Below are 72089 nucleotides of genomic sequence, written 5' to 3' on the forward strand. Positions count from 1 at the left end.
TGGCTGAAATTTTATGGTTGTTTCTTTAGTGACAGATGGATTACAGATCTGACAGATGAGCTAAACTTTCTTCTACTGAAGAAAATTCTTCTGTATGTGCCTTTTAGGTATTCAATCTGTCTGCATAAAAAGTTAAAATACATGTTTCCACGTCTTTACATAAGTTTTTCTCAGCAAAACCACCTTTGGATTTGGCTTTTGTTATCGTTGTTTAATTATTCATTTCTTTTCTTATTTTTGTTCATAAGTCATTAGACAGTTCACTTCCTTTGGTGCTAAGATTCTACTTTTTATTCTTTTTTTAAAGAATTCTCTCCTTTTGTGAAAAGGAGATTCTAAGACAGAGATTCTAAGCAGGCAGTAAACCAAAGAAATTTTTTCATATGAAGAAAAGTATTTTTGCAAAAAATAGGATAATCATGCAAAAGAAAGAGAGAAAGAGGAACTGAGGAATGAATTTTGTATTTTGCTGATCTAGTACACGGAGTAGATTGATGACACTCAGGAATATTGCATTGAATCCTGCTCAGGTCTAGATTTTGTGTGTGACCTTGGTTTCTCTACTGCTCAATTCATGTGTGTAAGCTGGGGACACTGTTTATCCAGTATAACTAGGTAGTTAGAGAGAGAGGGATCTCTAGAGGCCATTTCATCTTATTCTGAACCAAGTGTTTAAAAAAGAGGAAATAAAGCAGCAGAGGAAGTGACTGCCTCTCTCCATTGTCTTAGAAGGAATTGGGAGAAGTACTTTTGATGGTTACAAAATTGGTTGAATTTTGACATAAATAATTTGAAGTAAAAATATTTGAGAAGTTTCTATGTTTTCAGGTAATAAAGTAGTTTGCTTTTCTTGCTGTGCTTCCCTTTGATACCCACCATATGACTTTCATTATCATCAGTTTGGTTTCTTTTTATTTTAAATTGTTTTTTATACATTCTATGTCCTGAGTTTTAGCCAGTAGCCTTGAATCTTTGCAGCTCTTTAATACGGGCATCTGGTACCGTCAGTGTGAAAAGCAAGTGATTTATGCACTTGCTCTCTAAGTTGAATGTACACTGTTTGTTTTATGTAAGTAAAAACAGATTTTCTTCACCAGATTTCTTATGTCCTCACTAATTTCCTCGATTGTTATTTCTTGATTTCTTCCTTTCTTGTTCTTCTTTTTAAAAACTATTTTTTTTTCTGAACTGTGTTTGGCAATGTAAACAATATCTCTTAAACTGAAGAAGAAATTATAATCTAACTAGAAATAAGGTGTTTTTCATATACATAATTAGGCAGGAAAACAATTCCCAAATACACAGCATATGAGGTCCTAAAGATTCAGTTATTTTTTCTAGAAATTATAATTTAACATTATATGACCTCTCCAAAACCCATTTTTTTGTTTCAGAGACTGTCATACTTAGCCCCCAGAATAATTTTATAACATTCAGGGGTTTACAATACACCATTATAAGGGAAGATAAAGGGAGAACTGTCTTACTGAATAGGATTTTTCAAGAAAGACATCCCTTTTTCACTTTAATTCGTTTAGAAACCTCATAAAACTACCTGTCCAAACAGCTATTACAAACTGACTGCAAAAATTTTGCTGCCAGAATGCAAAATACAGAACATTTATGGTAAACATAAGTAAAGTCTTCTATCATATTGAAATAGTTCTCCTTCATAAACATTATGGATTTCTGACAATGGATTTTTAAAGACAGAAGAGATCTTAAACCCATGGATTTGGAGTTTTGCATATGACAGGCCAGAGAATGTCATCAGAATCAGGCCAAATTACTTACAGTTGCCTAAAACAGATATTCTACATATTTCTTTATCTTCCTCTGAAAATTTCAGGAAATAGGAAGTCTGAAGAAAAACAGAACTGTCTGTTTTCACAGGATGAACTGACTTTTGACCAAATGGAAACCTTTGTAAAATTGGTACAAACCATCTAGTGGGCTTGATCAGAAATTGTGGCATTATATCATCGGACCAAAGGCAAGATTCTGTCTGAATTCAAGAAAAATGTCAGGTACTGAGCCAGCTGGACCAAAGGAAGATATCTGTCCTACAGATTCATTTGCATCTTAGAGACAGTTTAAGAAACAGCTGGCTACTTTCTCAAAGAAAATGAGCTACTGATGATAACTTCTGGTCACTAACCATGTAAGCATACCCTGTCCATTTTGTTGCAGTCTCGAAGCGGTTGAGTATGAACTACCTTTGATGACAACCTAATCAGTTTTACTTGCACAGAAAAGGGGTGTTTGTCTGCACTCTTAATCATAGCCTGTTTCCTAGGTGGGCTACCACAGCAAGATCACATTTAGTTGTCGAATGATATATACTGTCCACTATATGTAATGTATATTTAATTTTCTTGATAGATCACAATCTGAAATACTAGCTTAAAATATCTTACTAGCACAAAATTATTAGGTGTTAAACTGGATGATGAATATGCACACAGATGAAATGAGGGTAGTGAAATATTTTATAATCTTTGCCAGTCATCAATATCAGTATTCACCCTTATCTATGGTGTAAGGAAATGAAATATTTTTCATATTAATAGTTTCCTACTTTGTTTCCCCACCCCTCCATCCCACCTCCAGTAGAAAGGTATATTTGCTTGAACAAATCTCGATGTTTGTATCCATTCCTGGTATTATGTTCTCCATGAAGTGACCTGACTGACTCCAACTGAGTGTGAAGAACATTTGTTACACGCATTTTTGAACAGTGAGTTCAAGTGCAGTTGTTTATACATATATTTTTAGCTTTGGGTCCACTACTGTCTGCTGCTGACTACTTGTCATACTTGTCCTCATTTTAAAAATGATGATAAATCTGACATATATTTAAGACACTTGCCAGTTCTTATGTTTCACAGCTATTGTGTAAAAGGATTGTGACATTTACATTATAAAAAAAGGGTCTTACTAGAGCATAAATACTGTGTTCCATCCAACACAGTTTAAGTCATGTGTATTATGCATTTTTCACAGAATCTCTAAGTCTTATAAATCTTCATTTTGTTAGCCTCCTCTTCTGCTTCGAAGAGCAAAAGGGAAATGAACATTAGTTTTAATGCATTTCATTATTACTCTGATGATGTGTGAAAGGATTGCTGGGATCTTTTTCTGGAAAACTTCAAATCAGTATTTTAAAAAATGACATCATTTTCCTTTTCCATCTGAATTTCACACAGTGAGGGATGAGAATGAAGTTAGTGCCTCAGCTGGCCACACTTGATTTGATGTTACTGATTATTAGAGGTGTGTAAGGTTCATTGTTCATTGCTCATTGTTAAGTAGGGATCCCATACTATGTCATACTGCAATTAAAAAGAAAAATTGCAGCTGTAGCCACTAAACTACTTCATTATCACAGAAGAACAACAACGGAAGATTTATTGCCACCTTTAAATTTAACTAGATTATAATTTTTCCAGACATATACTTTGCTTATATTTCTCACAAAATTCTGTAGTTCTAGTTAAGTATCTTGATATTTTACTGCTATTTATTTATTTAGTGATTTAGGAGAATCAGAATAGGTAAGAAAAATGAGTATTAGAAAAAGAAGCCTTACCATTTCACTGATTTGTGGATTCATATATATGTAACACCTGATTTTGCTAAATCTGAAAATGAACCAGCTAATAGGGACTCTATTGTCCATTTTTAACTCTCTAATCACAGAGTGAAGATGAAGTCAGACTCTTCTTGGAGCTGTGCAGCAAAAGAAAATGGGAAAAGAGATGGAATTGTAATCAAAGAAAAATCTGTTAGAATGTTAGGAAGAAAAATTTTACAAAGAAATGTCAAGATATGAACAAGGGGTTGAATAGAGGGTCTGTGGCTTTGTGCAGTCTGATCCGGAGTAGCTGATCTCCAGAGGTCTTCTCCAACCTGAATTCTCCAACGTGTCTGATTCTGTACAACAAGTTTTTTGATAGAATTGTAAATCAAGCTCTAATTTTCTATACATAACATAATGTTCACATTCCTGTGAGCAGCAAAAGAGTGTTCCCTATAGTTTTCTGCATTATGTTTGAATTCTCTTGAGCAGAATAAAACTAATCTGACCTTATAGTACCCCTGAATAAGGTAACTGACAGTACTATTCCTAAATGAGACAGCAGGTTTTCATAGAACTTCTAGGAATTTTATGGTCTAAAGACCTTTAGTCCTCTTTGAGAACCTTTCGAAGCTGGCCAGTGGTTCAAAAGCCATAGCACACACAGCCAGTGTAGTCATATGAATTTAGTTTCCTTAGGGATACATGCTATAATTGATATGATTATTTTTGCCCATTGGTCATCTGAGACATCTTCAATTTCATGGACATTGGTGCTTCTTCCTACCTAGCTTGAATGATGTAAGCACTCTTGTGCCTGGGTACAGACACAGCTTCTTGTGCAGGATTTTGTGGACTCCTGCCTTGTCAAGTGTAATCCTAAATTTTTTCTCTACAAATGGGAATTATGCGTGACTATGCTTCTGTGTTAGCACATTTTGATTTATTTCAATGATTTTTCTGACAAAGAGAAATGAGATCTGAGAATAATAGGATCCAGTCTGTTATAACTATTTCCACATTAAAAAAAATGGTAAACTGGTCTTTTATTTTTCACACATAAGAGCAAATGACACATGTACATGTATGTACATGCACAATCATATTAACAAGCAAGATTTGTGCAAGTCACTTGTGAAAGGGTTAATACAATTTCTTTTAATCTTCGTTTAAAAGTGTTGTGAAATGTACATGGGCAAAGCTAATATTTCAACATTTTAGTGGATGGAAATTTTGAAAAATTAAGTAGTAGATACAAGAAAAAGAAGATTTCTGGACAGGCTTGGAATCGTGTTAACTGAGTGCACTTTAATTACTGAAGATTATTAATATTGTGGAGCGCAGGTAGCCAAGGTACTTGTGTCTGAAGTCAGTAAATCCTCTGGATAAACTCTCAGAATACTAGTTGCTGGGTGTGTGGGGGGGTGATTTACAAAAAGCATGTCAAAGAGATTAAAAGATGAAAGGTGCATTTGTGAGGTGATCTTTCCCAAAGTCATGGCCATATACTATAAAATAATGAAATAATGATTACTTGTGGCATGAGATCACAAAATACTTTGCTGAACTGAAATGTAGACTAGAATTCTTAGACCCTTACATGTTCATATCCTCAGTTAATATACATAAAAAGAAACCATACTGGAATGGCTGAGCAGAAAACTGTGAAATTACTGGTTTTTTTTCTGCATGAGTTTTTAAAAAGAATCTTCTCTTAAGAGGAATAAAGCTGTTTAAGTCCATTGTTAGACAGAACCCTCCCAGTTTTTGCTGCTATCTAACTATTCATACCTGTTCATCCTGATAATTTCAGAGACAAAAGAATAGGATGACATGAGAATTTCATGGCACTGGCTCTGTTGGAAGCCCTACTAGTAAAATGTTAAAAAAAAAAATAAATTTTGAAAGATACTGTGTTTCCAAACCAACTATCAAGGATTCATGAAGACCAAAAAATTCTGGTGATTTCTGTTATATTTCCCTCTTCATCCGGGCACCATAACAGTATATGCGTTCGACATCTTCTACCAAAAGAATATCTAGTCACTTATGTAACTTATATACACAATACCATAAACTACCATAAGCTACCATAAAGTTCATAAAGTCCAAACGTTATTAAATTTTGTGCATAGTAAACTCTGTGGAAAGAAAGACTGAATATAAATCTGAGCTTTCAAACAACTGTTTCATTCCCAGTGCTGACACCACCTTTAATTTTTCTCTTGTTTTTAATTCCATCACATCTAAAAAGTGTTCTCCTTTTCCTATGTCAAAATATCTATTGTTATTGCTTTTGAACAATTCACCATACTACGTAAGTATTGATTAGTATTTCTACGGTGGGTATTATGATGAAGAATCAACTCAGTCAGATGAAACGAGATGCAACATAATTTTAGGGGACATAGTGGCTGGTAAACTAACCTGTTAACTTTCTTTAATAAACTTATTTTCTAAAAAAACAGAGGAGATGCCATGCTTCTGGACCATTAGTAAAATATCAGTTCCATAGGAGAGACACAGAAAATCATTAATTAAACTGGAGAAATGCATAAGAAAGAACTAGCTGAAAGGAAAAAATTAAATAGATAATGATCTGAGGAACATTATATTACTGTCAGAATTCCCTCAAGATCAAAATAGAATAAATATTAACATCAGTGAAGCAAAGTATTGTTCAAATTTGCTGATATCCTGAAGTTCAAAATATCACTACAATGAAAGTTTGATGGAGTATCAAAAGATACTGTATAATCTCGAGAACTTGTCTAATGAATATGAATGAAATATAATAATAAGAATTTCAGAAGACTCTTAAGAACCAATAATAGCAATGTAAGTGTTACTCTGGGAATATCAGCTGTTGGAATTTACTGTGGAAGAGAAAGAAATTTTCGTATTAACTGTTTACAGATTGACTATGAGCAACCTAATCAATATGGCTGTGAAAATTGAAATGTGATCCTAGGTACAGTCAGTCTAAATATTTCCAGTCAGGTTTGGAAATTTTAACAAAATGGAGAGCCTATAATTCAGCAGATACTTTGGTCAGTTCTGTCATGCAAGTCACCCATGTTGAAAGTAAATTTGACCTCAGTAAATGCTAAAAACAACTGCTATGGTGATATGCAGTGTCTAAAAGTCAAGTGTATAAGCATGGTGAACAAAATCTAAATCTTTCTAGCAAAGGTCTAGAAAAAGGAAGAAAGGAGGGACATGGTACATCAGCATGTAAGGGGTGTGGGGAATGAGGGATATTGAGGGAATCAGAAGCATACCTGCTTTCATTAATGGACAGTGGTGGTACTAGATTAATTATCCTGTACCTCAAATTTTCAGTGGGAATGTCGAGGACAAAAAGTAATTAAAAAAAGAGTATGTGATTAATTAAGAGGTAATTTATGATGTAATTGCCTGTACAGGACTGGATTTAATGGTACAGAACCATCCCTTCCCATAAAAAGGTCCCATTTCTATGAGAAGCATTCATTAAGTCAGTTGCTGCAAAATTATCTTCCTTATGCCCTTCCTTAACAACATTAACAGGGCAGAGGAGGGGAGCTGTAGATTAGCAACTTTCCTGTATGTAAATGGGAGAGATGCCTCTGCTGAGAGAGAGAGTAGCTTTAGGGTGAGTCTGTATTGGCATTTTAGTTTGTATCAAGAACATGTATTTACTTTTCTTTGTGACACAACAAGATATTGGGTACATAATTTAGACTTCTTTCCCCTGAAACTAAAATAGATTATTCACTTTGGGAGCCACCTAATAGACTTCATGCCTAGTTGACTGCTCAGTGCACAAAGCATCAAGTCAGAACTGAAATTTCCTGGAATGTGTTGTGCACACTGTATCCTTACCATGAGCTGCTCCCCTACATGAATCTGCTCACTTTGGGTAGCTGCTTGTTAATGCAGATGAAACTCATGCATCACCCAGGGCTAAGCATGAGAAAGAAGTAGCAAGCCCCACACTGGCTCTGGAAACCGGCTAATGGATGGCAAAGGACATGACTACCACTTGTGTACAGATGACAACTGGTCTTGTCACAAAACTGTCAGTGTCTTTATGAGTTGATGTCCCTACATTTTGCTGTAAAAACTAGAAGAATGTTAGCTATAAGAAAAAATTGTTTATAGACCAGGGGAGTGAATCATGTTAATGTTTCATTTGGACCGTGATAGTGGCTTCCCAGTATAGTAACCATTTCCTCAAACTGTAATGAATGAAATGAGCTAAATTCCATGCTGCCATAAGCTACCTCAGCAAGAGATTTGCCTTTGGTTTGGATGAGTCTGTTAGCAAAGCACTGGTAATCTTAGGATGAATATTTTCAATGATCACCTTTTTTTTGTTGTCATTGTTGGTTAAAGGGCCTTTCTTACGTCTTTAAAAACAATAACATTAAAATCATAGCATTAAATCAGATTTGGATTTTATTTACTGTCCTTTTCTCTTAATGGTACCTTGACCTATTTTTTAATGATGAAAACAGCTGCAAGAACTACTTAATGTGCTTTGTGTACAGTGCAAGACTGTATGAAGAGTACACATGTGAGTTCATTACCATGATGCAATAGGGAGAATTATTGTGGTAGCAGCATGCTTTCCTACTAAAAATGGGCTGTTAAACAATCTCTCATTTACACATGGATTGCCTGTGATAAGTGATACCAGACACAGATAAAAGAAAACTGGCTGATGTAGATCATCTGTTTTCATAACTATAAATGATATCATGTGTTTGCATTTACTTTAGAGTCTATCAGAAGTAACAGAAGATAATGATGACAAGTGATAGAAAAAATACTGACCTTTTCCTTCATCTTTGTGCACTTGTGATTAACTCAAAGCTTCAAGCTTCACAAATTGCATCTTAGAAGATTGGTGGACAAAAACTCCCAAATATTCTCGATGAATTGCCTAAACCTTAGTTTATATACAGTTATATTCAGCACCCAAATCTTCATCCAAAGAACAGCAACAGATAAATAAGGATAGTTAGTGTTGTTACATGAGAATTCCTACTGGAACATATACTCTCCATTACTCTGCAGTGAGAGATAAGCATCCAAACCAGGTGAGATCTTCTTGGGCAAAAGACAGCCCCAGAAAAGTGTAATACTGGGACCCTATTTTCCACCAATTACATTTTAGAAAGCCTCTCACTTTTGGTTTCATACTCCCTGAGGGAATATGTTTTTAAATTAAGAAAAGTATATGGTCTCAGCCTTAATTCATTCCAGGGCTAAACTACTGTAGCCGTGTATGACTGTATGTATTTCAGCCTCTTCTTTGGAGTCATCATGTATTGTAAAGTTAATGAAATATTCACTGGCATAGAGAAAAGTTGAATGGATATCTGGTAAATCTCTGAATTTTCACTTTATTTCTCCCAGTAAATATTTACTTAATTCACGCAAATATGGTGGAGCTTCCACAGTGGCCATAGAAATAGACTTTCTATGCCCAGGCTTATTTCTTGGTGGAGAGGCTATTATATGTAGAAAATGTTGGTATGTGACTTCCCCAGACAGCAAAATGTATTGGGACCTGACATTCTTAGAATTTTAATTGTCTAGCCAAAGGCTGGTGAATAAAATAAGGCTTGTGGAAACATAGTGTCCTGGTGTTTGGTTTCTGATATGGTTGGTGTATCCTTCTCAATCTAGTGAGGACAGACATAGTTACCTAAACATAGGCTGTTTTACATACTCCAAGGTACGCAAGACATCTGCTTGGAATTTACACATCCCACATCCTTCTGGGATGGCAGCTGAAGGTATTTGTTTAGACAGCTCATTGCTAGTGCTTCAACATTTTCTAATTCTCTATTGGGTTAGGTTCAGACAGTGTGATTATGGAATCTGCAAGAGTTGGGGTAATATCAGTGCAAGCTTAGTAACAGAAATAAAGGACCATATGGAATTTATGAGTATAATTTGTGGAATTGTGGGTAACCATTATAATTCAAGATACTTTTAGGATTTGAATTCTGAAACTAGCATTGGGGAAACTGCTGTTTGACCTGATTCTGCATCTGCATCTGAATCTGACTTCAAGGGGCAGAGGAGCAAGGTTCTTGGGCAACAACATGAAGGATAGTAAGTAAATTTATCCAGGTTATCACAGCAGACTTCAGGCTGCTCAGGGAATTAGTAAGGAAGGTACCCTGGGAAAATGTTTTTATAGGTGCTGGTCACTTTTTAATCACCTTCTAAGGGCACAGGATCAGGCAATTCCCAAATGCTGGAAGTCAAGCAGGCAGGGCAGAAGGTCAGCTTGGCTGAGCAGGGATCTTCTCAGGGAAGAATACGGAGATGCTCCTTGCCACTGTAGGGAGAAAATTCGTGTGGCCAAAGCTCAGATGAAATTGAAGCTGCCAGAAATGTGGGGGGCAATGAAAAGAGTTCTTTCAAAAATATTAATGGCAATAGGTAGTATAGAAATATCATTGACCTGTTACAGGATGAAGATGGTCGCCTCATAAACAGAGATAGAGACAAGACAGAAGTGTTTAATGCTTTCTTCATCTCTGTCTTCAACAGACCAAGGGGGTTTCAGTGCCCTGAGCTGGAGGACCATGATGGAGAGAATCATCAATTCCCAGTTGATCCTGAAATTGTGCATGATTTGCTGTCCCAGATGAATCCCTTCAGATCTATGGAACCTGATAGGATTCATCCAAAAATTATCAAAGAGCTGGCTGATGTCATTGCAAAACCCCTCTCAATGATTTTTGAGCAGACTTGGGAATCCGGAGAGGTCCCAGCTGACTGGAAGCTGGTGAACGTTGTCCCAGTTTTCAAGAAGGGCAAGAAGGAGGACTCTGAAAACTACAGATCTGTCAGTCTCACTTCAGTGCCTCTTAAAGTTATGGAAAAGACTATTCTGGGAGGTACTGAAAAGCACTGAAAAACAACACTGTCATCACTCACAGCCAGCACAGCTTCATGAGAGGAAAATCCTGCTTATCCAACCTAATTTCCTTTTACGACAACGTAACCCACCTAGTTCATCAAGGGAAGCCAATTGATGTCATCTTTTTGGAGTTCAGTAAAGCTTTCAATACTGTCTCTCACAGGATCCTTCTGGACAAAATGTCCAGCACAAAGTTGGATAAACACATCATGTGGTGGTTGAGCAATTGGCTCACAGGTCAAGCAAAGAGGGTAATAGTGAATGGGGCGACATCAGAATGGCGACTTATCACTAGAAGGGTTCCACAGGGCTCCATGTTATGCCCTGTGCTCTTCAACATCTTCATAAATTACTTGGATGCAGGACAGAAAGAGATACTAAGCAAGTTTGCAGATGACACAAAACTGGGAGGACTGTTGACTTCCTCGAAGGCAGGGAGGCCCTGCAGAAAGACCTCAACAAATTAGGGGACTGGGCAATCACCAACCGTGTGAAGATCAACAAGGAAAAGTGCCAGATTCTGCACTGGAATGTGGCAACCCTGGATGTTCGTACAGACTGGGGAATGAGGTGCTGGAAAGCAGTGCCATGGAAAGGGACCTGGGGGTCCTGGTTGATGGTAAGTTGAAGATGAGTCAGCAGTGCCCTGACAACCAGGAGGGACAACCATGTCCTGGGGGGCATCAGGCAAAGCATCAACAGCCAGTCGAGGGAGAGGATTGTCCTGCTCTTCTCTGCGCTAGTGTGGCCTCACCTTGAATATTGTGTGCAGTTTTGGGAACTGCAATATAAAAAAAGATATATTCATCTTTTAGAGAGTGTCCAAAGGAGGGCAACAAAGATGATGAAGGGCCTTGAGGGGAAGCCTCATGAGGAGCGGCTGAGGTCACTTGCTCTTTTCAGCCTGGAGAAAAGGGGACTGAAGGGAGACCTCATTGCAGTCTACAAATTCCTTGTAAGGGGAAGAGGAGGGGCAGGCACTGATCTTTTCTCTGTGGTGACAGAATCCGAGAGAATAGGTTGAAGCTGTGTTGGGGGGAGGTTTAGGTTGTATATTAGAAAGAAGTTCTTCAAGCAGAGGGTGATTGGGCACTGGAACAGGCTCCCCAGGGAAGTGGTCACAGCATCAAGTCTGCCAGAGTTCAGGAAGTGTTTGGACAGTAGTCTCAGGCACATGGTGTGACTCTTGGTAATTCTCCTGTGCAGAGCTAAGAGTTGGATTTGATGATCCTGATGGATCCCTTCTAACTCAGCATATTCTGTGATTCAGTCAGCATTTTCCTGAGGCTAGTGTTTTCTCATCTAGAGAGATCAGTTCAACAGAGTCAAATTATAATAGCTTGAAAATCATCAATTGCTTTATACATATGCTAGAGCAATAAGAAAAACTGGAATACATTAACAAAAATATGGGGTTTTTTGTTGTTTCCTTCAAAAAAACCCTCAAAATCCCCTAACATTATTTTTAAGATTCCATACTGTCACGAGAAAAGGGAGGGGGAATTTGCCCTACCCTTAGAGGGGGGAAATTTTCTTGACCCTTAGTGATTTATTTGTCTGTTGGTGCCCCAGGGAAGCCGAAAACTTTATGACTGACCAATCTGTCAGCATCCCTGTCACCAAATAGATTCACAAGATTGGAGGGCCATTCGATTGCCATTTTTGGGGCAGGCTAAGCCAACAGCATACAGAAGACCTCTTTATTAATACAGATTGTGACAGTTTAATAAGGTTTGTAGGTCATCGGTCATAGCGTCTGACTGGAAAAACGTGTTCAAAGCAATCTACTAATGCTACAAAGCAAGCACAAACACAGGTTCTAATACAAAGCGACTACTAATGTACTATAGAGCAAGCAAAAACTCTAGTCCTAAAAGCAACATTCAGTGCATGTAGAGTATGATTCTTACCTAATAGGTACCCCTATTGGGTAAGGGGGGAAAGACAAGTTCAGCCTGTTGACTGATCCCAGCAGTTTTAGTGGAGTTTTCCTCCAATTTCCCTCTATTCTTCACTTACTTTTATACTATCTCTTTAGGTTTAGGTGCAGCTTGAGTGACTTTAGTTATAATCATTTAATTAGGTAGTTGTCCTTAGCACTTATCACCCTTAGTGGACAGATGCTGTAGGGTCTTTGAACTACGAAGTATCATCGTGTTCCCCTCCCTGCAGGGATGTCTATGGAGGGAGGTTGCAGCACCTCCACGCTACTCTCCTCTCTGTTCCATCCCCTGTGGTAGGTGCTTAATATTGTTCAGTGAATCTTTATGGAGCATGTTTACCACATTCCATCCGAGGAGCAGCAGCTGCATTTTACCCTGTAATTCTTAGTCTCCTCTAATTTTTAACCCTATCAATCGTTCCACGCATACCCCTCATTTTGACTTTTTTTTCCTCCTCTTTCATTCACTAGAACAATCTTCTTGGTTCTCCAATACAAATTTTTTTGGTGTTTTAATTCTTTTTGGTAAAGCAGTAATAATAAAATATAGCATATTAATGGGAAACTTTTGTCTGCTTAAGGTAAAACCTGTGATGTGACTGTAATTATTTCTACTATTTTTGTATTCTTTAACATGTATATTGTCTAAATATATGCATTCAATAAACTATTTATTATTCTAATAACTATACTGGTTATTTGAAAATCAAGGGAACGGCTAAGAAATAACTATTATCTTTTCTATAGTGCTTCCACAGAATTGTTAGGCAATACTCTATATTTTCTAGAAATTATGCAAAAAAAACCCATAACAAAATTTGAAACTTAAGGAAAGCTTAATTGAAACAGTAGTATTACTGAAGTACATTTAAAGACAAACTTTATTTCTACAATTTCTGTAAAATTATCATTCTGATACAAAACATAACTTTTTGCCACTAATATAAATATATATACTGTAATACTGATGGGACCAGGCATTGAAAAGGTATCCGGAGGTCCAAATTCTATTTCTATTCATTCATAATAGATCCCAAATGAGTAAATTTAGTTTCTACTACTTTTGTGGGATTCTAACTACTATATTCTTTGTGTGTATTTAGACTATTTAATTCATTGAGGCATGAGCAACTTATAAAGTGGTTGGGACATTGGATCCCTTATTTCCTTGAGACACTCCAAGTACTGGTGCATTAATAAAAACAGTTGAGTGGTGGATAGATAGAAAACATCACCTACAAAACTGGTAAGTGTAGACCCATTGGAAACACAAAAGGTTTATGGATCAACATGTCACTTCTTCCCTAAAGAAGCAGTAGGCAAATCAAGACAAGGTAGACTAATGGAAAGCATAATGCTCATGAGCTGTCAAAAAATCTCTTGTATGTGCGTACAACAGCATACCAGAGGTGTGTTGCTCATGAGGAAGCTTTGATTTGTGTATGAGTGATCATTCTTTCTTTGGATTATGTAAGGCATACAGTCAAAACTGTGTCATAGCTTTGTTTGATTTTTTTCCTTTCCTTTCCAAAGGAATAGAAAAGAGAAGAGGATTTTACGCAGAATGGGCATTTTTTGCTTATTTAAATAATAGATATATATTGACTTGTTATAATTAAATTGCCATTAAGACATTTAAAATGTCAGTGCTGTTTTGAATCAGTTTGGAGGAAGGAAATTACTTATTTACAACAATTCAACCTTGAAAAGATGTTATTTTGAGAGAAAAAAAAACTTTGAAGGCTATTGTTAAAGCTTTATTATTGTTCAGTAATGAGCATGTTAAGAAAAAGACCAAACTACACAGAGGTTACATAAATTTAGTGTATATGCTATTTATAAAGGTCCCATCATCTCTTAGTGTAGCTGATTAGAATCACTTGTAAGTATGAAAATGATTGTGTAATCAAAGACACATAAATGTGGGGTTTTTAATTACTCACACCTGCGCACATTCAAAACATCACACCCTGCTGTATTTTTCCAATGCTGTAAAAAACAAACAATCTGTTAAGATTTAGTTTGCTATTTTTAAACACCCACAACTTGTTATTTAAAGCGCAATTGTCACATGGGGTTTCTTTTGTTGTGGTTTTGTGTTTTTTTTTTTTCTTAAATATAGCAAAAATCTCTGTTTATCATGCAGAGATATGTACAGTTGTGTTTCATTAGTTATTGAATGCATTGTTCCATCAGAACTGAAAATAAAATATTATAAAATGCTGTAAAATGATATCTAAAGGTAAAGAAAAATGGATTTTTTGAACATATATTTCATCCAGCAATTTGAGAATTACAGCATTTCCTCAAGATTGTGAGACATGAATTCAGGTCCCTACTTTGTCTGAAGAGAGCTGAAGACATACTAACACTTATAATTTTACGTCTAATTTTGGATTAAGGCTCAAGAATGGTGAGGTGGAGGAAGGAAACCAATTCTTGTCATATAAATAATTGAGCAGTTCTAACACCCAATTGATATCACCACCTTTTCCAGTGAGTATATCAGATAAAACCCAAAGGAACATTCCAGTGCATGAGTTCCTGACTCACAGAATATATAAATTGTCCTTACAGAGCAAAGCCACTCTAACAGGAAAAATAGCCATTATGGTGTTTAATAGGAAGGTGCTCAGCTTTCATGCTGATGCCTAGACCAGCTCTGATTCTGTGATCTATCTTTGTCTGATTCAGAAAGAAATCTAAACTTTTGTCTTCCCCTCTCTGGTTGTATATGCTAACTACACTGGGACACCAGCCCACTTCTGTCTCTTAAGAGTAATATATCTAGAGAAGAGACACCGATATTTTGTTTTGACAGTGACTGTGATTTTATATGAGCTGTTCGTTGCTTCTGTTTTTCCACTGTGTCTGAAATATTCAAGCAACCCTTGGGAGCCTGCTTGGCCTGTCCAGGCACAGCAAGGTTTACTATTTGAACTTACTGAGCCCCAAGGAGGCTGCTGGACATGCTCCAAGACAGTTGTCATAGCTGCAGAATCTTGATGCTCTTTATTTGTATATGTTCCCCTATGTCATTCCCCCCCACAGTGGTAATTCACATTAGACCTCCAGGATGTTGCTGTTTCTGTGCCTTAAACTCTGTGTACATCACCTATCATTATTTTCAGGTCAAGCTACAGCCAGACCTTTTTTTTATGGTTAGTTGGTGCTGCTGCTTTTCACATTACCTCATCTGGCTCCCTTTCTGTGAGAAAAAACAGAGAAGAAACTCATAGCCTAATACTTTACTTGCTCTTTACTTTCTCTTTTCCATCTTCCCTCTGGGTGAGCATGTAAGGATTCTCCATCTTTTCTCGCTTGTTTGATCCTTTTCCATTTCTGTTCAAATACTGATAAAACAGAAGATAATAAAACTTGCCCAGCAACAGCATAACTCTAGCCTTAGATTTCTCCCCCCTCCTTTAACATTTAAAACAAAACTCTCTAACATTCCCTTGGCCCGAACAAATACATACATTTACTTTAAAATCAATCTATTCAGTAAACCTTGTGTGGCTTGTGATGGCAGTTCAGCCCTGAGCTGGCAGCATCCCCAAGCATAGTAGGGCAAAGCTACCACACGGAAAAATTACCCCCCATTGTGAAAGAAGGAAGAGAGAGATGGATAATCTGAATCCTATGGAGGGGCTGTGGGTTCCAGAATGGATGAGCATTAGTCATCATTAGTAGTCACCCATGTTGTTCTATACTAGGTTACTTATCTCAGTCCACCAGTAAGAGACCAAAGGCTTCAAGCGCCACAGGTAGTCTGTATGAGGTCTGTTCACAAGTGCTCATGTAAGACTTTTGCTGGTGTATCTGCCTAGAAGTAGTTGGATTTAGCCCAAGGATGAGTAGCCTTTCAGAAGCTTTCCACAAGCAGTAAGATCTGTCTAAATTTTAGCTTCCTTATATTTAGTGCCAAAGGAGAAAAACCAAAAAGGGTATTGGTGAGCTCTTTACAATAGTTTAACAATTGTTTCAGTTCTGACCTGCTCATGATTCTCTGCTTCTCCCTCTTCTGAAATGCACAGCCTGCAATTTCATGCACTAAACAATTACTGCAGATAAAGTTGTTGATTGTGAGGGCACTCGAGCCCACCACTAGCTCTTGCTGTCCCTACCCACCCTTCCCATGCCACAGCAGGGCCTGTCTCCAGCTCCCCATAGCTCTGCCCTGTCTGATCTTAGGCCCCCTGAGCCAGACCCACTCATTGACTCATGTCCCAGCTCAACCTTGACCTGTTCCCATCCCCAGTGAGGTGCCTTGTGCCCCCTGGCTGCCCTGCTCCTGGCTGAGGCAGTGGGATTTGCAGTGCCTGGTGGCCCTCCAGGAGACCCTGGCCCTGATTGTGAACAGAAAACTTCATGAGAAGGGAAACACTGTCCATTTTGCAAAAGTAGTAAATGTCAAATAATGAAATACTTCCTAAAAGTTTCTCATCTTGAGCTTCATATAGCTTTACAGAAAAACCTGCAACAACCTCATTAAACAACCATAATCCTGGTCTGGAACAGGCATAGAGTTGTCCACCCAACTGTTTCTCAGCTCACTTGTACACTGTCTGCATGTTTCTGTTGTTTTCCTTACACTGACAACTTCTTAATTTTTTATTTTTTTTTCAGCAGGCGAGGGCTGGGAGGCATGAACGGCCAAGGGAAAATGCAGGATGTGGGTGGTCTATCTTTAGCTGCAGTAGCATGTTTTCAAAATGACTTAATCTGCTTGAGATATCTTTTCCTCAGTTACTGTGGTTCTGCTAGTCAGTAAATGCAGCACAGGGAACTTAACTGACCATATTTGCAAGAGGTGTTGTTAATATTATTCCTGATAACTTGACACCCTACCTTTCTTCTTTATATTGAATGTGTTTTTACCTCAATATGCCATTTACTTCTGCAGAAAGTCATAATAGCAAACTAACACACACACTTATAGAAGAAAAATAATCTTCTCTAATGGGCTGTGGTGATGCACTTGGCTTTTTTGCACCCTTTTTGTTATGATAAGATTTCCAGTAATGGTCTTCATTAGGTAGGAAATCAAACTAGTCTTCCCAAAAAAAGAAGAGGGCCCACAGCTGATAGTTGTGACATTGTTTTACTGATGTAGGAATCTGGAGCAACAGGAAAAGACCTGTCCACATGAAACTGCTGCATTACTGATTTTTCAAGTGAGTATGGAGAATTACATGTATTTTATGCTCCAAGTAATGAATTTCTAAAATGCATGTTTCTTACTGTTGGCTTTTTTTCATACAACAGGTAAAGAACTTTCAATCTTGAGTTCTCTTAACTAATTTAAGAATTACTCTGTTTCTTTCTTAGTAAACCTACAATAAGATAAAACCTTCAGTAAGTAAAATTTAATAATCTCTAAGTTACATGCCCATGCACTAAATCCTCAAGTCCATATTCAATGTCATTCAACATTAGCCCTTACACAGGCAAAGTCTCGTAGTCTTTGATCTCATGATCCTATATGTTGTATTGAATACTACTTTACAAGTATTTGCCATTGTCTCAAAGAATGACTGTTAGGTCAATAAGTAATTAGCATGGTCAAAAGCTTTTATATAATGTATTGTTGTTTTTTAAACCAAAGCTCCCTTTTCTTAAAGACTTTTGCATTGCAAAAGAATTCAATTTCTTGAAATGCATACTGATCTATGACTAAAAGGACAAAGTGAAACGGAGAACCTCTAATTCATTACCTACCATGAGATCTTTCAAACAATCTAGAAATACTTCATTGTAGATTAAAGCAGATTTCTTTTGCTTGGCAAAGTTTCTTTTCCTCTTGATAGGAAAGGGGACTCAGCATTTCTTAGTGGAATAATTTCATGGCCTCTAACTAATAGTCTACAACTGGACAAGGGAGGTAACATGAAAAAACCTCAATATTTTGTAGCTCAACATTTTTTGTTTACAGACACCATATCAAAGAGGACTGTTGGTGCCTTTTCACTGTGTCAGATTACACTGACAAATTATATATGAGATTTTGTAATTTTAAAATAAATTCCTAAGTGGTTTTTGAAAATTATTTTCTTTAATACATTCAAATTATTTTTATTGAGTTTACATTCAGTCTTGACAAATTTCAAACAACAAATCTTATATGTGTTAGAATTACGTACGACATGTACTAATGATCATTAGGCTAAACTTCAAGTGTTAAATTTCTGCAATTAAAAAGGTCAGAGATTGCATCTAGAGTATTATTAGACATTTGGGAATGCCTGTTTCTTAAATCAAACATAAGAAAAGTTATTTAGTGAAAATTTTACCTAGGTCTTTTTTGCCGTCCTTCCACTGGTGAACATTTCCTATTATCTCCTGAGAGTATACATTCTGTAAGCTGAATAGGGATATAGCATTTTTACAGCTGAAAAATCCTTAGGAACTATTTTTACAGTTGTCTTTCCTATTTCCTACGCACATTTCAGGTGTAAGCTGGAACTTTAGTTGTGTGTCTGAATGGATGGGCAGAATTCCAGAGCAAAACTCTGGCACACTTGGCAAGGGTGAATTTTTTAAAGCCATGAAAATGTAAAAGGAAGGGAAATATAAAAGAAAATCTGTATCTCATCATGTGACTGCTGCCAGCTGCTGTTGCAACAGCAAAATGTGTATAATAAGGTTTATTCTACTCTATGAATCTGTTAAAATTAAAGGCATCTTCAAAAATAGATTAAATAAAACTGATACTCTGAGCATAACATTTTTACCCCTTCTCTTATCTAAATATTGTTACTCACCATCCTGCACAACCATTACCCCCACAAGTTATCTTTTTCTACATGGCTAAACACTGTCTTTCAGTTCTCTAGTATTTTAAAGAAATATTTAAAGGAAAAGAAAAATTAAAAAGTTTGAAAGCCTTTAATGCTTTGTTGATCTCTTAAATGTATTTCCTATATTAGAATTCAAGTCTGGCACCTTAGAACTGGGAATATGCACCTGCTATTTGAAGATTTTAGGCACTTAATATTACATGTAGACATTAAACATCTAAATATTTTTTTTAACATGCTTTGAAAACCTGTGTATTTTCACCATTTAATCTTTATGCTTATATCTTGGCATTATTCTCAAGATATCCATAGTCAACTGAGTAAGTAGATCTAGGTCTCGTGACACTCTGAGTTATAATGTCTATAAGTCAGGTATGTAAATCTGAGACTATAATTCAGTTTTCCCACTGAGGTGTTAGAGGCATCCCTGCACCTGCACCTCCAGGATGGAATGCAATTAGGCAGAGGCTGATGCAGAGAAAACTGAACAGAATGCTGAATTCTGGGATACTTTTCTTAGCATCTTGGAATAAAAAGCATCAAAGACAGAGGTGCATCTGAAGTGCCTTTCTTCAGGATCTTGCTTAGCAGCTTCTGTGCAACTGGGATTTAGGGTTTTCAACTTCCATTTCAGTTCATATGCACAAGTCACGCTTTTCACTTAGAGTACAAGCAGGTAAAAATTCTGCCTTTCTGGAAAATACTTCAGTGGTAGGAGTACACTACAGGCAGCATAGTACTTGGTTCAGTTCTCCTTAACCTGGAAAGGCCTGACCTTCCATCTCCTCCATCTGTTCTAAAACGATAAATAGAATGCACTAGGACCCCGAGGGTAAGTAGTGTGACATGCCTTATGTCCTCATGGCGATAGTCTCTTAGTGGTCCCATTCATACTTTTTATCTGTAACAAACCCTTATCAGCCTACAACTGGGATTGCGCCTAGGAAAGTGCTGGTATGATATGGGCTGGTATGGGCAAGAAATGATGCTGAAAACATGCTGATGATAGAATACCATGAAAGAGAATTTGCCAGTATTAGACGCAATGTCCTGGCTCTGCCTAAATTAGTAGACTAGACATAGTCATTAATACCATGATTATGAGTTTCTGGGGTGCTCCATGTACTTGTCATTCTTCTTTTTGAAGCTGTGCCACCATGCAGTCAGGAATACTTGATTGAGAAATCCAGAAAGAGAACAAGTGAAAGACAAGTGACCTTGTCAGTGAAGTTGAAAGCACTCTGTGAACAAAGAGAAAACTAAATCTGTGAGTCGTACTTGCTTGACAAGTGTTCTCAAGGCAATGTAGAACCAGCAAATATCACCTCCATTTCTCTCCTTCTTAAAATTTCAAAGAGAATAAAAACTGCTCAGTTCCTTGAAAGCATGTTTTACCCTGTATATTCAAAGTGGGTGAACTCACCTTCATTCAGCTTGAAGAGATGAAAGATATCTACAGTTTCCTGATTATGTGATTCTACAATGCAGATTACACCTACTTTAAATAGACAAGATTCTTCCCAAACCCTGGCTAATTTGTACTGCAGACTTTGCATTCCATTCACCGGTCCAAATGAGAGGTAATCACTGAGATAAGATAGACTCTGATATTCTGGTCTGAATTTTGATAAAAGGAAGATGCAAAGAACCCTTGAAGGGCATTATTTATAGATTCTAACCCCCTCCTCCCCCATAATCCTTTGTGAAAGGATTTTCACACAGCTTGTGAAAAATATGTATAGATATTTACAGACTGTAGAGGTGTGATACCTTCGGGACAAAACCCTCCTGTTTTTTAGGTATTGAATTTCACAAAGCTGAAACACCAGCTACAGTGTGCAGGATTGCTCGTTAGGACTGTTTAAAGCCCGCTTTAGATCACAGCTGTCATGAGAACTCATGAGTCTCAATTATTTGATTCACGCAGATGTTTTAAGTTGTATTAATTATTTACATATAACAGAAACAATTGCTACCGCAGTCTGGCTAACCGGGTTATTAAACACATTGCCCACTAGGTGGGGGTAGACAACCTTCTTCAAACAGCGGCATTCCTGGAAGAGGAAAATTTAGTCGAAGAACTTATAAAATCCACACTAAATGTAGATTTTTGAGCAGTATTGTTTTTTTGGGGGGGATTTTGGTTTTATATGAGGGGTTTGCATGTTTGGTTTGTTTTTTGTGTTTTTTTTTTTTCCACCCGTTGGTTTTTATCGGTTTCTTTGGTTTTATTTTGTTTTGCTGGGATAAACCAAGAATTACTATTTGTGAACTACTGGACGCTAAAGGTGATAATGAACTGAGATCACAAGCAATTAAGTTTTATTTAAGTTGATGGAAAACTACAGTGTTGAACGTCCACTATTACAAGTCAGGACATTCCTATAACAATACAAGACAAGTATTCCATTGGTAAATAAAATAAGTAGGTGCATTACTGAAATATCACTCATGGGTATGATATGCTTGCAGACTGATGTGGATTGATTATTTTCAACTGCTTTTTGAGCATCAGACCCAGTTTATTCCAATAAGTGGTTCACAAAAAGTAGATCCAGAAATTTTAAAGCTGTAGAAACAACAGAAAGTGTTCTACCTTGTCAGAACGCAGTGAGGCACCACAAGTCAATGAAAGTATGATTTGATTAGAAAGTTCATAGGACACAAATATTGTATGTGCATCAGAAAGATTCCACATGACTTCTATTTCTGAGTGAAAATTGCAAGGAAAGTTAAAGTGAAGTCAGAGTGGCTTCAATTTCTAAGCTGGATCACACAAATATGACCATGTATGTATATTGCAATGAATGAATGAATGACTGCTTTTTCTGTAAGTCAGCAAATAAACAGATATTAAAATAATACACTTAAAATATCATTAAAAACCTGGTTGGCAGGAGACGTCAGTTGTTGCAAATTCTAGAGGCCTTTCATAAAGCAGGTTAGTGGACAATATTGTCAGACTAATGATTTTTTATGATATCATCTAGCATTTAAAAGGTGTGATACATGGAATCAAAGTTTAGTAATTTAATCTACTGTTCTTTTCCTTTTCAGTAACATCTTTACTGCTGCATATATTTCTTAATTGTTGTAACATAGTGGGAGTTGAGACAAGAAATTCATGACTTTATGAGCACATTCAATTTTGCTTAATTTGAAGGAGCCAATATGTTATTTGAGAACAGACAATTAAAATTCACTTTCTGGCACTTTCAGGTTATCATTAAAAAAAAAATCATCAAATTAAAAATGAAAGCATATTGTAATATTCTAATAGCTCAAATTATTTGTGTGCTGTAATGACTGTCCCATTTTTATTTTAGAAAATATTATCTAATGAATTTTGTTGCTTTCCTTCCACAAAGTAAGAAGGTGTTCCATCTTTTGTTTCACTCTCTGTCATCTTTTCTTTGCTTAAGGTCTACTTGCACAGGGGTTTTTTTCTCATTTGTGCTAATAAATAATGTTGTATAAATGTTAAACTTACTTCTGCGTGTTATTATTTTCCCATAATTGAATGTTACATATAAAGGCATTTTTTCCTACCGTGAAAAGAGATGTAGAACTCAAATTTGGAACTAGCTTGATATCAGTTGTAGAAAACCCACTTGCAGCATCTTCAAGTCCTACTAGTCCTACTAGTCCTACTAGTCCTAAAATGCTTCTTTCACTATAGCACTCGACACAAAGCCAGTGGATATGCTTTGAAACAAGAAAAACAATACTTCAGAATATATCATAGAATATATACTTACTAAATTCTGTAATAATATGCATAGTAATATTAAACTACATCACAAGTACTTTAAGAAATGAATATTATAAATTTCAAATATTCCTTGATCAGATATTTTTGGTGATGCAAATGATATATGAAAGTGTATTGAAGTATATCAGACTATGAGTTCAATCATATTAAATAATACCTCATACTCAAATTGGTTTAACACAGGTTTAAAGAGCTTTTAAAGAATTTTAAAATTTATTCTGTTAGGGGAACTAATTTAAATGTGTCAAAGTATCAAGTGCTGAATATATATGCATTGCTATCAAACCACTCTGAATGTTCTACCTCTTCTAAGACATATTGTACTGATAGGTTACTTAATATCATTTAGGAAACACTTTTGTATACTAAAGCAATCCCATGCCGTGTAGCGATACATACTCATATTGTATTCATGATAAATATTTACCCCTCTTTTGAGTATCTATTTAGTTATCATATAATGTATACTTTTCTTGACTGATTATATGCAGGTTGGAAGACTCTCTTCCATTTCCCACTGTGTTTTATTTAATTTGTTCAAGAATCCCTTAAGAAAAGACATATGCCTATGACCATAACTGTTTTTCACTGTCTTTGTGCCACAGTGAACTTCTCTGTAGCTGCTCTGAATGATGAGACTTCTCTCTTCTTCCTCTACACATACTTTTTTTCTACATTACACATCTCCACCAGTGGTTCAGTGTCATAGACCGAACACCATTCTAATCTAAGTGTTCCACAATCTCCTTTCACTTTTCTGCTGTCAACACAATCCAAAACCGACTGCAGTTAAGGTACTTTGTACACTTCAACATAATTACACAGTAATAGTTGCAGTACCAGAAAGAGAGAAACCTGGATCTCACTCAAGTCAATGACAGCTTTTGCACCACAAACTGGATTTCACTAGCAAGCTTTTAAACTTCAATCTAAATATTCAGATCAGTTTGCAAGTACCAAGTCTCCTTTTGTTGTTTGGTTTTTTATTTATTTTTTTTTTTTTTGCTATTCCTATAATCCCAAGCAGAATGAACATACTGTGAACTGTCCAATGCTTGATTGTTGAACTTACCACATTGTGCATACACCGTGTGAACACTGAATACATGTGCAGCCAGTTCAGTTCTAAATATGTCAGGTGTGTTAAACATTTACTGATACACTCAGTGAACAATCAGTGCATTCCTGATAATTTCAGCTCTATGCAATTGCAGAGAGTTTTAATTGCTTTTTGTTTTAATTTATTTTAATTGCTCTTGCTCTGATGGAGCAACTGTACTTCTGGGAATCCAATACATATGACCAAATTCCTCCTTTCTCAGCAAGGTAAATACCTTTTCTTCTAGGAAGAAAAGAAAAAGGCGTGTTCTGAGAAACCAGGACACATAGATACATCAAAAACAGTAAATTAAACACTGTCAAGACCTGTTCTCTGGCTTTGAGGCCAAATGACACAAATAAACCATAGCTAATTTGCCATTACTAGACTTTCTTACCCTTTAGAGTATGGCATCTGCATTCAAACTTGTAACTGGAAATTCTCTTGCCCTTCATACAAACTTCAAGCCATATCTGGGAGAATACTGGTTTAATCAGGCCAAAATCATGGCAAAGCACTACTCTAACTACTTAACAGGATAGGGAAAAATTTTTCAAGGTTTAATATGTTAGAATAGAATAGTCACAATGCCTTTAAGAGTGATATTGACTGGGTGAAAAGGTTGACCTGAAAAGACTTTTTTGGTTGGTTCGTTGGTTGTTTTTTTTTGTTTGTTTGGAAAGAACTCATTCACCTGACTTTTTTTAGTAGCTGAAACTACTCACAAATTTAGATTGAATATACAGATTCAGTTGAAAAACAACAAATGAAACATTAAAAAAATCAGAGGAGATAATTGCAGCCATTCCTAGCTGGCACATTCTGATTTTGCTCTGCAGGTGGACTTGTTGGGATCCAGGTGTAATTCCACAAATTCAGGCCAGAAGGGCCTGAGACTAAGACAGGCAGAGGGAAATTTATTTGAAGATACAGGCTACTGTAGAGTTCTGTCTCTTCCTAGCTCAGAACACAAACCTCAACAGAAATTTTCCCTCTCTCAGCAAAATGCCTTACTCTGCAAGTTATAGAGCAGCCTGGAGTGTAAGGCTGTTCCAATTTGTATTAATTGAATGCTTATTAATTCAGAACCTGGTAGCCACCTACCTGCTCTTCCCAGCTGAGTGCCTGAATTACAAGGTTTGTGATAGGAGGCAGGAAATAATGAATGCTGAATGGTATAGTAATACCTTTAAAAATTTCCTTTTAAAATGTGTGGACTTGAGACAATACACTTCTCTTGAATTTGAACATTTCTTTGATTTTTCAAGAAATGTGTAAAAAAATTAATCCCTTAACTCAATTAAGTGTATTGGACTGAATTTATTTCTTTTAGAACTGTCAGAACAGCAAGTACTCGTTTTACTCATTGGATTTGAAATCGAAAAGAAGATCCCCCAAAACAAACTTCTGCATTTTTACTAAAGCCTTTGAGAGGGAAAAAATTATAATTTCATGTTATTCACTATTCTTTTTCTCCCAGTTGTCAACTGAAGTTGTGAAGTGATTTGATTTGATCTTACTTTATTTTCCATGTTTTAGTAGGAAAGTCAGCAAGGACACTAACATTCTGCATATCCTGGTGTGTATGCAAAATAATAGGCTCAAAGCATACTAATGACTGCCAGTTCATGCTGTCTACGGAGGATTACTAAGGATTACATGTAATTATCTTAAATTGCACACTAGTTTTTGCCAATTTTTTTTAAAAAGTGGAATTGATAGGGCTTCTAATTTCCTGCTAAGATTTTGCTTTTATATTTTGCATTTAATATTTCCTCTTTTACAAAAAATATGAAAATACTATAATAAATGAAAGAGTCCCTGAAAGTCACTTAGGGATTAAATATATGAATCTCAAAACTGCATACAGAAGTTAGGGACAATACCACTAATTTATTCAATATTTTACGAAATCTTGCACAAAATAAACTTTTAAAATGTCACTGACATTTTATAATCCAGAGCAGATTCTGGTTTTCATTTAAGTAATTTTCGTTTTCATTTAAATCAGAATAGAAGAATCCTGGGGGGTCATTTCAGACTGACAGTGTAAAAGAGAAACAAGATGTATCACTGAAACAAACAAAAAATAATATCTGGAGAGTTTTGTAAATGTTCACATTTTGCACATAAACAGAAAGTTTCTAGAAAAAAAGTCAGTAACTATTTCTTGAAACCTAGTATGGACAGAGATAATTTTAGGTTGAAGAAATTTTAAGACGGAAGTCTATATTGTCAACCAGTCAAAGATTAACTGACTCTTCCAATTAGGCCCTTATTTTTCAAGGTTTGCAGAAATGTAATTACCATTAAGATCACTTCGCCTTTGCTATCTTTGATGAAACTGGAAAATGGGTTTAAAACTTGAGCAAATATAAAAATATAATTATTATTAAAAAAAGAAAGAAAAAAGTCTGATTTTATTGAAAGTGGAGAAAGGAATTTATGAAAATCTCTGTGCCAATTGATATCCTCAGAATTGGTGCTATTTTCTGTCTAACATTTCAAATACCTGAAATCCTTTGGCACCTTCTTTTTGGTTTTAGCAGTACATGGACATTTTTCAAGTCCTTGTAATACCATATAATTAAACCAGATGTTTACCATACCAGTGGAGAATGTTTGAATATTTTGAAATAAATGGTCTTTTCTAGTAGAAGTTCTTCTGGCTTATTTACTGGAGTTAACCTTGGATAAAAAGCAACCAGCCATGATCATCCCAAACTGGCTGGATGAGTTACCTCAGTGCTCTGTGCCTGTTACTTAGGTGAGAAGAAAAATTCTCTCTCTGATAATACGGAAGTAAGTAAAAGCTAAGCAGTTTTTAATGCTTAATTCTAGAAGAAGATTTAGGGACAATTGGTGTTCTTTTAATTGTGTTGTCAGACTTCTAATTACAGTCCAACAGGATCTCCTCATCAGTCTGCCTGACCAGTGGTCCCTCTTTCCCTGCCCTCCTTAAATTTTCCAGTTCATGGGTGTCCGTGGCGTAAAAAGTGAGTGTAACAAAACTAAATATAGGAATTTATGGAAGAGGAAGGTGACATTTGTTTTGAAAAGTTTCTACATGTTTTCACTTACTCATATTCTCATGTTCCCATCTTTGCAAGCTGGGGGTTCAGGCAATCTAACCAGGACCACTTGTATGCCATCTACTGAGTCCACATCACATCTCTTGCAGCATTTTTGAATAGTGATGAGAAACTAGTTTTTCTTTTAGTCTCTTCATGCTTTTTAGATGCCAACAGTTACTTAAGTAATTCTTTTGCATCAGAATTTAGTTTATCTAAGTATCCAAAACATTAGGCAAGGTTGCCAGTCATTGCCCCTTTTTCTCTGCTTGGAATATACAAATCTTTATCATTACAGCCTGTATTCCTTATGGTCAAACACGAGAAATAATGATCTGTGGTGTGCTGTAACTTTGTTTTCAACATCCTGTTGTCACAGCACAGTCCCTTCTGCTAACAAGTTGTCTGTGCTCTGGTGTTACAGACTGCAGGCTTTTCAGTTTGTATAGAAACAACACATTTTTCAATTTTATTGCTGTGAACAGTGTTTTTTGTTAACATTACATGCCACTCTCTTAACTCTTGTTTTGCTCTTTCTTATGATTGCATGTATGCATTTCTAGTCACAGCTCATACCAATCTTACAGATCTCCTCCTCTGTTGATCTTGAGGATACAGCTCTTTATGTGTAGAGCTTTAAGAGACACTCTCAGTAAAAATGTTCAGTTTTAAATATTAATGGTAGGCCAGTAAGAGTGAGCCTATCCTGGTCAGCTTTATCACATGTACTTCACAACAAATTAGAAATTCTGTAATTCAAGAAGGGAAATAGAAAAATCAGAAAAAACTATACATGAGATAGGGCAAAATCAGGATGGTTTTAGTGTGTTGTAAATGCTTTAACTGCACCAGTCCATCTGTCACTAAGGCACTGGCAAAATGGAATGAAAACTCGTCTTGCCAGGGTGTGGGTTAAACGAGCAGAGGCTGTAAAGCCAGCAGGTGATTTTTACTTAGAGTGAAAGGTTTGTTCTGAGACAGGAGAGATTCTATTATTTAAAAATCCTTGGACCACATTTATGCTCAATGTTATAATTGCTGTGCGAAAGATCACTCAGCTTTACTGCAGCATGGGATGCACATGGAATTTCAGGCTACTGTAGCAGTAAAAATTACTAGATATTAAGGTCCATCAAGAATTGGCATTTGCACTTTAAAACTTTGCCAGAGAAGGTCTCTATCAGTTTGTTTTGGTTATTTGGTTTATTACTCTACATTTTGTGAAATTCATTATGTCTGAAATAAAAGGTTTCTAAAATTAAAATGTCCAATTTTTCAGCTTATATAAAATGCTTGATTTAAATTTTTTGTCAATGCCAATGGGTGATATGACTGGTTCATTCTAACTATATTTTCCCGTCTACGGAATTACCATAATTAGACTTTCCAACATAATTCTTGTCACTTTACCATGAATCCAAAATTCCTGGTAGATTTTTATCATCACAGGTTACAAACACTCATCAAAAATTCCACCTCTACACCCAGATTACATCTTCATTAGCAAATTTATTTAGCAGGACAGTGAAGCGAAAGGAAGAGGAAAGAAACCTTTAGTTCAGTGTCAGTCAACTATGTATTTGATTGAATTAAAAAAAATCTGTGTAAGAGGTTCCATAAAGTAAGAATGCTGAATGAAAATCAACACAATATTTAGCAGAGGATTTGAAATCATTGAGAATATTGTGCAGGCAAGTAAGAAACTGTTCTGTTACATCTGATATGCTAAGCAATACTTGCAATACTATAATGATTATAGACTTGCTCAAGACTCACCTGATGAAACCAAATTTTTCAAAAGTGTCAAAAAAGTGTCTTGATTTCTTATCTAAAAGTGTAATTATTTCTCATCTTCACTATTTGATGAAGTCATAAAAACTGCTTGGTCTTCTCCTCTACTGAAGAGTATGCAAATATTATTGTTCAGGGCAAAAGCTTAGAAATATAATTTCTTTTTTAAAACCTTATTCTAAAAGAAGACTTTCAAAGACTAAAGTAGAAGTTATATAGCAAAGTTGCTTTGATTTCCTTTGGGAAATGAGGATGTGAGAACTGACTGTGCCCTTGAAAAAATTCCACTGAGAATCAGTCAAAATTGGAGAACATCCCAGAGTATCATCTCAGTGAAATCCTTTGGCTGCCCTACATCAGATGATGAGGCCATGGGGGTGTAAATGTGTTATGTGTAAAGAAAAGGACAGAATTACTTTTTGAGGTCATCCAAAACTGTAAAAGCTGGTGCTGACTGAAGGGAAAAAAATGTTTCCATTTTATTATTTATTAGGACTGTATTGAACTAAAAATTATGTATGAGTTAGGTAAGAATGCATTTAGAATGGGCTCATCCAAAAAAGCAACATATGAGGCAGATAAAATCTAACATCCCAAAATGCCCATATAGTTCCAGCTTTGTCAGATGGTCTAAATTCATATCATTCCACTGAAGTCTAAAGGGTTACTCCTGTTCATCCCTGAACATTTGGGCAATTAAGTATCTGAAGTCCTGGCAGTCATGTCAGATGTCAAAGAAGACGTCAGTTTGAATGAAAATGCAGAGTTAGTGAAATCCTCCACATGCAGTTAAAGAGTGGGCTGCCAAAAGGTGAAATCAATGCACCTTACATAAAAAAAGACCCCACTTAATAGTTCAATACTCAAGGAGTTAAAAGTGAATCAAGAGCTCATGAAAGGTCTAAATGTTGAGGTTGGGGAAGTGCCACAGAGAGGTGCTTGGGAAGTTGTTCCTGTTGCAGGACTATCAAGGGGCTGATTAAGCTTCCCACAGTCTTGACTTCCTCAGGTGGTTTGTAACCTCTATTAAATTTAAAACCTTAAAATGTCTCAAAGGTCAAAACAGTTCAGGACAGATGCCTTCAAGATTTAAGAGTGACAGTTTCTAAAGAGAATCTAGTGCTAAAGACAGGTCTGAACAATAATATGCTAAGCATACCAATCTGTTTGGATTACAAAGAATTATTGGATTTGGTTGGATAAGGAATTTATGCTTATGGAAGGCAATGACTGCCCTATCAATAGTGTTGAGACCATTCATCATGCTTTTTCGTGGGCTCTTGTGCTAGCTGTCTCTCATCAGACTCCTCAAGCCAGGTAAAAATCCACCACCAATACAAAAAAAAAAAAACAACCAAAAACCAACCCAACAAACAAATAAAGCAAACCCAACCAAAAAAAGAAACCAACCTGGGAGAGTTGCTTGCAAATGGAGAAGTCAAGAATGAGAATGACTTAAAATACAGATTAGAGAGGATCAGCAGCTGCTGTCAGGATGCTGCAGTAGATGAACACAGACCCATAAACAAGTGAATTGTTAACATGTCTAAGAGCAGCAAGTGACAGAAACTAATTCCACTCCAACATGTGCTTGTGCTGATGCTGTTGCACCCTGTTGCTTTACAGGAGGTAGATGTGTGAGAACCAAAGACTAATTAGGGAAAACAGATTAGCCTTTTAAGTTGGCCACCTGGTATCCACCCAGTTCCTGCACAGCTATGGACTCATACTGCTCATTGTAAGAAATGTGTAGGATTTTTTTCATTTTCTTTTCTATTCATCTTCTTTCTTTCAAAAATATCTCCACAAAGCTAAGCTTTTCTAGGACTGTCAATCCAATCTCATATAAAAATCTAATTAATCAAGGTGGACTCAATATAAAATTAAAATTAAAACATCAGATTAATTATAAAAAATTATTAATCCTTAAAAATTTTAAAGAGTTTGCTATCTACTTGGGTATAAATTCTAATTAGATAGTTTGGTCAAGTCAATCAGTACAATAATTTAATGTTTGATGCTGAAACCAAATTATTATCTAATTTTTAATCCAAAACTTCAAGAGAAACACTAAAGTTCCCTACTTAGAATTCTACTCTTGTCTGAAAACTAACTCTTTCCTTCCTAAGAGAAGATATTGAATAAAAGTTCAGTAATATTCGCTTGTAAGAAAGCGTGGAGGGAAACTTTAATCTTGGTAGGGCTTTAAATGCAGAAAATAGAGCATAGTTTATGGTTCATTTTGAGAGAAAATATTTAAGTGAGATTAAATCTAAAACTGTTGCTTTTTGTGCTTTCCCCAATATAAAAATTAAAGAGGTCTGTGAATGTGCCTTCCAAAAAATACTTGGAATTTCAAGCCAGCTACTTAATGTTTATTAACATTCTGAAAAATGGAAAATAAGCTTAAATTTATGATTAGTAGACTGACATCAAACTGTTTTGAAACATAACATTTTATGATGATCTTTCCCTTTTGGAGTTGTCAAATATCTTATCTCTGGGAACGGGATTATACAGCATTGTAACAACTGCAATTTTTCACTGTATGTTGGTCAATGTCTAATAGAAAATATGCCTAATAATGTAATGTGATACTGACAAAAATTTGGGTTAGGTAGAGTAAATTAATTTACTAATAAAAATGTCATTTAAATTAAAAGTAAAGATATTTTGCTTAATAAAATATTCTGGTGTTCCAATATTTATATTTTCCATTTTTATGTTCTGTTAGACCTCAGTTTGACCACAGTTTATGAAAGCATTTTTCTCCTATCACACAAATTATTTTATATTCTGTTTTTGAAAGAGGGGTTACGAATTTCTTGTGTACCAAAAATTCTATCAGCTTTAGTTCGAGATGTGGGACTACTGGAATTATTTCTTGAGGAAAAAAAAATGTGGGGGTTTTAAGGGTTTTTTGTGGGTTTTTGTTTTGTTTTGTTTTAAGTGTTAATGAAGACCAGCTACTTTATATTGAAGCCTAGAAACCAATTTTCTGGTACATTGACCTTATCCTGGAACTAATGTTTTGGAGACAAATAGCAGAAAACACTTAAGATACATTTTCAGGATTTGTCATTTGGTTCTGTAGTCATTTGCATATCTGTGTGTGTGTGTGTGTGCACAGACATGCGTGTATATATATGTATATCTATATACATATATACATATATATACATGTGTGTATAATGTATATTTTTCATAATGAAATACAAGCTTCTGAAAGCAGTGGAACTGTTTGTAATAAGTCCACCTACTCACTCTGCTGAAGAGATCCTTAGCTTTCTGGTTGAAAATGTAGTTTTACATTCACATCCTAATTTGAAACTCGAATACTTTCTTATAGACCTTCAGCTTCCTAGTGTAAACATCCTTGTTTTTTTAATAAATTGGTTTTAGTTTATCCAAATTTCTTTGATGGTGCTGCTCCAGTTGCTTCCTTATTCTACTGGAATATGAAGGAATGAAGAATAAAATCCATTCAGTCAAGATAAATGGAATATTAGTGATGATAAATAAGAATGTCTTGTATGTAACCAACAGACATTCCGTCCTACTCCTTTCATCATAAGCCAGAGAAATAAAAACAGCTCCTTAATAAACTCCAAGAAAGGTTAACGAGTCTGCCTTCAGTGAATCATGAGAGAGGGAGTAGAGAATGGCTTTCTGTGTGAAGGATCACTCGCAGAAAATGCCTTGCTTCTGCTACTAACTTTTAAAATGAGCAGACGGAAGTTCAAACCCCTGCACTAAATACAGTAGTGGTGCTGCCACATCCGGCAAGAAAATCTGTCAGCTGGCTATAACATTAAGCCTAAAATATTCTACCTCTAATCTAACTTCAGCATTTAATACCATCACTCAAGCAATAATCGCTTACAATTATTAACTAAATTGAATGGTGTTTTCTACAACTTTTGATTCATATTGCAATGTGTAGGTAATTTTATTTGGATCAGTCTTTCTAACTTGATTTAAGACTTTAATTATGGAAATATTATTTGCCCTCCATTTCCCCTTTAAAAATGTACTGAGTTCCCTGGAAGCTTTATTTTCTTGGTAATAGAATTTAATCTGAGGTTAATGACACATAAATTGTACCTGAGTACTTAATTCCATATTTAATTCACTTTTTTTTCATTTAACTTGGTTACAAAAGAGTATGGTAGAACTGAACTAAGCCATTGTGCTTTTTAATGTTATTTTACCTTTGATCTACTTCAAAAATATTTATTCTTCTACCTTTTTCTGAAAGCAAGTGGCTTTAATCATACTAATTCCAAGTTAATAGGTAAAAGGCCTTGCTTCTTGAAGAGCTCACTACAGATATTAACAGGATATTTGTCTCTATCCTTTGATTTTGTGCAAAGCTCACCATAGAAAAATTATAGTGGGGGAAACTGAACTGCTGAGGTCTTTTTTTTTGGTGTGGGGGGGAAATGCATAAATTCTAGCTCACTTTTCTGTTCATATGAAACTGCCCATAAAAAGCAGATGCAAGTTTAAGTGTTTTGTCTAGTATGGATAGTTACAGTGAAGAGAAACTCCTTTTCCCAAGAAAACACCAACTCATACTTGTCAGAGACAAATGCAGCTCAGTACCACGCAATACCACCTTACACCAGGGCAGGAGACAGAGCTAGGATGGCGAGAGCCAAGTTCTTATAGGAAGCTCAATATACTTGCCACATAAGCAAAGGGAAAAAACAAAACATGGATTAAATATATACACAAAGCCACGTTTAGCTTTTTGGTAGGCAGAAAACCTACCACATTATTGCTCTCTTGAGGCTTTGTTGTATGTCTATATCTGCCTCTTGTCCCAAGCTTTCTGTATTGTTATAAACTCTCTGGCGGATTTTTGCTGCTTAGTTATGTTTAGTATCTATAGCAAAAGGGTACCTTGATCCTCACTGTGATCTTGGTTGTTAATATATTAAAAAAAATAATAATAATAAGCGGAGACAGGTGTAATACAGGTGGATGAGCTGCTGGTTGAGGCAGCAGGATGACTGGAACACAGCAAAATCACAGCTTTGAGAGAGATGCATAGGAGTGAGCCCTCTCAGGTGGGATTCTGCAGGAATTTCAGGGAATGGAGTTGCTCCTCCAGAGTTCATCCTTCCTGGAGTGCTACAGGCTCCCATAATCCCAGAAAAAGGATTCTATTCCTGGCACTGCTCTGAATCCCACTCTGTCTCTGCTGCTACTGCCGGATGTAGAGGGGATACACTTTGGTTTGTTTAAAAGATGAATAAACTGTCAACTGACCATACTCTGTCTCAATTTTGTCTTGCTTTAACAGGTTATAACATTTCCTTTTAAGAGGGGTCAGGCAAGTTGTTCAAATGGGACTAGAGAGTGGGCACAGCTCCCAAATAGCACCAGGTAGACTGGCAATATAGCTATTTGCCAAGGACAGTGCCTGGGACAATCACTGTCTGACCTGCCTTACTGAGAAGCCTGAAACCAGCCCTGCACAAAAAAGGCAAACCCCATAAATCCCCAAATTCAGTCAAGGTCACTGTCTGACAGGAAGAGTCTGGTATTGGTAAAACTTCTTAGGATGTCTCTGAAAGGATGGTGAATTCATCAGCTTTACTCTTTTCTTGAGAAACACAAGCATCCTACACAGTGAAAGAAAAAATATATCTTTGAATAAAACTCTTAGGGGGATGGGGAAGAGCAGTGTGTGGAGGTCAAATCAAACTCAAACTATTTAGAAAGGTGATAATATCAGAAACAAGGAGGAAATGCTCAAAATGAACATGGGAGTCAGACAAGAAAGTATTTACAGAAGAAATAAAACAACAAATCACTGCCTCAGATAAAAAAAAAAAAGGCAGGCTAAAAGAATTAAAATAACGCTCTTTGCAGTGCTAGCCAAAAGAGATTATTTCAAGAAATCCCTAGAAGATCAGTCATGAAAAAACCCAGCTCACAGACCCATAATACATTATCAAGATATGGAGAAACATGTAGGAGATCCAGCTGAACTGCACCAGATTGAATAAATTCAACTGGAGATTCAATAACAAGAAAATGTAAACACAAATAACAAAAATTACTAAGACAACCTTTAAAAACAAAGAACTGGAAAGAGGAAGGACCAGATGTCATTCCTGGTTTTGGATAAATTGCTTTGCTCTGTTACAGTCATTGTTTCTATCTGTTTTATAAGAAAAAAATCATTGAAAGGATGACACACAGAGCACCAATACTGAAAAATAAAAGCAATCAAATGATTTCTAACAACTAATAAGGTCTTCCTTGCTTTTCCTTCCTCAGAAATTGCTAAGGCTAGTTTTATAATGTCAGATTTTGAACTGTAATTGACATTTAACATAGGATCAAAATGTAGACAAATGAAAAGCAAAAGACATGAAATTTCTACTTCTGATGGACTTCAGGTTTTAAAGATTGTTCAGTCTAAGTCAGGAAATTGTAGCTGGGACAGAATTTTTAGAGACCCCTGCAAAATATATCATTCAGCAGCCACCAGGATTGTTACAACTGTTCCAGCTTGCACCTGGCTGTGTTTATTTACTGGGGACCAACAAGAGCTGCAAGATGTCTTTTCTCACCAGGTTAGGCAATGTCTTTTAGGGAAATGTTGCCTTGTAAGCTGTCACTTTGTCCTTGAACTGACCCCTGTAGCAAAACAGGAAGCATACTTATAAGTCTTGTTATTCCTAGATTCATCTCAGCTTGCAGGCTTCTGAGGGTTTTTTAGGGTGTCTCACTGCATGTACATCCTTTGTTTCTGCAGAAAGCGTCTCTCATTTCTCAGTCTCCGCAGTTTCAGCCTTAAAAAAAAACACATTTAAAGTCAAAAGCAGACGAGTTTGATCTAGAGATGCAAATGTTGAAACTCTTGATTAGAAAGGCAGGAATAATGTTACTAAATTAGGAAAGTAAAGCAGTAAAATGTGTTCCTTATTACCTTGTTTGCATCAAAGATACCTGCCATTTAAGCTACTTGAGATATATATGGACTGTGAAAGACACATTTCAGCTGAACATTCATCCATCTTCTGGATGCCAGTATTCAGAATAGGACCTAAAATTAGTTTAGCAACCAGTGCATTTATGTCCTTTCTCTGTTTCTGCTGTTTTTCTGAATTACATTTCCTCACTGTGTTCCATATTTTTTCCTTTGATTTTAGTTTCTACATGGATCAAACTACAGCTGAACAGTACTGAACTGCAGTTCAGTACATTACCCACATTTCACAGGCATTGCTGTGGTTTTATTTTTTAACTTTTGTATACCTTCCAAATTACATGTCCTTCTATCAGCAACGCTTTCACAACATATATTTTGTGACATATATAAGACGTATATTATAAAATGTGTTTCCTGAATAGACGTCTTATAATATATAAAACCTCTAACTTTGTCCCAAACTTTTTGCAGCACTATGACATAACATTAATCGAAGCACAGCCTGGTCCTCAAAACCTCTTTTTCAAACTACCTTTTCAAAAAATTTTAGAATTCATGAGAATAGTATAAAAGACAAGACACAGAATTTTAGCATATTTCTCTATAGTATCACTGATATGAAAAGCATATCAGAAATCAAGAAAAGGCTGCATCAGCCAACTCTCAACATTGAAGTGGATGCTATATTATTTGGCAGAATTAGGCCTTTTCACCTGCATCATAAAACTGGGCTCAGAATAAACTTGACAGCATTAAAGAGGATGACAGGCAATCTGTACATGCAGAATTTTGCTTCATATATTATACCAGCTGAAGATCAGCTTTAGAGATGATAGGTAAAACCCTCTTAGATGGGCAAAAGTGTTAGGAAGCTGATGAGTGTTCTGCTAAATGATCCACAACAGACTATTTAAAACTGTTCATTTGTTACAGACTCACAAAGCCAGACTCTTCACACAGATTTACTACCACATCATGTTTTGAAACAGCACGGGAATATAGAAGATGCAATATATATAGCAAGATTATGTTTCTGAATGGTGCTGGCAGATTCAGGACAAAATATTGGAGTAGTACATACAAGCCTTCACTGATACCTATATGGCTAATCCTACCTCCCTACAAGTGCAAGGTGGTGGGAACACAGGCATGACAGCAGGAAACACTACAAGAAACTTTCACCCAATGACCACCTAGGTTATTAAACTACACACTCTACTGTCTAAGAAACCAAAAGAACACACGTGTAAGATACCATGTAAAAGATTTACCTGCCTGAACATAGCTGTTCTGTGGGATTTTAGGAAAAGGTATTATATCTCCCTGATAGCTGAAACTCCAAGGCCAAATTAGACACCTTAATCTCCCTCATACCCTGACACACAGGTTTGTCCCTGGAATGAACAACTGTCAGACAAGAAAAATAAATAAATTAATAAATTAAATTTTAATACATTTTAAAAAAATCCCTCTTCCAGGCACTGATCCTTAAGAAGGGGGAAAGAATCAGCATTTAAAGAAAGCTAAAAATTGGGATCATATGCAGGTCCTTTCAAGAGTATCCATGCCCTGGGTATTTCCATAGGAAATGAGATTACAGAGTGGTGTTATTTTGAAGAGTTATTCCATACAGGTACATCTCACTGACCTCCTAAAAATCCAGCTGCTTTAACATCTAGATGAAAAAATTACCATCTTGCACATGATGAGACCAGGACATGAAGGTGTGATTTGGAATAACAGGGATTGTGGTGTAATAAAACTACTCCATTTACACATGAAACATTTATTTAAAAGCATTGGATATATACCAGTTTATAACAAAGTGTCATAACTCCAGTATTTGGAATGTGCTGACTACCCTTCAGTCTTAAACGTCTTGTCTTAGTGTTACTCATTCAAGCAAAACTAATTGATTTCAAAAAGTATTTTGGCTAAGTTAGAATCTATGGACTCTGTAAATATCCAGCCTTCCCAAGGTGAGGAGGCAGATTGCTACAGCAAATATAATTAAAATTTCAAAGATTAATTCAGCTACTGAATTCTAACTTTTCAGTAGAACCATAGCAGGAAAAATGAAACAAAGCGTCTTTCTAGTATGAGAGTATATTCTCAACCCAGCTAAATAGAAAAGGTCATTCAAGCAAGTGTCCCTGCTGCCAGTCACTGGAAAAGAAGAGGAGAAATCCTGTGAAATGAATTCTCAGAGGATAAAGTTTTTTCATGAAAACAAAAATAAATTGAATTCAATAGTTTGCTCTGCAACCTGCTAACCTTATAAGAATATATCAATGATGTTAAAAATAAAAAATGCAGTCAAGGAAAACAGCCAGATTCCTGAGGGAACAGAGTGAATTCTCACTGGCAGTGGTTAGCCACTCACCTTTCTTATCCGGATAAGCAATTATGCTGTTCTGTTAAAGCCCAATGCCAGCTACTCTTAGTTTGTCTCTTAGTTTGGATAAATGTACATGGACTATTCCTTCAGTTTCCTGCCTTTTTTTATTAACCGCCTATGCACAGAAGGTTGGCAGATCTTGTGCAATAAGTGTTAATTAAGGCTGTTTATTTCTCCTTTTTTTTTTCTAGAGTAGAATTAGAACGCTGTATATTCTTTAACAGCCAAACACTGCAAAGAAGCATATATGCAGTACTCACAGTAAAGTAATTGGAAGCTTTGAGCATCAGTATGCTGCAGAAACATATGTTCTTAAATGCGGCTGATGGGGATAGTTTGCAAGCCTCTTGGATTTTACTTTTTTTTTTTCTCCATAATTTCATCCTGAGATAAAACACATTTTGTATGAAGAATTTTTCATACCTATAGTTAGGGCCTTAATAGTGACTAGTCTGACTGTAAAAGCATTAATAATAAAGATAATTGTCCATGTCTCTGTGCTATTGAATGTTGACTTACACAAAACCAATAGGTCCAACATGAGCGATACCCACATCATGGTGGATTGGGGGTTAAACAGTCATCTGTCACTGAGAGGAAAAACAAAGCAGAAACCTGAACTTCTTTCACTCACTTTTCAACAGAATATCATCATAACACCCTAGTATTTCTCTCTGCATGCTGTCCATGACTCACACCTACTAACCAGCTGGCTTAGGAAAATCCTTTCTCTTAAAAATTTCAGCAGAACTGGTATGTTCATTTAAAAAACCTAGTTATGATGAACATTCATCTGTAAGAAAAAAACCCCAAATCAAACCCAACAAAAAACGCTGCTGAGAAAGAAACAAAATTTAGCTAATATTTCTTAGGGGTTATCATAACCCTAGCTTATCTAGTTTATTACTGATCACAGATACACTTTATCCCTCACTCATATATTGACAGGAAAATAATTTCTGAGTTTGCTAAACCCACCACTGGTTTTAAGCAGGCTGTAGCTTTTTGTCATTCATAGAATGAGAAATAAATTACTTGGAACTTCATTTCTTTTCATCAGAGCTGAAAGCTAGACTCACCTAGCCAAGGACAGTGTGAGGGTTGTGTCAACACAGACAACACAGAAATTGTCACTGCCATAACAAAAGATTTGACGGCACGATTTCCAACTGACAGCAGAGAACAGAATGCATTTTCAAGCCTCTATTGCTTTCAGAAAAAAACCCTCTATTGAATCTTGCAGAGACAGCTGACAACATTATTTTCCTGCAAATGTTTGCCCTGCCCACCTTCTGCTTCACATTTCTATCTAACGTATTAGAGCAAACAGCTGATGAGGGCAGGTTGGTGGTGGGAGAGTGTCGTGAATGGGATGGATGAGAATCAGGGAGATTTGCTGTTCTTTGCAGGCTACTAGGAGGCTGTTTATGTTGCTTTTGTACCAGGTGTAGGAGAGGTATGAAGTGGAGAAGGAGAGTCTAAAGCATTCTAGAAAGAAAGTAAAAGAATCAAAGTTACGCATCTGCCACTCTGTGTATGTCAGCAGTTCCTAATACTATTATGAATTTTGATGTAAGGAATTGAATGATGTCAGGGTTTCGGTACAAGCCTGACAGAAACAGAGATGCTAACTGCAAAGAGGAGATTGAATGTGGCTGTAAAGTATTTTGTTGATAAATCAGGTTGGGTGACCACAGAGTCTCAGACACAGTACACACAGCAGAAGTGAAGCTTCAGAAGGTTTTCTCTCGTGTCTCTGTATTTATACTTCTCTGCAATTACCATATCAATTTTATTGTATCCTGATATATGTTTAATTAATTTCTATTAGAGTCAAGGAGGGAAAAAACTATTGACATACACACTGCAACTGTATTTGACATAAATCAATAATGCTGGTATAAATTATTAATGTTGCTTCTGATTTTGGGATTAATAAAACTTAATTTTTACTGTGTTGACAACATTTTCTCCTTCAGTATTATGATTAGACTAAATTCAAATAAAATAAAGCTTTAAACACTAGAATTAGAAAAACTGTCCCTTTCAAATTTCCAGACAATTTGAGAGTTTTTACAGACTGCTTTTTTAGCTACACATTGTAGAAGCAAAATGAGATCATTGACTATATGCTAAATCTCTTCAGTGGATTATGTCTTTTTGTTTACTTCAATTTTGCAAGGAAACAGTTGTTCTATGTATACTCCAAAAAAACCCTCTTTTTTTCCTAAGTGCTAGCTTCAAACTTTGTGGAAGACTTAGTCCATATTTTACCACCATTAAATTTCATTTCAGAATAGTCTTTGCTCCTAGAACTGCAATCAGATTGAATCAGGAATTGAGAAATGGCATCAAAAAGGGGGTTTTATAGTCTATATTCATCATATGGCAGCTGAATAAGGAACAAAACTCACAACCGAGCCTCAAGGTTCTTACTGAATTGTGCTTTTGAATTTAGGCCCCCAGTTGCTCACCTAAATGCAGAAATCTAGAACAGTGCATGACCATGAATAACGTTTTGGTTACTAAAGTCTATCTCTTTTCTTGGAGTCTGAGAAACTTTGGATAAATGCCGAATAGAACTGCTGTCTGGTTGCCAGACACATTTCTTCCTACTTTTTGGCAATGCATTTACGGCATACACTTGAAGATAGGATCTCCACTGCAGTTCAGCTGAAATCAGTTATCCAATAATGCATAACCTACTTATAGAAAGCCTCCTTCTCTCTCAACTTATACTACTGTGTTTACATGTATTCCCATAAAACCCACACATTAAACTGCTTTAAAATACTTAATGACTACATTAGTCCTCTAAATAGCTATTGTGTTATGTGTGTTGAATATTGAGGATTTGTGCTCTTAGCACCTAGCTTATAGCCTGAGGAGTCAGGCTCTATGTGCAGACAGTGTAAATGGTTCATTGATAACAGTTTCTGGGAAATGGCATGGAAGGCTATAGAATACACAGTTTTGGGTTACACCCATCCAGTGATGAACTGGTCTCAGCTATCCTAACTAGGACAAATGGTTACTTTTGCTTTTTCAGTGAAACTTAATTTCACAGGTGCTTTTCTAGATCTAAAAATAAGTTTTTGCAAAAAATCCCAATCAAACCCAACAACAAAGATTTAATAGTGCTCAATAATCAGCCTTAAACAGTTCTTTTAATGGAGAGTGCATTTACTCTGCAAGCACAACTGTCCCTATGAATTATGCACTGTATTATCATCATGGCTGGGCTTTGTGAACGAAGATTTGGGGAGGGCTCTACCAACGTTTGCTACAAGCGTGCTGGTGGCTAAAAAGACCAATACGAGATAGACAAGTCTGGTTGCAAAAGGCACAGCAGAAAGGCTCCTTGGTTGGTATCGACAAAACACGATTCTTTCTGTGTCGTCTTTTCTCCTCAAGAGTGATCCTGTGTTCGTTCTCAAAGGAAGCAGCAGCGTTATAGATGGTGTGTCTCCAGGCCTCCCGATTGGAGGCCAGAGTAGACCAGATGATGATCAATATGGCCAAGGTTGAGATGTTGTTTCAGGGAGTCCTTGTATCTCCTCTTCAGGGCTCCTCTCTTGCGGCAGCCAGTGGCAAGTTCACCATAAGAGCAAGATCTTAGGGAGGCGGTGGTCCTTCATCCTTGAGACGTGCCCTGCCCAGCGCAGCTGTGTTCTCAGCAACATGGCCTCAATGCTTGTGACTGCTGCTTGTTCTAGTCACATATTCTGACCAGTGCATGTTTAGGATTGTAATATGCTATTACCATATGTTCCTCTGCAATTGTTCAAACTGATACAGACAACACAATCCTTTTTGTGGGGTTTTCTGTGAGCATCGTTCTTGACTTTTCTGTTCTGTACAATACTTTTTGGACATTCATCATGCAGTATTCTAATCTTTTGGGTAGAATTAAATCCCTTTCTCTACTTATATTAGAAACAACCAAACACATAAATAAAAAAAAAAAACCAACACCACAGGGTATCTTTCATGAGATAGGGAAAAAAACTCCAGAGATCTTGGATTTCAAGAAGTGAAACTAAACCTCACAAGAATTTAAAGTCAAGTTTGCAACAATCTTATCTGGTTAGCTGTAGCTCATCAAAACTATAACATACTGAAGTTAGCTACTTTTCAATCTCTCTCCTTCATGAGGAAAGAAAGAGATGTAGTCATCTAATACTCCTTCACAGAGACCAGGAGGATGTAGAAGAAAGGATTAATGCAAGTGTTACACAGACACAGACATCCTCAAGGAAACTCCAGAGCAATAAATTACTAAATATAAAAACATAGCACCTGCTGCAGCAAAGCTAATGGTGCAAATCTTTTAAAAACAAGAACTATCCTGGGGTATAATACATTAATATATTCTGCATCTAGAATTTTTATTGTAATTCTTCAGAACTCACAGATTGGACATTCATTAAAGTAAAATGCTTTTACTTGTATAAGGGATAGGCCTCACCGTGATTCTGTAATGATGCCAGTCCTCTGTTTATCTTTATTCTGGCTGTGTGACTCTAAATCAAGATAAAAACCAACTCAACATGAAGGAAAATAAAAAGAAGGTCATTTAATCACCCCGTTAGCTTAAAATGATTATTGATTCCTGGAGGTGATGTCTAATTCTGCCAGAAAATCCATTTCAGTAATGATTACTGCCCTCTGCTTTATCTATTATCGTGGAGGTTATTAAAAGTGGGAGTCTCTAGGGAAGTATATAGCTTTAGACCACTAATATCATATTTAATATGTTTTTAACAGAACAGAATTTCAGACTGTATGCCCTTTAACCTACAAGCGAATCAAGGAGACAGTTAGGAAAGTGTAGGTCTAATTATTATATATACTCCACTGGGATCTAGTCACACACGGCATGATAGATAAATATCAGCTGGGACAAAGATGTATTGAACTCTTCATCACTCTAAATTACCAGCTGCTCACAGCTCTAGAAATAACATACTCAGAAACCTTATTGTACCCCTTTGAAATAGTTACTCAACTTGTTGCACTTTAACAAATAATGTTCACATCCTGTGACACCTGTATCTTGTTTTCCTCCTGGCTCCTCTTTCAAAGTCACAATGACATAAACTACCATGGGAGTAAAGAATTGTCTACATACTGAAACATCTGTCCTACAATTATGTGTACATAATGACTCTGGTGTGTCCCATTCCAACTAGATTATATAACTAAACTCATAATTAGCATAACCTGATAAAAATCAAAGATTAAACATTCAGATCATCTAATCTAGTCTCCTTTTGTGATCCTAATTTCTCTCTACATGTGAATCTCCAACTATATGAAAAAAACAAGTAAGATGGCATATAAAATAGCATATTAAAATTGTGTTGCTTTGGTATTCCTTGGACCACCTGCTGTTAATCCTTGTACCTTTTTGAATAGAAGGACCAGTATAAACACTTACCAATTTTCATAGATCTTAATGTCTTTTTTCTCATGGTTTTTAAAGTTAGAAAAATGTATTGTTTCTAAGATAAGCTGCAGATCTTTTTCCATAGAGTTTTGGACAACTGTTAATGAGAATGTGGAGACTACAAGCTGAGACTTTCTCTAACATGGGCTATTGAAAATAATTTTTTTTTTTTAAATCTGAGAGAAACCTTTTAAAAAGTTATTTTAAGGAAAAGTGTTAGGAAAAGTAAATTATAGAATCCAGTTTCTGAAATTAATTGATCTGACAGTATTTACAATATAAAAACCAGCTTAATAACAATAACTAAAAACCATGTGGCAAAACTCATGACTACCTCCTTATTTATAACATGGTGAGTCCCTTCACAATGCATACAATATAATAAAACATTACTTTATTATCTGCCATGACCAACAGATATTGTAGATCATATCAATATTACTACATTTGATATGAAGAGATGTTCAGAATCAATGAATGGAAAAAAAAGAAGCAAGTTGTAGTTTCAACCTATTGTAAATATTTTGGTCATTACGGAGCACGAGGCACAACTACATTTAATTCTCTGATATGCACTCCTTATAGCCTTGTGTGAATAATAGTTTGCCACTATATGTTTTCCAGCATTTTCTGAAGGCTATTAATATTAATATTTTACACACAAAGAGCACATGGAAGATTACATGAATCTGTCTTTGTTTTGATCTCATTCTGCTTCATACAGGGAAGAGAAATCTGAACTAGTCAATTTTCTTATCAAGGCATCCCAATGACAGTAAGTAAGTGAAAATAGACTGTAGTCTAAGACCTTGGACAGATGAAGTGTCATTCACACAAGCAAAAGCCCCCAAGAGTTATGCAAACATTAATAATACCATGGTTTAAAAGTATTTGTATACAGAGTAGTGCAATATCGCTACATCTAGGAACTCAGCAAAAAGTAATTTCAATTAACATTTGCCAGAAAAAATACATTTTTTTAATCTTAATGTTCTCTACAGGGTAACTTTCTTTTGTCTTGCTACTCCTGACATTATTACAACTTTTGGCCTTTTGTTAACCAATGTAAACTAAGAGGGATTGCTGGAAAGCTCGTGATTGGTTTTAAAGAAATTTTGTGTTAGTCCAAAAATTTATTAGACTCTAAGAGAGTCAGAGAAGGCCTAATAATTACATTTTGAGATGCAATTTTCCAAGTATTGGCCAGCCAGGGAACAATTATTGAAAATGTCATAGAAATTTGGTTTAAAGTTGTCACATCAGTTGTTTTACATGATTGATAGATGTGATCTATACTTTATAAATACGGTGTGTGAAATACTGGCAGTGTTTATGTCAATGGGTGTTCTACCTTTAACTTTAATGGGAAAAAGAGGTTTCACACAATACTGTAAAGTTAAGAAAGACATGTATGCTGACACTGTATAACTCACAATGTAATGGTTAATTATTTCATTCTTGAATTCTTGAAGGATCTGTAGCCCCAGGAATTGTCTGTCTCAACTGGGTCTGTGGATGTTTTAGTATTTTTATGAAATTCTTTTTATAATAATGTATATACTTCAATTATTTTTATGCAGTTTCAGTAATTCATTATAATGCAGAGAGATATGTCAGCTATGCCACTTTTAGGATTGTACTGTATTTCCTTGTTGTATTGAGTGATAGGATTTTTTTTGAGCCTTTATAAGTGGACTTTTACTGCTCACCATTAGGACATTTAGGAGAAAACCTGCTTTTGGTTATCACAGGGACCTCTGGAAGAAAAAAACCCACAAAAACAATCCTAGATTAATGTCCTCAATGTGCAACTGTCAGAGAAGTCAGCTAAAGCACAATATACTTTTTAATGGAAGTAATATCAGTTATTTTCTCTTCAAAATACAGATATATAGTCACACCAATGAGGAAAAAAAATAGTAATTCATTGACCAAAGCTGGAGTCAGACTGTCAGCTGGCATGAATTTGCATGCTCCATTACCGTTAATTGGATTTATGCTCCCTGAAGACCAGGTGTTCTATGTTTCTCCTGTATAGTGCTTTCAGACTCATAGTACATGTTTGCTTTAGTATTTTTGCATTTTTTTAGTGATTGGGTATCACTGTATTTGTTCTGGTCAGTCTTTTGCCATATTTAAACTCTGACATGGTTTATATATCTAATTATCAGATTTAAGTCTTAAGTTGAATCAAATATTTTATGTCTGCACCATTTTTAGTTAAGCAATTCTTGTGTTCATCACATTAGCTTATTTGTTTAGATTTTATTCAGCTGTGAGAGCAAATAAGATTTTAACCCTCCCTGACTAATACTGTTTCTCCCTCCTCCCACCTCTGTTAACACCTTCATTCTTCCTATCCCCTATCAGAAACAAATTTATTCCAACCATACCTAAAATGACTGTTTTCCGTAACTCTTACATAATATTTGTTTTAAGAGTGGGTTTGGTGGTGGGTTTTTTTGTTTGTTTGTTTGTTTTTGGTTTTTTTGTTGTTGGGTTTTTTTGTGTTTTTTTTTTCTTACATCTTTCTTAACATAGTCCAGCAATGAAATTGCTTTTTTGACCATTTCATACTGAACATTTTGTTCAAGAATTTGTTAATCAACAGTTGTGTGGTTTAGTTAAGAAACTTGAAAGTAATGATCTTCATTCCTGTAAATCTCATGAATCAGAAGCTATTAAACTTTTTGTCTGTTCTTGTCCTTTTCTATGGAAAGAAAACAATGAGTTTTTCAGAACATACACTGAGTTTGTAACTTATTAATAAATTATCGTTTTCAAACAGCACAATAGCTTTATTTTGTGTCTAAGATACTGAGACCTTCTGATTTAAAGAGAAAAGGGACTTCATTTGAGCGTTGCCAGCAAGGGAAGTGATCCTGCCCCTCTACTCAGCCCTGGTGAGATCACACCTGGAGTATTGTGTCCAGTTCTGGGCTCCTCAATACAAGAGAGACATGGAGCTCCTGGAGTGGGTCCAGCAGAGGGCTACAAAGTTTATTAAGGGCCTGGAGCATCTCTCTTATGAGGACAGACTGAGATGGGCCGGTTCAGCCTTGAGAATATACAACTAAGAGGAGATGTCATCAATGCCTATAAGTGGTGCCTATAAGGGAGGGTGCTAAGAAGATGAAGCCAGGCTTTTCTTGGTGCAGCCAAGCAATGGGACAAGAGGCAACAGGCAGAAACCAATGCACAGGAATTTCCACCTGAATATGAAGAAAAGCTTTACCGTGTATGGAACAGGTCGCCCAGAGAAGCTGTACAGTCTCCATCACTGGAGATATTCAAGAACTGTCTGGATACAACCCTGTGCAATGTGCTCTAGGATGACCCTGCTTGAGTAGAGAGGTTGGACCAGGTTACCCACTGTGTGGTCCCTTTCTTCTGGACCCATTCTTTGATTCTGTGATTCATTTTTACATGGAAATGTTATGAAAGTTGTAAAAATAAAGTTGATATCTAATACTTGTCACTTGAAGAAAATACCACACATGTACATATTTGAGGGAAGTACTTGCACCAACAGTTTCATAAATTGATAAGAAACTTTCTCATACTGTTATTAGCTTTATTATATGTAAGCTTATACTTTTCTAACAAAAAAGTGCTATGAGATTAGTAGTGGAGCAATTATTAATGGTATTTTTTTCCTTCATTATTGTCTCCTAAAGTTCTCTAGTCCTTACTCTTGCAGCCCATTTTCCTTCTTTCTCTGATATCATAGTAAAAGAAAATAGATGGTGGGAGTTATTCATAGCTCCCTTCTTAGATCCGTTTTACCTCTAATTCGACCCACTGCCAGTGGCGAATACAGAACAAATTTATTTTTCCATAGCTCCTGACTATCAGAAATGACCCAACAAATGTTCATTGACTGGTTTTGGGGGGGAAAAATGTGTATAACTGGTTACTTTTTCATTTTGTCATTTCCAGACAGCACAGTGAAGACTAGAAAAATTCATATATGGTGGGAATACTGGAGCCTGTTGAGCTGTGAAAAGAGCTGCCATTAGGCACCACAAATATTTCTGCCAAGGTCAGCAAAGTGTGAGAAAAGTTGCCATCAGGCAGTTTATAACTATACAACTCTTTTTTCTTCTTTTCCCTCTCTCCTCCCCCTCCAAGGCTTTGATAGCCAGCAATTCTCTTAGCTGGCACACATTGTGGCCTTTCTCAGAATATAATCCACAATGTTTATAACTGTCATTTCAGTCTCTGTACTTTGTATTTTTTCATCTCATAGTCTTTCTCTTTTCCAGGTTCTTGTCACCTTGAAAAAACACTAATGTTTATAACCTCTCTGGCTGCACTGACTGGCTTTGTCATCAGAGGTTTTTGTATCATCCTCAATGACCTGTTAGGAAGAATCTTGTAAACATTCTGTCACAGTAAATGTTAGGCTGAAAATCTTCTGTTACCTTAACTTGTATCCTCAGAATATTGCCATTTTAAGTTCTTGGCCATTGACTTATGTGATGAGCTCAATATAGTAAACTCTTCAGATACTGTTTTTCCTTAGTGATATTCTTTTTACCAGAAAATAATCATGTTAATCAAAGAATGGGTGTATTCTTAGGTTGTGAATTGTTGAGACTTTCTGTGCTAAATATTTATAACTAAAAAAATTCTCCAAAAAATGCAACGTTTATCTAGAATAAAAAGCAAAAATAGTTGAAGACAATTTTTGTGAAGTTTTGAGCAGTATCCTAAATGAGACATACAGGAAATTCCAAGTATTATGTTTTTATATTACCATGAGACAAGGTAGGGAAGCCCCAATTCTGCCTTACTATTTCAACAATGAGAAGTGTCTGAGGCATCCAGAAAGGTTAGCAGAAAGTTGTGTTATCTGGTACTCCAGGCTGACAGGTAAATTTTGTATAATTAGTTGTGCTAGTCTTGCAATAGCTAAACTTCCCAACTCCTTTGCAATAGTTTTGTGGCTAAACTGGTTCTCTGTACTAATACCTTAAAGGTGAGAGCTGGGTATAGCTTAAAGCAAAAAATGTACAAAATAATTTAAGTTAGTATATTTATAGTTTGTTTCAATTTCTTTTCCTGTCTTAGTTTTTAATTTCTGTTTTAGAAATCTGTAAGAACATTTAAATTGAAGTGTAATACTGGAAAACTAGGAATCTTTAGCTATAGTGTTTCCAAGGTGCCAGTCTAGATATTAAAATCCTTCTCAGATAATATCCATATGTATATAAACGCACATACTCATATATATATAAATACACCATAAATATATAGTGAGGCTCACACATGAAACAATACTGATTTTGATTTATGTATTATGTTATAAAAATATAGACTTATATCAAGAAAGTGGGTTAAAGTTAACCTCTTGTCCCAAAGAGGCGCTAGGCTGTCTGTAATGGCTTCAATAGATGTAAAGTTGCTGTGAAGAGTAAGAAAACCTCAGTTATTATTTTGGCAGAAAATTGGGAGGCAAATACAAGAAATTAAGTAATCCTCTTCAGTATACAGATTTGTATATCTTTTGGATTTGCAAGTCAGAAACACAAGTATATGTTCTGGTAAATGTTCCATTTTCCCTTAGAATGAGACAAAAGACTCACTGCAAACTGATCACCAATTTACTGCTGCCAGGAGTGCACACTGGGTGAAATGGAGAAGTCCTTTGAGAAAAGATTGGTATTTGTTTGAGTGAAATTGTAAGTGCATGAGTATTAGTGACACTGGAAAACTCAGTCATCTGGAAATCAGGAAATAAGTATCACCACTTTATTCAATCCTTTGCACCATGCTAGAGATAGCAAGGCATATTGCTCCATTTTGCAGGGATCAAACAATGCTTATGAATAATAGCATCACGGTCACGGTGTTCATGTCAAACAAGCATATACTGAAATACTGGAATACCAGGAAAAGCAGAAAAACACAGTGAATATTGGAATCCATCCTGGATAATGTTAAATAGTACTAGCCAAAAAATCCTTAGATTTATTCCAGGAACCACTTCATGCTTATCAGCAAGAATGCAGAAAACCTATCCCAGTGGACGGATGAATGAACTACTAATGGAACAAAGCAATCTGGAATAATTAAATTTTTCAGATAATGCGCAAAGTGTAGCTGAATGGATAGTACTGTAATAGTATCCCTTGATCTCTGTCAGTTCTGTGTTCCTACACATAAAGAAAACAACAATAATTTAAAAAAATCACTTTTCAAGATGATCAGAGTCCAGAAATTTCCTTAACCATCCTCTTTCCAGCCTTTGATCTGCCTGGAACTGATCAAGGCTTTCATTTCCTTCATGAAGGTGTCCACAAAATTATTTTTTTTAGACAATACATTTTCTTTTAAACACTTTTAAAAAACAAAACCCTAAAAAATGAGAGTTTAGATCCTTACTGCTAAACCCAAAATATTTATCAGGAATTTTATAATGTATTTTAGCTATGAAGAAAAACCTCTAGAAGTTTGTGTTTACATAAATACTTTCAATTAGAGAAAAAACAAACACAAACCCAGTGCTACAAGAGGAGGATATATAAAATCTATAATATATAAAATTTTTATAAAATTTTAGTTCTGTCAGTTTGATTTTCAGACACTAGTATACAGTCATGGGCGGAAATATAATCTGGATAGACCAAATGCCTGAGAATTGATCTAGTATGTGGTTGCTTTTTTTGGTTGGATGGAAGAGAAGTTCAAATATATATCAGCATCAATGGAAGGATCAGCTGATAGTAGAACTGGTAATTGTATTTTTAAATTTGAGATAGGAAACTAGATAGATATTTTTAAATAAAAATGGTATAAACATGAATCGATCAAAAAAGAGAGTAGTTTTGTGCTGATCCAGTTGGGAAAGCTCTGGAATTAAGACTTTGTTAGTAATAAAAGTTCAGTAGTACACCCAAGCTGATGAAAAGACTGTGACAAGAATGCTTTTAGGGGAAGTAGGATTCAACTTCTTTCACTTTAGCTGTAAATTAGGCAATTTTTTTCCAGACTGATCATCTAAACTATTCCATAATCAGCAAAATTTCTTGCATTGGTTAGCTGTAGATGAGTAGCTCATATTAGTGTAAGATTTCTAATTTCCTACCATCTGAGATATGAAGCTGACTTAAATCCTACTTATCCTCTCTTTTTATTTTTAAAATCAAAGAATTATCGAACAATTCAGGTTGAAAGAATTCTCTAGAGGCAACATGGTCCAGCCCTTTGATCAAAGCAGGGCCGCATTACTTGCATTTGCTCATGGCTCTGGTGAAGTTCTGAATAGCTCCAAGGAAGCTGCTTTCACAGGCTCTCTTGGGTTCCTGCTGTAATGCTTGACTGCCCTTTTTGTTGCAAGTTCTGGTCACTACCTGTTGTATTATCTCTGTGTAAGTGGCCTTGCAAGGAAGAGGAAACCAATGATGTGCTACTTTTGGGGTTCCCCAAAACCCATAACAGGTTTCCCAGAGAAGCTCTGGATGTCCCTTTCCTGGAAGTGTTCAAGACCAGGTTGGATGGGGCTCTGAGCAACCTGGTCTAGTGAAAGGTATCTCTGCTGATGGGGTGTTGGAACAACATGGTCTTTAAGGTCCCTTCCAACCCAAACCACTCTGATTCTACAAAATTCTTATTTTTCAAAACTAAATACTTTGCGGCTTCCAAGCACTAAGCTGAAAGGTTTGTTGCCAAAATATCCTTTTCCAAAAAAAAAAAAAATAAAAAAAAAAGGTGTTTTGCCCAAGCAGTTTTAGAGCAATAGCTCTAAAAATCAGTGACTTTCCCAGGATAAAAGACTGACCAATTTTGCGAAAGGTGAGAATGGAGTGAACTATATAAGAGGACAATTCTAGATGCCAACAAATAGATTTTTGATCTATGTGTCTATGTATGCATGGCTTGCTTTCACTTCCCACCTAATCCTACAGAAATTAAGAAAACAAAATGCTGAATTAATGATTGGACTCGATGATCTCAGAGGTCTTTTCCAACTTTCATGACCCTATGATGCCCAACTAATCTTTGAAAGGATTCCAGCTCTGTCTTCTCTGTACCCACCAATTAGGTACCTAAAGAAAAAAGTAGGTCTCCATTCTTTTTTTTCCCATCTGCTCGAACAAACCCAGTTCTCTTGGTCTCTTTCTTATGTGTCATGTACTCTAGTGGCTTGCCATTCTGGAGGCCCTTCACTGGACTTGCTCCAGTCTGTTCAAATTTTCAGAATATCAGAGAGTTCCAAGCTGATCATAAGATCTCAGAATCTGTCCTGTAAGCACTGAATCAAAGGGAATAATAATTTCCCTTATCTTGCTAGCCACAGTCCTCCTGATACAGCCTCTTGTGATTGGTCTTCTTTGCCACAAGGGCACAACAGTGATTTATGTTCAGGCTGCCATCCACCAGGAGCCACAAATTCTTTCCTATAATACTGTTTTCAACCCATCAACCTAGCCTGCAATTTCGAAAGACATTATTCCATCCTATATAGAAGACTTTTTATTTGCCTTTTTGAACTTTGTGAGGTTTCTATTGACTAATTTTTCCAAACTGCTAAGGTCATCTTAAACAGCTATGTGTAACCACACCCTAGAGTATGGGCCACTCTCCTTTAGCTGGTATTATCCATGAATTTGTTGGAGGCGCATGTCATCCCAACATCAGTGAATAAATAGAGGACAAACAGTATTGGCCCTAGTTTCAGTCCTAGAGGCTACCAGTTGGATTTGTGTGACTGATCCCAACACTTTGAGCCCAGTGTTTCAGGCAGTTTGAAATCCTGTCTCACCAACTGGGCTTTAAGAATATTATGGGAGACTAGTGTTGAAGATCCTGCTGAAAAAAAATAAAATATATTCACTGCTTTTCCCACAGATAAGGAGGCAATTGTTTCATCCTAGAAAGCAATCAAGTCAATCAACCATAATTTGCTTTTTCTAAATTCACACCATCTGCTTCTGGTCATCTTATTGTTGCTCTTGTACCTGCATATGGCTTCAATGAAGATCTGTTCCGTAATCTTCCTCAGTACTAAAGTTAGGCTGGTCTGCCAATTGCCATGACCTTTTGAAGATGACAGATGGTGAATTCACACTGATATCCTCTTCACTGCTAGATTCATCCTGTCTGGTGGCCTGGACTTGTGAATTAACAATTTTCTGAAGCGCTCCCTATTTTCTGAAGTACCTGCTCTAGAGTAGTGTTTTATCCCTGCCTGAGACTGTGCTACTAGGTTCACAGATGTAGGCAGCTGAAGATAAACCTTACCAGAAACTAATACAGAGAAAACATTGAGTGTCTCAGACTTTTCTGTGCCCTTTGTCACCAGGTCACACAGCTCACTGAGCAATAGTTTCATTAGCCTACTTTCTCTGCCAAAGTACCCACAGAAACCTTTTTTTGGATTTTTCAAATTTCTCAATAATCTCAGCCTGATGTGAACTTTGGCTTTTCTAACTTCATCCCTGCACATTTAAACAATGTCTTTATGTTCATAGCAAGTAGTCCACCCTTCAATACCATTCATCCTACTTGTACTATATGCAAAATCTGTTAGTGGCAACAGGAAACACTCATTAATTGTAGAACTAAAATTTTATTATTTGCCTAATAATTAGCAAAATAATCAAAATGCAATAAAGTTACTACTACCACTATTACAATATTAGTACTTATGAGTAAAATTAAGAAATTATTAACAAAAATTTCTTCACAAAAGTTAAGATTGTTACTTATTAATGATCCATTATCTACTCCCTCTTCTCACCCCAGTATCTATCTGTGAATGTGTTGTGCTCATCCTTCCAACATGCCTGTAGTTATTAGTGCTTGCTTTCCTCAAACAGAATAAGGCTCAGTGTTTGTGGGGGTGTTTGTTAAAGGGCTCATCAGCATCCACCCTTCTTCACCTGAATCAGTGTGATTGATATCCATGGTCGGTGGCTTCAGCTGGGGTTATTTGTGTATTTCTTCTCTTCAAGTGATATACTACTTTACATTTGTTTCTAGCTTAAGTTTCAAAATTTCAAAAATTAACTCTATCCTAGCTAAAACCAGGACACCTACACCCACCTCATTCAGTAAAAACTACTTCCAGATACAAAAAACCCAAGCCAAACCAAACCAATCGTCATATGTCAGTAGCCTTACCTATTAAAGTTACCACTGAGCATATTAAAGTTATTTTAAAGTTATCATATTAAAGTTATCATTGAGCATGAGAAGCGCAAGCAAGACATAAGATTCATTTTTCTTTCTAAACTGAATTTTTTGACTGGCTACTGGAGAATAAATATATATATACAAAAGGTCACAACAGCTATGCACGAGTATTTTTAATGCATTTATTTGAAAATAGAAATTTACAGGGTACTGGAGAACCAGCAGAATTTCCAAAGTCTGACTGAAACACCTGTCTCATTTTAAGATAAAACATCCAGGATCACTGTTGTGCAAAGTTAAATTAAAAGGAAAGAAAATGTATGTGTAATATGTGATTATATTTCTCATTTATATGCATTCTGCATGAGAGGTATAGAAATACATGTTGACTGTGCAGCAAACATTTTAACCCATCAGATAACCTCAGTCATTTTGATGCTCAGGAATGCTTTTTATGACATTCCTTCAATTCAACAGGCAGAAAAGGGAGGAGATATTCTTTCACTACTAAATAAAGGTTTTAAAGATGGAAAAAAGTTGGACTGTTTGAGAGTCTAAAGAAAGACTGGTGAAATTAAATTCCAGAAAAAATACAGTTCGTTATTGTCAATATAACCTGCTCTACCGAGTTCAAGGGGCCTTAAGACCTTCTGTCAAATGAGGATTTAGCACTGTTTTAACTTAGTGATCCAAAATAAGTAACGTGAGAGGACAATGAAGCTTGTTTGCTTCTTTTGTTGTTATTCTTTCCCCATTAAAATATTCTTCATGGCTCTTTAACACAATTAAAATCCACAATACTGTATATAGAGCTTTAGTCTTAAAATGTGTGATGATACAACACCGAAGAAGTAGTGCAGTATGAAGTATTTATATTCAATTTTCATCCCTGATTGCTCATTACCCTACTGACACTCTTTAAACATATTCTGTGAACATGACAGAAGGTGATTAACAGGGGTCTGTAAGCGAGTTTTCTTGATTTCAGCAAGACAGTACATTTTGTTGGGAAGACTGATGCTAAAGATCTGATTCATAAAACCTCAGCTTCTTAGGGATGCAGTGCACTGCACTCACCCATGTTCATTCCAACATCTCTTATCCTCCAAGATTTTTTAACTTTTTTCCAATCATCTCCAATCATCATCCTTTCTCCTCTTGTTGCACATTGAAGCCTTAGCCCCTACCTACCATGATCTCCTTTAATTCTGGCTCTGGTAAGCTGCTGAATCACCCTCCTTCGCTGCCATTTCCTGTTGCTGAATGTCCTTTCCTTTCCTCTTCTCTTATCATTTTCTTTTTCTAACAGTCTGTGCACCATTGTCCCACCACAAATTGCACTTCAATTCTCTGTGTCCCTTGCCTTCCTCCACGAAATCAAACCCTTTACTTCTGTTTACTAAAGTTTCAATATTACTCTCTTCCTGGGCATGATGCTCTCCTCAGTTCTCATTTTAGGCTCTTCTGATTAATCCTATTATAAAGCCTAGTGACAAAGACATAGATCTAATTCTATATTTGTATATATATTTAAGGCATATATCTATAAATTACACACACATTAGAAACACGTTTTCTTGTCTTTATTCTATTTACAGGCTAGACAGTAAAGAGAATAAAAAATTACTAGTGTCATTGAATTTGAAATATATATTTTTAAACTTAGTAAAAAAAGGAATAAGACTGAATTTTACAATCATAAATACATGATTTACCATCTAACACAAAATTTAGGTTATAACTGCTGACTGACTCTTAAAATGGGGCAGAAATCTAAAGGTCTTAGGACTGTCTTCTACCTCTGGAACGTGGCGTGGGGCAGTCCTACTGATTTCTTTATACTAAAGGTAGAATAAGAGGATAAAGTACAGAGGAGAGGGCAGGCAGAATATAGGCAGCTAAAGAAATATGAAAAGGTTAACCTGAACAAGGACTCTCTTCAGATGAAATTAAAATATCAAAAAGTGATGTCTTCTGGGAATCTGAAGAAATTAAGGTGATACATATTGCGAGATTATTTAACTTAAACTTTAATTATATGAACAAGCAGACACAAATGTAAATTTTTAAGAGGACAAAGGTTGGAGAGACTTCATTATCCAAGGAAATACTAAGACACAAACAGAATAAATGTGGTTGTAGTGAAACTTTCATATCAGAAAATACATCTCACTAAATTACTCAAGATCTCATTTTCATTTAGGAGTGTCTACCATTATTCCTTCTTTTCTTAAAAACTTTTTTCTTGATTCATTGGCAAATTAACATTTTTTAACATCAACTATCATAATCTGCATTATTCTGGGAGAAATTAACAATTATTCTTTACGGTGTGAGAAATATTTTGCATTTCTCCAAATATATTATTCAAACTCGTATGAACAAGTAATTTTATGGAATATGAATAAAAGCAAAGATATCGATGTAATATATCTTTAAATTCATAGGCTGCAAGTCAAAAACTATGACTGTCAATCATGATATGGACAGATGCATAAAGCATAATTCTTATATAATGGTGATGCTGTCATTTGTTCTGAACTTCAGTCTCCTTTTCATCCTCTCCAGACCTCTAATTAGAGGAAATCAAGCCAGCAAGGGAGACACAGAAAACATATAATGCATATACAGAACAAGTTTATGGACATGTTTTGGAATAAAGTAATTTACGGAATGTCTGTCAGATCCTTCTAGTAGGAATATCCATCATTATCCTCTTATTTTTCTTTTTTTCTGTGAACAGAATATGTCTGGTTAGACTGCAGATGAACTTGTCATTCTCAAATATGTCTGCTTAGTATGCAAAAATATAAAAAAGGAGGTCCAGCTGTAGCAGGCAAACCAATGAAACCAAACCCTATCTATCTGCCTATCTGTCTGTTTCTATAAAAACATTTCTTAGAATAATACCTACTTATTAATCTGTTTCTGTATTTAAATATAGATATATAGTATATCTGCTCCAAATATGCTCTCTGTCTTCTTCCTAAAACAATCACATTTGAGCCCATTTTTGTATATAAAGTTTAGCTTACCCAGTGTATAAAAAACAAAGAAATGTAGCTTTGCATGGCATGTAAACATATGAAAATTAATCCTTCCACCCCAAAATCAGATTATACAGAGCCATCATATTCTGACTTGTGGATATAAGTACAGTAAATCAACACACAGTTAAATACAAAATAAATATAAATATATGGTTTTAATCAGAGGATTATTTGTAATTAGCATTTATAAAGTGAATTGTTTACTACAAAGTCTTTAAAGATCAGTGATACCCAAATATATCCAACTTATTTAGCCACATATTCAGGAATGCAGTGTAATTCCTTCTTCTTAAAATTTTTTTTAAGAAAGCTTACTTAGTGCGTGATGGTGGGTGCAGGCCAGAGTACACAAAAAGAAAAAAAAGTAAACTTTTCAGCAAGAGCTGTAGAGCTTGTTGTTGCATAAACATAATGTCAGTCAGGTATACAGCAAATTTCTGTGCTCTTACAGAAATTTCCACTGATGATTTGTGTAACTGCAAATGAAGTGATTATTTGAATTTAATAAACTGACCAAAAATTACAAGTTCACTTTAAAATAGATTTCTGACTAACAGTGCAGTGGTAGCACTAAATCTCTTTAAACTCTTCTTGAAAACATTGTTCTAATTTCAGAGGCCACACACTGCTAAATGACTGACTTCACCAGCAATGGAGGATACACTTAATTCAGGCTTTATATTAAAGTAAGAACAAATTACTTTTTGTATTCCTACTGAGAAAAATATATACTTTTTGGTCTATGTACTGTATGCAGAAAGTTAAAAACTTTTCTATTTTTCTATTCCTTTATATAAAGAACTGTTTTTGTCATTCCATTTATGTAGTTTTTTTCAAAAGTGGATTTTTTTGTGACTGGTCCATTAGCATACTATTTTTAGCACATATAAACAACTGCACTAATTTTCTTATCTTCTTACAGGAAGAATTAATTGAGAAATCAGATTTGCAAAATTCATACTTCCATTCATGGAAATGGATTATTAGCTTCACAAAATAATTTCCAAGACTTACATTATCAGCTGGGACCCAAAAAAGCAGACTAAACTCCATTGACTCAACACTACAGAACAGAAGAGTCCCTCACATCTCTGTTAGGAATGATTTTCTCTTCTTCTGTCTTGTCCAAGCTTTGGATTACTTAGACCATAGGGTTTTTAGGGCAATACATTTTCTTCCAGAATGGTCCTTTTGATGGTATTGATAACCTAGACCCAAGATCAACCTACTTATAAGTGTCCAACCTCTCAACATGTATCTTGAAAGGCTGCTTAGCATGGTATGCTGTTGTGCTCATACTGCAGCCTAGCATCACCTTCCTTTAAAAAAATTTGTAGCAGAAAGTGGTTGTATAATAATCTTAAGGCCTACAGTTCTTTATTTCATGAATTGAAATGATTTATTGATGTAAGCAGGTGAACATGTGCAACTTTGAAAATGTTTGAAGCATTTTGGTTACTAAAATGCAAAGTTCAGAGCTAGAAAAGTTCCCTTCAGTATCAAAGAAGTAATTATGAACTGGATTAAGAATACGGCCTGAGCTTTGTCACCAAAAACACAACAAGGTGCCCCTACGCAAGAGAACAGGGGTGCCCCCAAGCAAGAGGGACATTACAGACTCACTGGAGTTCTGAGACACTAACGTTACTGTCTAAAACATACAATACTTGCAGTTTAAAAATGCAGAAAACAACAAAATATAAGTAGTCATAGGAATGGGGTTTATTTGCAAGATAGACCTACATTCAGAATATTTTCAAATATCTACTTGTAATATTACTACAACAGCATATACAGATCTGCCCACAGAAGTCAAGTCTTGGGCAACCAATTCAGCAATAGCAGTTGAATGAACAAATGAAGTGTCAAAAGAGGTTTGTTCATTTCTCAGAGGTATAAATCAAAGACTAAGGGTGTGAAGTAGAGTTCACATCTGCACAACACTGATGACACTGATATTGAAGTGCTGAATATAGTTCTGTTGTCTAAACTGGGAAAGTAGGGCAAAAAAAGACAGAACTGCAAAAATAGCTCAATTGATAGAAAAAAATAATCCCTTTCAGAGAGCTTGATCAAAGAATCACAGAATGGATAAGTTTGGAAGGAACCAGAATGGATAATTTGGAAGGGACCACAGTGGGTCATCTGGTCCAACCTCCCCGCTCAAGCAGGGTCATCTTAGAGCACATTGCACAGAACTGTGTCCCGATGGTTCTTGAATATCTCCAGCGAGGGAGACTCCACAACCTCTCTAGGCAACCTGTTCTAGTGCATGGTCATGTTCACAGTAAAGAAGTTCTTCCTCATATTTAGGTGGAAATTCCTGTGCATCATGTTTTGCTTGTTGCCTCTTGTCCTGTTGCTTGGCTGCACCACGAAGAGCCTGGCTCTGTCCTCTTGACATCCTCCCTTCAGATACTTACATTGATGAGGTCCCCTCTCAGACATCTCTTCTACAGGCTGAACAGGCCCAGCTCCCTCAGCCTTTCCTCATCAGAGAGATGCTCCAGGCCTGTAATCATCTTTGTTGCCTTCTGTTGGACCCACTCCATGTCTCTCTTATACTGAGGAGCCCAGAACTGGACAGAACACTCCAGGTGTGGCCTCAGCAGTGCCGACTAGAGGGACAGAATCACCTTCTTTTTCATACCAACAATGTTCTTCCTAATGCACCCTAGGATACCATTGTCCTTCTTGGCTATGAGGGCACACTGCTTGATCGTGGACATCTTGTTGTCCATCAGAACCCCCAGGTCCTTCTCCACTGAGCTTCTTTCAGCACATCAGCCCACAGCCTGTACTGATGCATTGGGTTATGCCTCCCCAGGTGCAGGACCTTGCATTTGTCTTTGTTGAACTTTAGACAGTTCTTCTCTGCCCATCTCTCCAACTTGTATTTAGCTTTTCTGAAGAGAGCTGAAATAAGAGTGTGTAAGAGCCTTTATGGTGGGTGTGCATACTGGAAACAAGATGATTCTTAATGCAGAAAGTCACTACAGAACCAATTGCTAGGAAGCTGAAGAAAAGTAATAAGAAAGGGACACAGATTTTGGTTCTGTATTTTGAAGTAATTATTTATTATTTATGTTTTGGTAGTGACTGGGAATCCTAGCTTTAGAACAGAACAAAAAGATTTTTTTTTTTTTTTTTTGCCTTAAAGAACTTCCAGTTATAGCATTAAGCAAATGATGACAGCTGAATCTAGGCAACTTTGTAAAGTATAACGACTGGAAAATTATGAAAGGCTGTCTTAGATTATAGCTAATAAAAGTCTCATAGATGTCAGGTTTAAATTTTGGGAACTTAATTTCATTTTTGTGCAATTCCTGTAGCTTAGCTGATACACCAGAGGGAAAAAAAAGTGTAAAGGAGGCCAGGATTCTTTGGGATTGCCTCGAGAAATCAATTAAACTCGAAGAATTCCTCCAAGCATGTGATTTACAGAATAGCAGTTACACCTGCCTTTGCTTTGCAGGGTTTATTATAAAACAACCAAACCCAACGATCATCCATCTTCTTCCCTTGCCCTCTTATTTTTCTCCCAAATCCCAGCTAAAAGCTTCAGCAGTCCCTGATGTTTAAGGGGGGCAGTTTGTATGTCTCCCAAAGTGGTAAGCTAAATTCAGCCGTCTGACCTCTATGAGTGTATGTTAACTGTGCAAATGATCAGAGGAAATGAGTGTTCCAGCCTTGCATGCTTGTCTTTATGAGCCAGCATGGCTCAGATGGTTTTCATAAGCGATATTTTTACTAAAGAAAATTGAAAAGTCTGCAGAGTTCAAAATAGAAATGATTATTGCAAACTCACACACAAGCGCATATATATATTTATAAATGTATATTTTAAAAGCATCGGGAACAATTTAGTCCTGAGAGATGAGAGGAAAATTCTGAGCAGTCAAAAATATGACATTATGAGGAAGTTTTATGAGAACAATTTGGAAAACTGTAGATAGGTCAGGAACTAAAACATGAAAATACATGTTCTAAAAGATGAGGGGATCACACCACTGCAACAGCAGTCTGAATAGCTACAGAACTGAAGTAGATTTAAAGTGACTACTAAATAAAATGATCTCCATAACAAGAATAATGAACCTGTGAACCCCAAACAGAGATGAAAATTGCATTTTAGGAAGTAGATTATAGGTACTCTATAAAAAGACCAGCGCCTTCACAAAATCTACAGTCTAAGGTTTCAGCAACACCTATAAACTGAAAACAAATGTGTGATGTGTTAGTATATGAGCAGAAGCACTGTGTAAGGGAGTCAGGTTTGATTGATTCTTATTAATGATTTGAATAGCCTTCATAGTCACACCTGGTTCCTGGAGTAACCAAGAATAAGGGTGACAAATTAATATACTGTAATTTTATTATAAAATATTTCTGTGTTGGTCACTGAGCTAGGTGACTTTGTGCTGCTACTATTATAGTGACAATTGTGCTGATATCTCTGACTTTCTGTCTGAGATATCACTGACGTAAATTTACTTTTATGCATATAGTTTAGATGGATCCAAATTTAAAATATATAACCTATAATAATTTAGAATTCAATAATATGATAAGATGAGCTTCTGTTTTCAAAGATTTGATCAAATATCCATTCATTTTTCACATTTATTGTAAAATTTGGTAAGTCTGAACTAGAGATATTATATCTTTGAATATTTTCTTTGTTATGCCTTACTACAGATATTCTTAATTTCTTTATCTCCATCACTGAAGATATTTTTTTTAAGTAAAGCAATTTAAATTTATATGACAGAAATGAAAAACACTTCTCAAATAGACCATAATGAAATACCAGCACTGATATGAAGCATGACCTCAGCTGAGGACTCTGATTGGTGTTATAAGGTATCTATCTGACTAAGATTAGCTCAGTTGGTTAGGGCATAGCATTAGTAACACCAAAGTTGTGGGTTTGACCCTCATTTGGGCCATTCACTTCAGAGTTGGGCTTGATAATCCTTGTGGGTCCCTTCCAACTCAGAATACCCTGTGATTTTAGAGATATTAGTCTCTTCAACCTCCATATTTCCAGGTATTACCATAGAAACTATTAAGTACTGCTTTCATTATTATACTCTCTATTTTAAAGCTAGCATAATCATAAGTGTTTGGACCATTGAAACATCTCGATAGAGTTAAACCTGAGCTAATCTTCAGTCTAGAACAGTGGGAGATGGTCTGTGAATACCAAATTAAATGGTCACCCTTATTTCTATTTGATTTTTAAACCACCTGTGCATAAAACTCAGGTAAAAATGATCAAATTGTATGAAGTACTAATTTATTTTGAAGCTTAACTAGGGCAGGAGTCCAATAGAATGTTCAACACCATAAAAATTCAACCTATTGAAAGACACAAATCTCAGCCAAGATTTTTCTTATGCTAGAATGATTGTTCATCAGGATCAAGTAGCACATCTTGTTCACCAGAGATTTCTGTAAAAGTGAAATTACATCCTTACACCTGTGGCTCAGTTTACCTTCAAAAAGACTTTCCTGGGGCTGCAGTGAGACCTCAGGTTTAATTGTTCCTCTAAAATAGACTTTGAAAGGAGCTTGAGGCCTCCCAAGATTGCCTGTTATTTAACGTGAAGGTTGATGAAAAGGGGATGTATTGGGTAAGAATGAAGTTCTTATGAATGAATAAAATGCCAGCAATCTTTTGCTAGTGCCAATGCCAGGTGGTTTTATTGTAATGACATACACCAGACCTACTGGAAACAATCCAGTTCTTTGCCAAAGCCAGATGAGAATTAACTGTCCCTCAGAGTCTCAAAGGGAACCTGTTACCTGCCAAGGGTGATGTTGCTAACAGCCTTAATGGCATTCTGGCTGCCTTAACTGCAAACGTAATCTGTAGAGGCTGACATTTGGCTAGGGGATATATTCTCTTCCCACTTGCGAATGCTACAGTACGCCAGCATGGGGTGAAAGAAATCCATTATTTCCACTTCCAAAATGCTAATCAGTCAGGAAAAAAAATCTTTTTTTTTTTTTTTTCCATGAAAATTGTCATTCAGCAGCTTCTACATCATCCATTATCGTGAATGGATAGGCACGAACTACACAAGGATATACTATCAGTGTCAGAAGTTAAGAAAGAAAAGTGAAAAGTAAATTCACTGTTTGAAATTAAACAAATTAGAAGTGTTACCATCATCCTATGTATGTTTCAGAGATGACTCTTAAATTAAAATAGCTTCATACTGGAAGAACTCAATTTAGAAGGTCTTCTCCAGTGAGGAGGACCAAGTACTTTCAAGCACCATCTTGTTTACTAAGTAAAACCTTTTCCTCAGGTATCACCATACAAATGTGAATTTAAAATTACCACTACTGAGAGCATGTGAAGATCAGCAAGTTCCTTTGAATAATCTGGAATATTCCTGATGCAACATAATGAAAAGAGAAACTAGAAGATAAACAGCTGGATAGATATCAAAAAAGCCATGCAAAAACCTAGCTTCAAATTTGAAAATAAGTCTTTGGACAGCTTTAATTCTCAGCTAAACAATGCAGGATCAGAGGTGGCTGAATGGGAAACTGGAAATAAATCTGCAAGGCATACAGGCTGAAGGAGAGCCTGGAAAATTCAGAGATATTGTGGAGTTGAGGAAAGGTATTAGGAGATCATGCATGGATTTTTCAGAATGGACTTCAGGATGGATTCAGAATGGATTTTGGAAAGGAAAAAAAAAAAAGGAAGAAATAATAGCTTTTTTTTTTGTTTTACTTTCAATAACTGAGAGTTTTAATGAGCTACAAACATGAAAATCAGTTGTAACCAATTGAAACTGTTCTGTGATGTTATGCTAAGCACGTATATTGCTAGAGGCAATGTTGTTCTGGTTTGAGTGAGTTCTATATGCCGTTGAGATGTGCTGGAATGTGCAGACGGTGCCTACTGAGAATCACAGCCCAGCTATACCTCTCTCCTGCACTCAGTAACTCCTTATTAGTGGCATGTAGAACAAGGAGCAATGGAGCTTTTTAGGGTATTTTTGCAGTTGGAAAAAAGTATGAAAAAAATAACATACATTAATTTTGTTTTGCTATTTTTTAAAATAGTTTGTAGCTTCTGTCCTTTTAAGTACACTTGTATTTTCAATAGTTTCTTTACAAGACATTACAAAATTTTCATTTAACAATTTCATAGTCAAACTGCTTGGGCCTAATTAGCAAAACTATTTTGAATCAACAAAAAACTGCATGTCTTGTCCATAAACAGCAATTTTTTATAATATTTTCTCATGTGTACTTGAATTAATTGATTATTTTTTTTCTCCAGATGCCATAATCATTAGTCTGAGAGGTTTTGAGCTTTGTCTCATTGTTTTTTGTAGGAAAAATGTGAATTAGCTCTTTTTTCTAAAAGGGAATAAAACCTTAAATAGTGTTTTCATTGTTGCTTACCCTGTGGATATGTAATAGTGACTATCAGGCATTGCAAAATACTTAATGAAATGAAGGAAAAAAATGTTGCTGAGGCAAAATAGGCACTCACTGATAACAATAGATAACAACACATACAATTAAACATGTAAAATAAACTTCTTGAACCTACGGGCCAGAAAAAAAATTAAGTCCTGAAGATGGCAATTTAGCTAATAATTCAAATAGCAAGGTTGGATAAGGGAGGAATTAGTAATGGTTGCCCACCCCCGTTTCCTATGCTATTATCACAGCTGGGTGTTCCAGTCAGTGAATGATGTGACATCTACATAAAAGCTGCCTTGTAGTCTTTTACCACTGGTTACTAAAGGAAAGAGCCCAGTGAAGGTATATCTCATCTGGCCCCTGACTCCCTGCAGGTAATTTGCTTTTGCCCTCTGGCAGAGTTCAATCCTTTAATAATACAGGCAAACATTGGGTGAACACCTCAAGTAGTGCACAGACGGGAAGAATTACTCTAAATTTAAAAACCACTCTGACACTAATGGCCAATTCAACAGTGCAGAAGGAGACACCCTTCCCCTTTCTAATCGTACCTGAGCTACTTGGCTTTGTTGTTTTATTCATGCACTTACCTAGAGATTTGCATCCTCTGTTATTTGATTTTTCTTGTGTGCAATTCCTGGCCCAAGAAATACAGATAGACTTGGAACAGCAAGAAAATCCTTTCCAGTTCCTGAGGTGGGATCTTGTCTCAGCTGAAATCAGTAAGAAAATGTTGTGGGCTTCAGTGTATTTAGAAATCCACCTAGTCTCATGTGCATACATGATTGTGTGTGTGTGTATGTATGTGCGTTCAAACCATGGAGATAAAAAACTCTTATTTTTAGTCAAAGAATTGCAGGATTTTCCATACTAATAAAGATTTGGTAAATCAGCCTAGAGAAGAGTGTCGATGGGGAACTGACTCAAAGTGTTTAAGTGACAGGAATCTGCTACCAGCTGTCACTCATTAGAGCATCATTTCTGACACACAAAAGCTCATGATTCATTCTTTCCTTTTTGCGATGCTCTTTCAGACCATGCTCTACAGCACAAAAACTACCATACTTCAGCTTTTAAGTGCTATCTGCTACCTCTTATCCCACGCCATAGTATTTTTCCAACAATGGCTCTTCAGCTGCTTTGTTCCTAAGGTGACTGTTTAGAAGGGTGCAGTATAATTTTCAATCTATTGTCAAAGAATGTTTATAACTCTGTGCATCTAAATAGTTACAGTGTCCTTGTGTCATACAATTCTAGCAGTGCTGGAAACTTTCTGTGCTGGTGGGTTAAAACTGAGACGCATGTGCCTGTTTAATACCATGGTTCCACTCTTATAGTTATGTACTGACTCGGGCTCTTGGAATTGGAGAAAACTGCCTTACTGATTGGATGTAAAATGAATATTGAAGAAAAAAAAAAGAAGATTGCAAAAAACAAAGCCTTTAAAATTATAATAGTAGTTTATATAATTATAAACACAGCAAAAGCTGTGCATGGCACTTACTTTCAAGATTAGTGTCACCTTGTCTGCTTTTTTTCTTAAGAGGAAGAATTTAATTTTTCTTTCTCTCAAAAAAAAAAGTAGAAAGAATGAAAGCATGGAAGAAAATTATAGGTATTTTAATTGTTTCTTGGCAACATGTTTTCAAGTCTTCCCAGAATTCTGTACCTGCCATGCTTGTCATTTCATTTTGAATTTACATGTTTCGGACCGATGAAACATGAAAAATCTCTCTTGTCTCTTTTGAAATAATTGAACCACCATGGGAAATTATTTCATCATTTTCAAAGAACAGAGTTCTTCAGACTCCAGGGGAAGCACTCTGAGCTGGTGCAGTGTTTTTGTCTTCTCCAGTAGCTGGCAGCTGCCTGGAGAAATGGCTCAGACACCTTAGAAAGCCTCAGACACCTTAGAAAGCCAACTTACAAAGCTACTATCCACTGTAGAAGCCAAACCCTTCAACAGATGACTAAAGGGTTAGGCAAAAGCAGTTTCCTACTGCGGGGGTGGGGTATGTGTCTCCACTAGGTGGCACTGATGAAATGTGTGAACATTTGCAGTTTGGCAGTTTTGGTATTTAGTTTTCTTTTCTTTTTTTAAGAATTCTCTAAAGAAATAACATTATTTTTCTCTGCTTGAAAAAAAACCCCAACTTTGTTTTCAAGTACTGTGGTCTGTTTGTTTCATATGTCACAGATAAAAAGATAACTACATCTATACAGAGGTTACTTTCAGGTGTACATCCCCATACAGGGAAAAATATTCTAAAGGAGAAAAAAAGTAATGAGACCTCTATTAAATTCTAAATTTGAGTTTTGTTTAGCTTCATCCTTTTTAAAAATTATTTATTTAAGGCTCGTTTACCTCCACTTGAAATCACATCTTTTAAGTGAGCTTGCAACCTCAGTGGACAGAGGAGGACAGAACTAAGGACTGAAATTCCCTATGTTGTAGAGGAGAAACTGAAGATGTATACTTGTATGTGTTTACACCAATGAATCCAGGTTTTCTGAGTCCTGCTCCACTGACAAATCTCAGTTGGTTATCTCCATTGTATCACTGTGGACTTTTATTCACTATGAATCAATCAATGAAACATCTGCTCTGCTCTCTGGATGAAAAATGTATAGTGGCAACAGAAAAATCTTACTACATTTTTCATTTAGAGATTGTTTATTTGCTTTATTAAAGCAAGAGTCTAGCACTAGACTTCAGTAATATGTCCCCTGACTTTAATGAAGTACTGGGTGTCAATACTCTGTATTATGGTGTTGCTCAGAAAAACTTTATTTCTGGGTGTAACTGATCAACAACTGATTCAACACTGATTAAGATGGCAAGAAGCATAGACATTCAAAATAACATCAACCGAGAAATAAATTTTCCCATTTTCTTTTCAGTGAAAAGAAATCTTGTGCTTGGGAATATGGACCACATGCTAGACCTGTGCTAATAGAAGTATCTGGACAGTACTTAATCACTTATTAAAAAAAAGTTCAGAAAAGTTGCTGTGTTTTAATTGGAGATATCTTACACATTGCTGAAGTCTCCAGGGCTTACTGAGATCCCTGACTCTTTGTGAATGAGACCTCTTTTTTATTTTCCTTTCATTTGTTTAGCTCTTTACCTAATTGATTTTCTGTGCTAATACACTAAAGGTCTGAAGAAGGCAGAGCCTCAGGTGTGACAGATGAAATACGGTGCTTTTAGTCATTGCTTTTATCTTCCATGTCTAATGTGGTGGTTACATCTGTGCAGTTTAACAGCAAAATCAATACATCATTTGCTGCTGGTATCTGAAAGAATTTGGAAGTCTGTTGGTACCTTAACTATTAGGTTTCCCCTGTAAGGCCTTCCTTACCTTCCTCCCCACCCCCTTGTTCCTTCTGAAGTCAAATGTTGCAGGAAAACAAGACCCCTTTCCATCTCCTGGTGTTTGTATTTGCATTTACATTTATTAAACATTCAACCTATTTCCAGTTACCTAAACTACCTAAACTACCTTCTTGGCAATAGATGATTTATTAACTTTCCATTTACCTCTAACACAAATGCTATTGAGGACATATTTACTGCTAATGTTTTGAGAATATAGTTCCTAAAAATGAGAAATATTAAATAGAAGTAGGGAAGTCATTTGCATGAAAAAGAGTAAACAAAACTCCTGGACCTGTATGCAGTTCTGGTTTGCTGAGGTAGTAACAGAGGCAGTGTTATTTGTCCCCATTATTTGAGTAAGCACATTTTGACCCCAGAAAATGGCAGGAAACGCCAAGAAAACAAGACTTAAAGAAAAAGCAAAATGGTGTTTTTAAAATAATCTGTAGGTAGAAATCAGTTCAATTCCTTTCCATGTGGTGTATGTTGCCATATTTTCTCTTCTCCTGATTGCACTTTAATTTGGGTAAACTTAGTCCTTGTCACAACAGTGCAGTGCCATTTCTCTGACTGTCATTGTCTGTTATCTTTCACACTGTGACACTTATTGCCATTTGCTAAGGAAACTCTCAAATATAAAAATTGTCCTCTAAATGACATGATTGCCTTATTATTGATTTGCTTCATAGTTTGCTGTAAGTGTTTGCAATGTTACGCTCTGGGAGATCTGTTACCAACAAATAACAATTTCCTGCCCAGAAAGGATGAGTGGAACATCACAGTCCTGGAAGGACCTTAGTCATTCCTGTGAAGTACTGTGCCATTTTTACCTGATCCAAATTTTGGCCCTTCCTGCTTTGGTCACACCCTTCGCCCTGACTGATCCCACTACAATGAACTAGTTCTGTGACTCTATTTTGAAAAAATTTTGAATAAAAAAATAATCTGAGAAGGACTCATCAGCTCAATATTAAAAGATAATAAACTATTATAATTATGATTATAATTATTATGGTCAAATTATTATGCATAAAAAAGCAGCAGCCTGAATGTTCAACCTAGTAATAGAGCAGATGAAATAAGTTTCAGATTCATGATAACATGAATCTCCTCTGCTTTTTCTATATTTTCTAGACATGCTCTAAACTGGCATAATCAAGTATTAAAAGTAACAGTTTGAATGGTACATCCAGCATAGCTGAATCTAACAAAATTATATTTATTCCTGCTGTTTAGATATCATGAACAATACCCTCAGCAATCTCCAAATGTACATGTATATAGCACACTTGTACTGAAGAGATCTTTTCAAAGATAGTAGAATTATTTGAAGAGACTTTTACTACTGGGCATATGCTCAGTTTAGAGGGCTGAATTTCATAGTAAATCAAATTGTTATGACTTTGTTAGTGCTAAACCATTACTTGAATAAGATCACCACTTCCCCTCCACCCAGATTTCTGGCTGTTACTTATTGTTTCTGACTTTTACTAAATGCAAGTAATATTTACATCAATTTTCACCAAAGCAAGTCTTTGTCTTCAGTGTTTCTGAGAGATTTCCTGATAGATTTCTAAGCCCAAAATATATTATCGTTTTCAGGTTGACTGTCATGTAACACAATCCATGTAATTTTACTGACTGCTTTTGGAACCACGTTCCTGACTTCTTGCTATCTTAAAATGTAAGTCTGAGAAGGGCACTCTGTCCAATCAAATGATTAGCACATTAGACAGTCAGAAATTCAGAAATTGTGCCAACTTTTAAATGCCTTCAGAGTTTAAAATGTGAATGTGGATGATATTGGCTTACAGTCCTTAGAGCTTATTATGACTTTGTTTTCTTTTTTAAATAGCAGCCTAATCTAATTTCTATGCCTCCTGGAAGTGCTCGTGGGTAGTGATGAACCCTTTTTCTCTTTTGGATAAAAAATAGACTCCTGGCTAGAATAATTTTATATAGACTTAGAATTTTTTTCAACCTATTAACATGCTTTACAACCTGTAGGCAACAGATCTGGGTGGGGTGTTCAATTAGCAGTCTCACCAGTTAATAATCTCATTAAAACTGAAAATAATTCCTTTCTTTCTGATTTGCATTACTCCTATACTTACTATACTGGTGTGGGAAATCATATGTTAACTGTGCTACTCAAGCCCTTTCAAAATCCTTGTTTTCAGAAATAATCCATTAAAAATTCTGTTAAAGTCTATGTAGTTCTAAAGTCTAGTGTGTTCTAAAGGTAGTGAATATACTTTGATTTTTGATCAGTGAGCTTGGGCTTGCCTGTGTTAAGTGCAGCACTGAGAACTTCAGTGCTAGACATCTTACGAAAGTTTTTTTTAAAATGCAATACTTTTGTATGATTTAGAGGTTTTATTTTGGTCTTTTTTTAGTTTTTTTTGAATCTGCTATGAAACTTCTTGAATCTAAGATGTCCCTAGGAAGGTCCATCACATCCTTTTCAATTGGTTGGCAAAAATTGGAGACATCCAAGTTCTTTATAGCACATGAGAGTCAGAGTATTTTATGAAACATTTTATGAAGCATTATGTCCTATTTTTTAGGCTTTTCTGCCCAGCTAAAGACCCTTGCCATATGGATGTTTAGGATACTTTTGCACCAAGATAGTCTTTTCCTCTCAGAGTACATTATTCCACTATTAGTGACCCTTTACTTCCTGAGAGGAGGAAAGTTGCTGACGATGATGTAGAGATTATGTATTTGGTACCTTGAAGCCACACAAAGGAAAAAACCCAATCTTTCCCTTCAAAGAGTAGTTTTTGGTTGTACAAGTAGTAATCTTACTGTACAGGGATACACAGTAAATAAGATGCACCTTTTGAGATTACCGTACTATGAAGTAATACATTCATGTAATTCTTCAGAAAATGGGAGCTTGTTATTCATAGATATAGAAGGCTCTAGTACAAAGTTAAGCCTCAGGTACTTACATTGCAATTGTCTTTTCATCTCATACATACCAAAATAATCCTTTTTAGATGTTGAGATGAAGAACTCTCCAGTATATTTAAAGCCACATAACATCCCTCTTCAGTTGGTAGCTGTCAGGGTGCAGCAGGGGCCATTGCTTTCTGTGAGCCCACAAGCCACAACCATCCCACTGCCCCAGCCAGTCCTGGTTGTTCCCTGTGAAGCACAGCATCTGCCCTACAAGCATATTGCACACAAGCCTGTTGCGTCTTCTGCCACGCACCTTGCAGGGGCTCATACTTTCCGTGCTTGAATGCCAGAATATAGACTCTGCTAGTACTTGGCCCTGGTTTGTAAACACAAAATAAATGAAAATGCTGTTCATTCACAGGTGCCTTTACTGACTTACAGTAGGTGCTGAGAGGAAAGAATTAAGTCAGATATTTTTTGGTGTAACTGTTCAGAAAAAAAAAGTAATCTATTATGAAGAAGTACATTAAAAAGAGGAAAAAAATGGTCCTGTGTATGAATGTGTCTCATTTTCAATCACCATCAAATAAAAGAATTGAAGAAGAACTTTAAATTTGGTCAGCACAGCAACAGATTAAATGGAAGATATTGTCTTTGAAGTTTGATTTAGACAAAGTGGTGTTTTACTCCCTTTTATTTGTTTATGAGACATCTTAGGCAAGAATATTATTCCATGCATACCATGGCTTGAAGCCAGGTTTGAGGTAATTTATTGTTGTTCTTGTTTCAAAATTGTTTTTTAAGAGGGATAAAATAGAGAAACATGTTAATTTACACGTCATATCCACCCCTCCCCATATGCTTCACCCCAAGTCCCGTGGTCAATCAGCTTCAGAGAGTAAAGAACAAGTTTCTCTTAAAAAGTTGTGACTGCTCTCTGGGATGCAAAAGGTGAAAGTTCTTAGAAGTCTGTGATATCGTGCCTCATGAAGAAGGCTTCAAAAACAGTGACCCTCCGGTTGTTAGGGTTTTGTTAACGCAGCTGAAAACCAGTAACATTTTGCGGGAAACTTGTTTCATGGTCACACATTTTTGTAACTGTTTTTAGGTTTATTTGGGATTTGCAATCAGACTTTTATTTATGTCTGATAAATATCTCTTGGACAAGGAAAGCCGTTGCAACCAGCTGGAGTTATGTGACACCTTCTGCCCAGGTTGGCAGAACTCCCTGACATACCATACAGTTTAGCTACTCTGGGCCAGATACTTATTTTTGCTGCACAAATATGGAGGCAATGTGAAGGGGTAGGGAAAAAGACAAGTACAGAGCTCAGCCTCCCAAATGGAAAAGAAGGGTGGATCTTTCAGAAAACACTGGTCCCTGATGC

This window comes from Manacus vitellinus, unplaced genomic scaffold (genome assembly GCF_001715985.3).
Source record: "Manacus vitellinus isolate BGI_N305 unplaced genomic scaffold, ASM171598v3 scaffold_4_pilon, whole genome shotgun sequence".
Taxonomy (NCBI): domain Eukaryota; kingdom Metazoa; phylum Chordata; class Aves; order Passeriformes; family Pipridae; genus Manacus; species Manacus vitellinus.